The sequence below is a fragment of the Vulpes vulpes genome, chromosome 16 (assembly GCF_048418805.1).
Source record: "Vulpes vulpes isolate BD-2025 chromosome 16, VulVul3, whole genome shotgun sequence".
Taxonomy (NCBI): domain Eukaryota; kingdom Metazoa; phylum Chordata; class Mammalia; order Carnivora; family Canidae; genus Vulpes; species Vulpes vulpes.
The window spans coordinates 88417311-88489399 of record NC_132795.1 but is presented as its reverse complement, the minus strand read 5'-3'; positions in this window follow the sequence as shown (position 1 = coordinate 88489399).

Genomic DNA, 72089 nt, shown 5'->3' with positions numbered 1-72089 from the left:
AATATATTTACCTTTTTGCATATTCTAACTATGACATTATGGTTATGTAGCTTTGCATTCACATGAACATTAGTGCTTCCTGTTTGAAAGTTCTAAGTATCTGATTCTCTTTACCATCATGTAACTCCCTCCCCCACCCAGAGTAATAATACTTGTGATTTTTAAAAAGGTTTTTTTTTTATTTATTTGAGAGAAAGTACACATAAACAAGAGAAGGGCAGAGGGAGAGGGAGAAGCAGACTCCCCACTGAGCAGGGAGACTGGTGCAGGGCTTGATCCCAGGACCCTGGGAGCATGACCTGAGCTGAAGGCAGATGCTTAACTGGCTGAGCCACACAGTTGCTCCAGTACTTCTGATTTTTAAGGTAAGGAATAATATGTATATATGAAATTAGTAATAAATAATGGAAATGATATATTAAGGCAAAGAAATATTGAAAATCCTCCTCTGTGTGCTTCTCAGAGGTACCTGCATTATAGTGGAAAGATCTTGGTGGAAATTTGGAAAGCTTGCATTCAAGTCTGCACTCTGCCACTTACCATGTGTTTTGTCAAGTCACTTTTATCCCCCCCTCAAATCTGCACTATGGAGACAGGAATTTTGCTTTCTAATCCCTGGGTTATTTTGAAATAATATGTAGAAAACCATTTGAAAAAATGTGATATGCAAATGAAGTGGATGATGATGCTCCCAACCAGAAATTAATCTTTTCAAAAATTATGATTCTTATATGGCATTTTATATTTCTTAAAGACAAAATGTAACCAATAACCAACCATCTTTCCATGAAATAAGAAACATTTAATTATCATTTTTACCTGAATTGACAATGGAGAATAATGGAAAAAGAGCTAAGTAGAAGTAGGAATTAACTAACTTCTATCAACTAACAGAACTTGTGTGTGTTGCTTCACACCCCTAAGGCTTTCCTTTTTCATTGTTCAAATGCAAATACTCTATTTTCTGAGTTCCTTTAAAATGTTAGGATTCGTAAGTTTTATTCTCATTTATCCTATTGTACACACACACACACACACACACACACACATGCCTCTACCACTTTTTATTTCTCCTGGATAACTTTAACAAGGTCTTCATGACTCAGCTCAGATGTTACATCTTCCAAGAATTCTTTTCTAATTTCTACTCCCCACCTCATTCTGGCTTAACTTAAGTCTTCTCTGTGTTATCTTGCTATACCATTGGACTCTGCTATTTGGTTAAAAAGTGTGTATGTATGTTTTACTCCAACTACAATCTAATATCCCTAAAGAAATAGAGGCCAGGTACTATTCATTTGGGGGGTCTGGCATTTAGCAGATTTTTAGTAAATGTTTCTTTACTGAGTGAATAAATGAATGAATGGATAATATATGAGAAGCTCTTTGAAAAGAAAACACAGGGGGAAACCTTGGTGGCTCAGTGGTTGAGCACCTGCCTTTGGGTCAGGTCATGATCCTGGGGTCCTGGGATGGAGTCCCGCATCAGGTTCCCTGCAGAGAGCCTGCTTCTCCCTCTGCCTGTGTCTCTGGCTCTCTCTGTGCCTCTCATGAATAAATAAATAAATAAATAAAATCTTTAAAAAAGAGGAAAAGAAAATACAATGTGTAATGTGATATTTTTCAAATATAACTGCAGAAGGAAGAAGCATTTGTCTAGTGAAATAGTACTATATTTGGAAACAAGAAATCAGTTATTGGGCCATTTCTACTAATTTGATGAGTAACTCCAGGAAAATCACTTGAGCTCTCTACACTTAGCTTTCCATTCAAAAATGGGGCAATCTGTGTTTCCCATTGCCTGCCTCATTAAGGATGTCACAGAGGCCAAAATTGGAGCAATTATGTGATATCTGCTGATTTTTTAAAACACAGTCATGTTATGCTTTTGGGGAGATACATTAACACTAATTCCTAGTCAAACACATATTTCACTTTATACTGAGAAGTTCCTGCAAAGTTTTCTCTAAACAATTTAAAATTAAACAACATTTTAAATGAATTAAAAGAGATTTATACTTAAAGCATCGTTTTGCTCTATGCCAGGTTTGTGGCATACAGAATCCTTTTGAAAGAGAACAATTATTTATAATTTGTTTTATAATTTAGAATTTTCTTGTAATACCAATCTCTTGAAGTTGCTCCCTCCTAGATCCCTCTGTCTCCTCTTCTGCCCAGCAAGCCATTGAGTGACAGTGGGAAAGAACTATTCCCCACTGAACTCCCTGCATTGTCTTTGGGAGGTTCTGTTTTTGTTCAGGAACTCAACCTCAGTCCTGCAAATGGTAATTTTCAGATATTTGTATCTTTGAGAAATAAGTAAAGTGATTCCTTCCAAAACATTGGGAAATCTTGCCTTTAAACTAAGATAAAAGATACAACTCCTAATAATCCCCTAAAGGATTGGGGTTAGTTTTTTCTCTTTAAAGCAAAATGTGTTTGTTTCTTTGTTTTTTGTTTGTTTGTTTGTTTGCTTAGAAATTGACCTCCTCTAGATTAAGAAATCCAGAGTTAATTTCTAATGTAAGTGTAGTGTTACTTATGCCCACTTTATCAGGACACTTCTTGTTCTCACCTGGGCACAGATGTAATTTAGGCTTTGCTGACTCTCCAGTTAAGAATACAAAACACATAGTGTTTAGATTTTCCTTGTTAAGCTGAGCACCTTCTTAAGTGTCCCCATCTATGCTTCTGTATGAACTTCTGTCTCATGGGAGTAGGCCATCTCTGTCTTGATTGCTTTTTTCTTTTTGAATCAAGTTGATCGAAATTAACTCCATGTACAATAAACAGTACCGGTGTGAAATCCATGTAGCCACCACCATAGTCAGGGCGCAGGGCGTTTCCAACTACCTCCAAAAGAGCCCTCCTGTCTCTTTGCATTCACTTCCCATTGCATCCTTGCCCTAGGCAACCACAGATTTGCTTTCTGTCAGCACAGATTAGTTTGCATGATGCATTTTATTAAGCCCACCTTCTTGGAGTTGAGTTCCTTTGTGGGGAGACAAACTACATGGTTGGAATGAAGAAGGCAGAGCTGAAGCATTTATTTAATCTCCAGATATGATGAGCACTAAATTTTTGTGGAAGCAAAGTTTATCTGAAGTCATAGACTAGGTAGTTAGTTTTCTTTAGAACGTGTGTAACCAAGAACTACAAAATAGGAATGAAATCTGCATCGGTGTCATTAAAACATCCTAGGAGGAAGTTCAGGGTTTGCAGCAGCTTTCATGAAGTAACTTTTCCATTCTGCACAGGAACTTGATCCTACGCTTTTAGCCATCACTAAACTACTTGGGAGGTCTAATATTTATTTTTTACATGTTTACCATTCAGAGGTAAGTGGGTTGTTTTCCTTTGACCATGTAAACTTATGAGATATAAACTCTTTTTTTTTTTTTTTTAGGAGCGCAGAACTTTATTTCATTCAAGTTTTTAAAGTGGTCAAGGGACAGGATCAAGACTACTCATCTTCATTTGGCTTTAGCACAATAGTTCTGTCCACTGGATATTTGACGTTATATGGCCAAGAGTCAAGTGCTGTTAGTGAAATGTCTGCAAAAGGATTGGCATGAAATCGCCTGATTAGTATTTTATGCTTGTGCCACAGTCCAGAAATAAACACTACATTTCTTTCTTTAAATATATTTGTGTCTTGGATAGCCAACTGACAACTATTGTCTTTTTTTGTTTTTTTCCAGTTAAATAGCAATTGTTTTGGATGAAGGAATGGCACTGTTTAAAACCCTTTCACTCTGAAGAGTCTCCTGGGTGAGAAGAAAAATAGATTTCCAGTCTTAAGAATCAAATGGCCTATTCAATGTCAGCCTTATGACTTTGCCCCCACATGTTAAAATTTGGTTAAATTGGGCTCTAACCTGTTCTAAAGTAAAGTTGAAAAGCTCCTTTATCAGGACTGTTTGAGATACAGGTGCTTTTTTAGCTTTTAGAAGTAGCTTTTTCTTCATGATGTTTGTGGAAGAAGTGACTTTTCACCTTTCAATACCTAGGTTTCTTTATCCTTTTGGAGAAGGTTTAATTAACCTGTTTCATTTAAATTTAACCTATTGTTTAGACATTTCTGGGGGCATAATTTACTTAAAGCAGTAAGTCAGATTTTTTCCTCTCTCCTCCCTTTTATTCTTTTATAGGCAGGAACTGTAGTATATGCAGATTATTGAGAGAGGAAAAATAATATCTGAAAAGGTGGCTTTCTTAAAAGGCGCCGGTAGTATTAGTGTCATGTCTGAAGCACCCATTTGTGTCAACTGTACAGACCTTTCAATGGAAAATTGTGCTGTGCTACCTTTTAAAGTATGAAATGCTAATTTGGGATTTACAGTTTTTGAACTGGAGGGCTGCATTTTGCATGGGATTTTGTTTAATTTCCCAGTGAAAAAAGGCATTTGAAACACAACTGCCTACAGCCAACTGTCAACAAAAATCAACTGTAATAGCACAGAGCCTGTCACTGATGTATGTGGTGATGTGGTAATCTTCTCAATTTAGCTGGATATTTCTTCTCCGTACAAAATAGCTGAAAGTCTTGCTAGGCATTTATGAATATCGGGAGGTATTATTAGGCTGATAATGGGGCCAGATTAAGGAAGTGTACACTGGTTCAAAGTGTCAGTTAAAGAGACACAAAATGGGACGATGCATGGCCCTCGGTATAAGGGACTCTTCATATTTCAGGTTTGCTGAAGATTTGGGCGATAGCATGCTGAGTTCCATCTGCTGTGAAAGTGGCTTTCTGGGGAAAAAAATAAAGTTGTTATGCTATTTTTTCCCCCAGAAATCTGTTTTTGTTTATCAAGAGGGTGAAATAAAAAATCTCCGAAACTGGAAGTGAGGAGGACAGACTAGGGGAATCTCGGAGGTGAGCCTGGTCAGTTTTGCTCCCCCCACGATGTGGCGAGCTGGTGGTTGAGAGCTGGATCTTTTCCCCTTAAGTCACAACTGTCTAAGAGCTGGGAGAAGAGAATTCTTCTTCTGGAGTCTCTGTGTTTTGGTAGTGGGACCCCCTTTGGATTCTGAATCACAACTGGCAAATGCAAGGCAAAAATAAAGCCGCATATAACGTATTCTTTGGCAAGGCACAAAGTTGGCACTTATTATTAGCTGTCATCAAAACATAGCATTAGTGCAGCTTCTCATATCAAAAGGGTACTTAGAATCAAATGGCACTTTGTTACCAGTTGCTTTTTTTTTTTTTTTTAAAGTAAGCCATCTTCAAATCTGGCACCACTATTTATTAGCTCCGTGGTAGCCCAGCTCTCTGTGTTTTAAGTTCTCAAAAATTGGGTTAATAATCATGCCTACCTCATAGGGATTTTGCAAGAAATTATTTAATAGATATTAAGAGCTTAGAACACTGCTTGACATATAATAAGCATCATATGATTAGCTATTATTGTCATCATCATCATCGGTACAAGCAATGAATTTATTGTTAGCAAGTACTCAAGGCAAACAGATAGAAAGGGGAGTATACTAGCACCTGTGCTACGTAACCTGTTGTGAAAGGTGCATTCATTTTTTTCTTATTCATTGTGTTTTTATATGTAGATGGAAGATGGGAGTGAATTGCATTATCTTAACTACAGGGAATATGTTCTGAAATACTTTTAAATAGCACCATGGCTAACAGGAGTTTGAGAATGTCCTGGCCTGCTTGTGTACTACCTACCCTGTACCCCTTTCTCTGAGGCTCTGCTCTTTTGCAGTCCTTGCCTCCCATGTGACCTTGATCTTTTTCCTTCCATGTTACTTTGCCAAATAGTGATAGATCAAGAATGGACCTCTGGTGAAGGGATGGGGCCCCAACTAGGCACATTGGTGACATGTCTAGGCACACCCCTAAGAACAGCTGGTGTGAGGCAATCTAGTTCCTTTCTCCACAATTCTATGATTGAGTACTGGAGTATAATTGTCCTTTATCTAGGTATCCAGATTTAAAGACTATGAGATGGAGAAGAGGGTGGGGTTAGATGTGGCTTTAGCAGTTATGTACAAATTAAAGCTCTGGTAAAACAGTGAGGCAAAGAGAAAGGCAATGACACCATAAGAGAGAATCTCCGAGGCCACCTGTTTTTCTGTGTTTCCTGAGCTTTCACAACTTCAGTTTTTCTAGATCTCATGAGACTTCTTTATGTCCCTACAACCAACTTCCGATCTTCTTGACTTCCCACTCACTTGAGAACATTTCTGTTCCTTGCAGCCAGTTAGGGCACAGGGAGTCTAAGCTTCCGTGTGTACGAAAGTAAAGGTTTCTGCTGGTGAGTAAAAAACACTGCATGCAATGGAATTAAAATAACACTTGACAGGGTGGTCAGGGAAATTTCCATTATCCATATTCAGAATCTTGGGAATTGGCAGAGAGTTGGCAGAAATAAGGGAATGGGCAGTTCTCTCTTCTCTCTAGGTTTTAGTGGACTGACAAGGTCTCTGCCCACATAGGGTAGTCATATAGATGACCAACAAGTAAATGTAAATGAACCTGGTAATAGTAATTATAGACTCAGATGACTTTGATGAAGGAAATAAATAAGGAGGAAAATTAGGAGATCTGTTGGAAGTTTGCTGAAGTGTGTTTTCTAGCACCAAATGATTGGTGTTAAAGTAAGTGTTCTCTGAGTGAAAAAAAAAAAATGCCATATGACCTTGATCCATTCATTCCCTTCCTCAGCCTTGGCCAATGATGATGGACTGGGAATGGATCTCTGATAGAAAAGTGTGGCCCAAGACAGGCATGGTATAGTTATAGATATAGACTGGATCAACATCTAGTCCAGATAGATATATGAACCACTCCTAGCAAGACATAAAACTTTTTTGCCTTTTGTTTTTAAAGACAACACCAAAACCAGCATTATATTTTTTATTTTTTTCTCTCTTTGGAATGAATTTGGATAGTGGATGATGGAACAACAATTTAATAAACCTACCTTTTACTAGGCAATGTGCAAAATCCTCTCCACAATTCTCTGATTTAATGAACAAAGCCACCCACTGTCACCTCGTAATCATTGGCATTTATAGATACATAGTGACTACCTGGGATTCAGGCTTCTGTCTAGATATGGAAAGGAGTATTTCTCCCTGGACTAAAGAGTGTTTTAATCTGCTGCCTGTTTCCTCCAGTATCAAGTTCTAGCCTGAATACAGACTTTTAATGAGCAACCCATATGTAAATAATTAGTATAAGAGAGGAATTAACTATCATTACCCAATTGCTTTTTTTTTCTTTTTAGAAATGATTTGCTATTCAGTTTTAAGCTTTCCAACTATTTTGATGGGGATCCAACTTGGAGAAGAGAAGTGTTTTTTGTTCTCATTATCACTTCCTGTTAAAACTGCATAGTTAATTTCCAGAGGTAGACATCCCCTCGAATAGTCATGATAGGAAATAGAGAAAATGCTGTTTTGTGCTTTCAAGATCGGGAGAGATCTAGAACATTGGAGAGGGAAAATACCACGCATAACGTTGTGTACGAAGCAATGGAATTTAGTAAGCCTTGGGATGAGTAGTGAGGGCAGGAGCACCATGGGCTGCTTCTCTAGAAGGTGAGTGTTGACTGATTAGGGTATTTTTCCAGTGGTTCTAACCTTAACATCAAAATAGGTCCTTTGCTGATGATATTTCTACTTCATCTTTACTGTGCATTTTTCATTCAAAGGCACATAAGTATGATGATAAAAATACAACAGCCATTCCCACACTCACTGTCCATCAGAAATGATGTATCATAAAATAATTATTTCAGGCAAGGTGTAATGCTCCTTCTTCACCATGCCATTTTATCCCAATGAGAGGATCTGTATCTATGTTTCTTTATAGAGTTAGGCTTAGACCAAGTATGAGACTGTATGCACTTTCTTCTCAGGACCTCAGAATTATCTGATGTTCCTCATACATTTATTCAAAAATACTGATCCAGAGCTTACTTCATGCCAGAAGCCACTGAAGATGTAGCAGTAAATAAGAGAGGCAAGGTCTTTGCTCACATGAGATTATATTCCAGTAAGGAAGATGGATCATCAAGCAAATATAAACAGGATAATTATAGATTGTGATGATTGCCAGGCAAGAAAGTTTATCCAGTTGATGCTGAGGGCCATCTCCTCCTCAAACCAAACCTCCAACATGCCTTCTTCATCTTTCAAGTACACAGCTGAATTTTAGTTTTACATACACGGCCATCTAACACAATTTCAAGCCCTTGCCTCCTTTCCAAATTCTTGTCCATAAATCTCTTATATATAGACATTTTAAGACTGCCAATGAACCTGGTATTAAGAACTTTTCTTGGGAGAAAAGGCGGAAAAAAAGAAAAGAAAAGACAGAAGACACAAATTGTGTGTTATCAAAGTCTGGAGGCCCCAAAAGACAAGTAGCTGTGTGGTAGTTATTTGCACCCACATCTGTCTTTCCTATTAGACCTCCTTGAAAGTAGACACTAATCTCTTTTTTCTTTCCTGCATTATATGCACATAGTAGGAACTCAGGATATTGTTCATTGAATGTAGTTGGGTAGCAAAAACCACAGACTCTTGCCAAATACATGAGTGAATGCATGTTTGAAGAAAATTAACTAACAATTAAGATGAAAACGTCAGTATTCACATGGATTTTGGCTGAGCACATACATTTCCTTACTGGTGAACATAAGGCTTTTCAGACCAATGAATCTGGCATCCTACTGTCCCTTGCCAACAAGGCATGGCAGGGATGGAAAAAAAGGAGTGTGGGCTGAATGCAGACTTTGGCAAATGTTTGGCACTTGCATCTGTCCTGCCAGAGTCATAGGCTCTTGGTTGGTGTGACAGGAGGTAGGAGAGAGAGCAGCCGAGAGGTCTTAGGGTAAGACCTATCTCTGGAGGTGCTGAAGCTATTTTTGTTTTGGCTTGAAGCATGTGAGAAGGATGCCCTGCCTACCCCAGCTGGTTACTTTTGGGCTTCTTCTCTGAACACTCCCTTCAGGGAGTGTTCAAATGATTCCTTTGCTGACATCTCACGATGTGCCAGCCTTATACATAGAGCCAGGGTTACTGAGACTGACAGTCAAGATTCTTACCCTTAGGTGACCCGTGTTCCCATTTGAGAGGTAGGACTTAACATGTAGCCACTAAAGGAAAGCCAGCCATGATAGTCTCCTTGCCCCGAGAGTTCACCTTTGTGTATGCACATGTGCGTGTATGTGCACACACACAGACACATATTCATGAGTACTTTCCCACATAGGCTACATCAGAGCAATTGCTTCAGGACCCACATTTTGATAGTGGAACTTGAAGATGGTTCCAGGCTATGACGAGAAGCAGGTTACAGGGCAAGGACCAGGAGAGGCAATGGATATGGAAAAGGGGTGTGGTTTTACTAGCTGGCCTGGGTTGTTTGGGCCTAAATCCTCCATGATATAAATTCTGTGGAATGAAGAGCAGGAATACACAACTCATTCAATCATTCAAGAAATGATTGGTGAGTATCTAGCATGTGCTAGGGACTAGGGCTGCCACAGAAGGAGAAAAAAGAAAGCTAGAATCTACAGGGGAAAGCAGACATTAACCAGATAGTTCCACAAATATAAAATACACAACTGTGTCAAGAGTTAAGCTACTAGGTGCTGTGAGAGATTGTAATAGGGGCATTTGACCCATCAGGGAAGACTTTTTTAAACCTACCTGCTTTTGCTAATAAAATGCTTTTTTGGGGTGAGGAGAGTAGGTTGCCCTCCACTTTATGTTTCCCAAGGTCGATCTTTGTATCAGTACGTGAATGCCTTCACATGACTTAAATAGACTGGTTCTATCTTTCATCTCCTTACTTTTCATTTCATTTATGTGTATATTTGCACATAATTACAACTATTTTTAATGTAGCTGTGTTTACTCGTCATCTTCAGGAGACTATAGGAATTGCATCGAAAATGCAAATTCTTCAGTCACTTCACCAGACATGGGAGGATGTTTCCAATGAGCTGGAAAACAGAGCTGAGTGATGTATCATAAAACTTAGCTTTTATGTTGAATGGTCCTATTTGGAATTGTGTTCCATTAAGGTAGAATGCACTGATGGCAGCCTGATGTGTGGAAAGAGCAGGGATCTGGGGCCCCAGAGCCTCCACCACTTGTCCATGGGGGTCTTGGGTGATTTACATATCTTCCCTGAGTCTCAGTGACTGTCTGCAAGATGGGAGATTATAACCTCACTGCCTCAGAGTTTTTTTGTGAAGAAATAAGTGAAGGTTCTAAGGCAATAATGCTCTAGTATTTGTAGGAACTTGGTAAATATTAGTTTCCTTCCCTGCATTCAGATTCTTGGGCCCCTTTATCATATGTCTTCATGGAGGTACCCTGGTGATTTCAAAGAAATCTCTTACCACAGAAAGTGGAATAGAGGGGAATGTTCTAAAGGGATTCTTACCTTGACCTAAGGAAGATGAGATGCCCATACCCCAGTTTATAACAAGATTGCATAGAAATGGGGGGAAGGAAGATGAATGTACATTAAAGTGATTCAAAACATGAGCAGACTCTGCGAGTGTTATGCACAGATGAGTTAATTGTTTTGCCTTAAATATATTTCCTGAAGAACAGAAGCCCGATCGCAGCACACATCGTTATGTATTTTAGACAAACAGCACTTTGAATCAAATTATAGTACATGCATAAAATATTAAAATAAGACATTTATAACAAATCTTTCTAACTTAGTGCTCAGCTCTAAAATAGATTTATATGCGGATAAGCAATAGGTGCGATAAATGTGGTACAGATCCCACAATTTAAATTGCAAATCAATGGGGCATCATGGGAAGCAGGAATGCAGACTTGAAGTACTGAGGGAAAAGATCCAGCTATGCAATATTTTTAGGTCTTCTTCCTGATTTCGTTTTGCAATGTCTGTATCTGGACTCCACATTTGATAAATTATAATATCTGCTCTCTCATATAGTTTCTTTATACTCCCAATTTAAATGATCTAATTAAAACCTTCATTTATTGTTCCTTTTGTTTATCGTTGAACTGTTGCCAATATACAGTTCCCCAGAGTCTTGAAGATATTTTAGCTAGTTGGGAGATTTTAGAAGAACGTTATTGTTTCTCAGTTAACAAAATAGGCAGTGAAATGGGGAGTGATATCCTTGCACATGCTGGTGTGCTGCCTGCTTCAGCAGATCACCTTGCCCTCTGTTCCTCCTCTGTGGTTTGTTGGACAATGTGTGGTGAATGTGTCGACTACTTGTCTCCAGGAATGATCCCTACCTAAGAATATTAAACTTGTTTCATTTATTTTGAAGAACTTTAGGGCCATCAAGTTGAATGTATATACAGCTGAATGCTTCTAGGTTAGCTGACCTGCTAGAAATCAAGAGTCCCCAGCCCTTGGAAGAACCCTAAGAGATGAAGTTGTGCTTAGATGGGATTTTCATGGCATCCAATCCATGTTGGAGAAGTAGGTTATCTGCTCCCAGCATCACTGGGATGGATAGCTTTGACTTGCCCAACAATTATTCTCAGGGCTGGAGGTCTGTGAATTGAGGGGAGGAAGGACAGTCACAAAGGGTTAATGGCAGTATTTCTGGGTGCTGATGTCTAAAGAGATCTCTTTTAGCCAAAATTTTATATGCAGCCTACAGAATCAGTACATCTCTTGGCAAAGGGGTAGAGTTGTTTTACTTAGAAACCTTTCTTCTCTGCCTGATCTGTGTGGTAGAAACTTCTCTTCCCATTGAATGTCTGGAACATTAGTCTTCCACACAGAGAAAGTCTGTGTGGACATATTTCTTTTCTTTTCTTTTTTTCTTTTCTTTTCTTTTCTTTTCTTTCCTTATTTTCTCTTCTTTTCTTTTCTTTTCTTTTCTTTTCTTTTCTTTCTTTCTTTTCTTTTCTTTCTTTTTTCTTTTCTTTTCTTTTCTTTCTTTTCTTTTCTATTCTTTTCTTTCTTTTTTCTTTTCTTCTTTTCTTTTCTTTCTTTTCTTTTCTATTCTTTTCTCTTTCTTCTTTCTTCTTCTTCTTCTTCTTCTTCTTCTTCTTCTTCTTCTTCTTTTTCTTCTTCTTCTTCTTCTTCTTTTTTTCTTTTTGTAATGTAGCACATTGAGTTGTTAATGCTTAGGTTCCAGGTGCAATTAAGTTACCCACCTTTTCCTACTCTGCTTACCATAATTGTTTCCAGTACATTTTTGGAAGTTGTTGCATTAAAAGTAATAAAGGAAGAAATAAATATCTTCCTATTCAAGATTTCAGGTGGCAAGACTCAATCATACTTCACATCAGCTAACCATGCCAGAAGAGAAGGTAAGGCCTGACTATATTGCTGCTGTACAGTTGTATCCATAAAATCATATTTGTCAGTGCTTACCTCCATGTAGTTCAGTACAATTAGGACATTTCTTAGAGAGGAAGAAATTAAATATATGTAATTAAATACATGTATACAGATTCTTCCTGTAACTGAGATACCGGTATGCATTCCCGATAGTCTGTTCCAATAAGAGCCAAGTGCAACCTTAAAATAGAGATGAAAAGAGTTAGATCTGTGCCACCTATTACAGTAGCCACTGGCTGCATGTGGCTACTGAGCACTTAAAATGTAGTTAATCTTAGTTGGCAAGACCTATGAATATGAAATACATACCAGATGTTGAAAACTTAATACAAAAAAGTAAAATATCTCAAATTTATATTGATTAATTATCAAAATGATAGTATTTTGGATTTATTGGACTAAATAAAATACATTATTAAAACCATTTTCATATGTTTCTTTTTCTTTAAAATGTGGCTACTAGAATGTGGCTTTAAGAAAACTTAAAGTTATATATGTGGCTTACATTATATTTCTGTTGGACAGTGCAGAGCAAGATTGATGTAAGGTAATATTGTAACTAATTGGCTTAAAAGACTTTGGTATTAGGCAGCTCACTTTGTTCTTTATAGCATGGCTGAAATTCATTGTAAATGGAGTCCTATTTTAAGTGTGCCAGGAGATCTTGCTGGTTAAAGTAACCCCATGGTGAGACCTGCCATCTTATGAGTAATCGCTCCCTAATATACTTGTTTAATAGGTTTGGATTTTAATAGGGTTTTCCTAAAGCAAAGTTCACCAATTTTATCATTTGCTTTCCAGTATGACCATTATTTACCCCTGTGTGAAGAGTCTCTGCCTTTCATGAGATGCATGGTTTTGTTTATTTGTCTTTTATAGTCACCCCTTCTTAGAAGGGAAGTGTGGCTTGGGTGCATGTGCTTGGACTCTGAAGGTGGACTGTCTGGGCTCAGCACTATCTTTTATAATGACCTTTGGCATATCCACCTCTCTCAGCTGAAGTTTCCTTATCTGTGAAATGAAACAATAATGCAGCACTTGCAGGGGAGTAATGCACATTCTGTGACATGATTGCTATCCTGGGCATAAGGACTCAATGGAGTGAGTCCCCATCACCAACTTTTGTTTGATAAGTGCCCCAAGGCCCAAGTTTCCAGGACACTGAATCTAGGTTGCTGACCACTGATTATGTTTCCCAAGGGAAGTCCGTCATTATGAGCACTGCGTACCTGTTTGAAGCGCAAATGGGCTCATGACACTTGTGAAGAGGATCACGCATAAGTTCCTGGCCTGTGTCTGCATTTCCCCTTCTCCTTATGCAAATCACCCTCCTTCCTCCGTAACTTTCCCCATTGTCTTGTCCATCCTTTAGTGTCCAAATGAAGTGTCACCTCTTTCACCAAGCCTTCTTTGACTACTTCAGAAAGAACTAATCTATCAACCTTATACATTTTATCACCAATACAAGCTAGCGTAAGCGAAGTAGCAAATATTTACCTCATGTCAAATTCCAGTGCGTATTCTCAAGTGATTTCTAGCCTAATTTTTATTTCATGCACTTAACTGTAAGCATTTTGAAGGCAGTGGCCATGCTTCATACCCATTTCACAATTCCCACATATCTCGATCAAAAAATACTTACTGATTGATTAATTGACTGACGAGGGCTTGACTAACAGAAAATCCTCTAATGCAAGAATAAGTATTCATGATAGGAAGTGGCCTAGTAGGAAAAAGAACATATACCATCTTTACAGATTATCTGTGGTAAATAATTAATACACATGTCAAAATTGAAGATTACCATCATGTAAAATCTCTATCTTAATTAACTGCCGAGTTCTAGGAGATAGCCAAGTTAGTAAGAAGGTGACTTAAATAAGTTTCTGATTCTAGATCCTTTTGAGATACATCAGTATGTGTACTATATGTGTGTAGATAAATGTATTAAGATCACCAAGATCACCAAGTTTCCATTTGTAGTCTTTTCTCAATAAGGCAGTGGGACATTGGTGCTTTCAATTGAGCTTGAGACGTTGAATATGAGATTCATGTCATTAAAAATAGCTGTTCTTGGCTACATTCACAAAGAAGTCCCCTAATGCTTCCTTTAATTGGCAGGATCCACACGTGGTATCTATTTTGCAAATGTACTCTGCACAGGGCGGCTGGAGCTGTGTATGTGTCTGTGTATGTTCTCTGTAGGTGACACTACACCCTAATCAGACAATTGGTGCATTGTACTAGGACATACTGTATGCAGACAATGCCTCGCCTACCACTCCCCCCTCTTTTTTTTAAACCCTGAAATATGGTTGATATGGTCCATTGCAAAATGAACCTATATTGGAAATGGCAAAATTGTAATGTAAAATATACCGGGGTCAGTGGGGTGTGCTGTTTTTTGCATATATTTTTTCTCCCCTGACCCATGCCATTCCCCTGCATACAGGGAAAAAAGCTTCATCTCACACAGAAATGTGATGTCCTTTACTGCCAGAGGCTGTTGCTGTTTTAAATGAGGAAAAAGCACAATGCATGAAGAAGGAAAATTAAAGCATATTCATTTTGGAAATTAGATATGGTGTCAGGAGACTCTCAGAAAATAGCCCCGTTTGAATGGAGCCCCACACTACAAGACAGTTCACTGAACTTTTGACCACTATTTATGCTATGGAAGCTTTTGAAATAGGGAAGAGAGCAAACATTTTATAGCTGCTTAATAGCTGAGTTCATTTTTCTTTCTTTCTTTTTCTCCCACCAGGCATTTGTCTGTCCCTTCGGTGTATATAAGATATGCAAACACCATGTAGTTTATTGGCAGGCCTTTGTGTTAATGTTTCCAGGTTGGTTCCAAAACACACAGCTACTGGATGAGAGACTCTCCTGGCCAACCCGGTGACCTTCTTTACCCTCCACAGCACAGTCAGCCTCCTGCCCTGTGGCTAGTCTGGAATGGCCGGGGTCACACAGGCCTTGGGAGTGACAGTGACCTCTTCGGAGGTCATCCTGCAAGTGCAGAGAGAATATACCTTTCACAGTTCCCAGGGATTCCTTATGCAAAATTGGACAGGGATGAGAGAAATGATGGAAAAGGCATTTGGTCTAATTTCTCCCTTTCTATTATTTGGAAGAACAGTTCTCAATTTGTGATCATCCTGTTCTGCTTCATTGCTTCCCTCCTGCAGAGCACATCACACCAGCCAGGTTAAGTGGGATTCAAGGGCCCTCCAGGAAGGACAGCCAAGATTTTTGATTCAACACTGAATAAGGAGGCACCTGGAAAAATAAGGTAGGGGAAGAGTTAATCAGGAGTGGAAGGTTGGGTCCATTTAGAGGAGGAAAAAGAAATCCAATATCTATTGGTATTAATGAAAAATATGCTTTAACTTTTATACAAATATGAAGCATGGAGCTAAATATTACAAATTACAGGTTGTGAGTCTATGTCAGCTTTATTATTGTTATTACTATTAATGCAATGATATCAAACCTAAGGGGTCACTGTATTTGTTTAATTTGTTTTCTGGGAAAGCTTAGCATTTCATTTCTAAGTGAGGACCTTTTATCTGGCCTCTTGGTGACTTGCCCACACTGGCACAAATTGGACTCCACCTCTCCCGGGACCTGTGAGCTCCTTAGCATTCTCTCCTTCTGATCCTTACCAGGCTTGACTCTCCTGGCTTTACCCCTCACTCCACTCCTCAATCAACCACGGGTCTCACTTCCATTAGGAAGTAACAATATAATACTGGACTTTTCATGGTGGCTTGAGGTGGCTTGAGGACGAGGGATGCCAAGAAAAGGCTTAACTGTAGAATCACTTTGTGCCACAAGGTGTTAAAATATGTCTGAATGCTGACCTTCTGGGAGGTCACGTCTTTGGCTCGGGAAATAAGGACAATCTGTTCCCATACACAACTGTGCAGACTCAGGTGAGGAAAAAAACTTCGTCGTGGGGACATGTTGCTGTTTTCCTCTGCTCATGCTCTGTGGTTTTAACTTTGGAGGGGGAGGGCAAGGGAGAGAGGGAGAAAGAGACCATCTCTCTCCTCCCCCACTCCCAGCATTATTCATTAGGAGAGGATTTTTTTTTTTCTCCTTTGGACAGGAAACTTCTCTCCTCTCACTAGCCAGTAACAACCCTTCTGTTCATCCTTATGTCAGACCCTCACAACTGCACTAATATGATCTCTGACAATTGGGAGGGAGCAGGGAGAGGGTTGCAAGGCCCGCTCTGAAGTCAGGAGATAGCTCAGGGTCTTCTCCGAGCAAGAGCTTCTCCTGACTACCTGCCTCATGCCAGGACTGGGAAGTTGAGATCTGTGTGCTGACCTCAGGCCACAGGCTGAGAGAAACCTGAGAAGTGCTTTAATCAGAATCGTCTTGGCCTCAGTAACTGCCCTCCTTTGTTTCCTGTTCTCCCTGAGGCTTCTTGGCACTGCCAGTAGCCATGTTGCTTTTGCTCCAGCTTTGTGAGAGGAAAGTCCCAGGGAGCCCTGAGAGACCCCTTTGTGCTCCAAGCCAGTACTACCCACCCACCACCAGTCTGTAGCCTGATGAATGGAACTGAGATGATAGAATGAGGGGGATGCAAAAGGGCGAGGTCATGCTGGCCATGTTGACTGTTGGCAAAAAACAGGCACCAGAAATGATGACATCAGGTAAGTACTCTATAGTTTAGAGGTGGGAGTGGGGGAAAGTAAGGGATCAGCCTTAGAAAACCCTCAAGCCCTCCCAAGATGCTTCCCCCATCCTTCCTACTTCTCAGGACTTTGCTGAAATGGACCCATGGTGGACTCGAATGCCCTGCATTTGTCTGTCACCCCTGCCTTGGCAGAGGATTATCCCTGCAGTTGTCACACCATTTGTGATGGCCTGTGATTCCCCTGCCATTGTGGTGGTTGATAGGGATGAGCATTTTAAATAATGAAGAAAAGCAGAGACCGTGACCAAATCCAGCAACAAATCCAACAACAGCCATATTGATTTTTTTTTTCTTTCTTAAGAGAATGAGGAGAATGAGTCTGAAGCAGGATTTGTTCTTTGCTTAATTATAAAGGGACATATTATAACAAATATTAATGACTGTATTAGTTTAGGAATTTTAAATCTGACTCCAGTCTGATTATCACTTTCTGGTGACCAGAAAAGTGATAATCCATCTCAAAAGAAAATTCCCATGGGGTGCAGCATTGGTAAGTAAGATGACCTCAGAGCATGTTGACCGCATGACAGTGAGGTATTTTCTGGGGCACAGGAGACCTGGCTGGTAATTCAGAATATTTCTGTTATTCTTATGGTAGTCCATGAAAGAGGATTTTTAGAAAATAGTTTAGCCATTTCTTTCTTTCTTCAATTGGGTTTTGGATGAAGTTTGCACAACATAGCAGAGTGGTGAGAGACAACTTGATGTAATAAAGGAACAGACTTGCATCCAAATCCTAGGTCTGCCACTGGGCTGACTTCAGGCCTTGAGTAGGTCTCACTCAGTTATCTCATAAGTAAAACAGGGTAATAATCTCTACCATGCAGCATTGTTTTGAGGATTGAGAGTACTACTCACATATTTACTCAATAAATGATTTGTTATCATTATCATTACAGTAAGACGTCTTAGAGCTGGAGGAGACTTGTAAGATCTATTAGTTCAACCTTTCCCCATCTTACAGAAAAAGAAACTAAGTTTCAGAGAAAGTTGGCACATTGTTGAGCAGCCAGCAGAATGGCTGCAGGGCTTGCAGTGGTTCACATGCTCTTGATGCACGTGACTAATAGGTTGTCTTGGTCAGCTCAGGCTGCTGTAACAAAAATACTATAGACTGCATGGCTGAAACACGAGCATTGCTTTCTCACAGTTCTGGAGGCTGCAAGTCTGAGGTCAAGGTACCTGCAGATTCGGTAGCTGATGAATGCCCTCTTTCTGGTTCATACAATCCTACTTCTCACTGTGTCCTCACGTGGCAGATGGGGCCAGAGAGCTATCTGGAGTCTCTCTTATAAGGGCACAAATCCTGTCATGAACGTCTCAGTGTCATGACCTAATCACCTCCCAAAGACTCCAACTTCAATACCATCACACTGGGCATGAGACTTCAATCTAGGAGTTTGGGGGGCACAAACATTCAGTCCATAGCATGGATCCCCTCCTCTTACCATTTCTCAGGTCAAGCCTTTCATGTTGTTGAAGATGAGTGCTAAATAAGAGTTTTTCTGATGTGTTTTAATTTTTTTTTCCTAATTGAGTATTTCTAATAAATTCTTTCAGGCCTTGAACCTTGCATAGCTCTTGCTTCTTTGATATTACTGTTCTTATTAGCTAGCCCTCTGATTCCCTTCAGCCCGAGTACTTTATTACTGCATTGTCCACTGATCCCTTCCTGTCTCAGCCTTGTTTTTTCTTCCATAGAGGGTAGAGTACATAATAAAAGAGACCATGCAACACAATTTATTTAACTTTGTGGTGCCCAGATTTTTGTTTTCACTGGTAAATAAAAATTTCTTTCTTCCTTTTTTTAAAAAATTTTTTCTTCTTTCGAATAACTTTGTCAACATTTTAGTTTTCCAAGACCATTAAAAAGGCTCTTTTAATTTATTAATCACCTCATGAATAAAAAGATCTTTGAAAACCACAAAGAAATAGAAATAAGTTCTCTCTGAGAAAGAAATACCAGCAGAAAGGCAATGAGCATTATCTATCTGGTGAACTTAAAATTTTGTCACAGATCAGTATAGGCCCATAAACAAGTAAGTGGGAGCTGTTGGTCTAAGGGACAAGAATTGGGTTGCCAAGTGACTCTGTAAATTGAACAACCTTAGCTCATCAGGAGCCTAAAATGGGGACAGAAATGTTAAACTGATTTCACTGAGTGGTTCTAAGGTTCAAGTAAAATGCCATGGAAAATGGTTTAAACATTCTGTGGTCCTATGCAAATATAATGGGTTATGATTATCATGCCAGAAAGCACTCACAGAATACCTCATTCTATTTATATACACACACATAATATAAATTATATATAAATAATATATGTTATTGGTATATATATATATATCAGTTATATAAATTATATAATTATATACATTATCTAAATTATATGTGTGTATATGTGCATGTGTGTGTGTGTGTGTGCGTATGTACATATATATATGAGGTTCAAGTAAAATGCCATGGAAAATGGTTTAAACATTCTGTGGTTATATATATATATATATATATATATATATACACCAGTATAGAAATGCCCTATAGAATAGTCACATAGTCACACCCCAGTACTGGGAAGAACAACAGGAGTGACAATAACCATGGCTTCTAGTCCTACTCTAGTGAGCACAAAGGATTTTGAGGAGTACAGAGGACAAAGTTACCATGGCCCTTTCCCCGACAGAGTTCACATGAACACTGCCACCCTCCCATCATCTGGATTGACCTCACCTCCCCAAGCACTTATCCCTAATGCTGGACATATGCTCACAAAGAACTTTTGATCAGCGGATTGTCTAAGATCCGTGGGGTAGCTCCCCAGATGGGATCTTGCTGTCAATGCAGCGATGCTAGAAACTGAGTAATGCGAAGCTGTGTAGCATGATAAAAAAATCAATCAATCAGTCTAGCTCTCAGTCATTGTTACCGTATGCCTGATTGCTAACAAACACTGAGCCATGTTTCCCCTTCGCCCACATATTGAGTGTGCAGTGATCATGGGAGCACACACGTATTTCAGGTCATCGTAGCCAGGAAAGCACTGTGCTGAGCCATTATTGCAGATGGGAAAACTAAGGTTTGCAGAAGTTAAGAAACTTGCCCAATAATGCATGGCAAATAACTGGCAAGGCAGAAGTTGTTTCTGACTCCCTAACTTATGGTCTTTTCCTCAAACTTACGGTCATATATACGTATATATGTATGAGACTTATATGTCATAATGAGTGGAACAACTAGGGATAACATGGAAATGATGAACTTCTGCCTTTTTTCTCCTCCCCTAAATGACTTGCCTTTCATCTTTCCCTTGACTGACTCTCTAACTCTAGTCACAGTTGAATTGCTTTTCCCAAGGTCCAAAGACAGATACTAATTTGGGGGCAATTAATTCAGGCGTTGTGTGGGGCCCAACTAACCTATGCTTCCTCAGATATCAGACAAGTCAGGTTACCCAATTATTTCTGAGAGTAATTACTATGTTTTCACTCTAGTCCATTTCTACTCGTTGGCTCATTGTTTACCTCAGAGAGGAGCAAAGAATGAATTCAAGTTACAGTCTGACATTACAATGAGATTGCCAATAGAAATCAATGACTTGTCCCATGACAAGCTAGGGTTTATGAGGCAGCCTAACGGTGTCCTTATATCTTTGCCTACCTCATTGTACTGCCATCCAAGCGGATTATACAATTTTTCTGTTATAAAGGGGGTGTAGTCAGGGCAAAAGGGAGTCTAATTGAGTTTAATAAAGCTGGAAGCAGTAGTACAGAAGACTTACAGAGAAAAGAATATTATAAATAGAACATTTCGAGAAGAATGGTCTGGGTTGTCTGTTAAGGTTGATATTTATGTCCATTTATTGACCTTAGAAAGGGGATATAGACAGAGCAGATATAGGTCAAAGAACTCACCTTTTCATCAGCAAGAGCCTAGATCTTGGTGGAATTGAAAAGAGTTATGCTCAATGGGGTGAAATATCACTTCATCCATTTTGTGTTTATGAGGACTTCTGCTTATTTGGATAAAGTGGCTGAAAAATACACTCTTCTCCAAACAAAGCTGCAAAACCGTAATGGAGACTGTGGAGTTGCAGAAGATATGCATCGTTCTAGCGCTGTGCTCTCTGATACGGTAGCTACTAGTCACATGTGGCCACTGAGCTCTTGAATCAATGCATAGTTTGCAATATGTGATTTACTAGTAAAATACATACTGACTTTGAAAGACTTACTGTGAATAGTGCAAAATCTCATTGATAATTTTTAGATTGTTTATATTTTGAAATGATCATATTTTGGTTGTATCAGGTTAAATAAAATGTCAGTCATTTCATTGGTTTCTTTATACTTCTTAAAAGGTGGCTACCATGTAGAATTACATATATGGCTTGCATGATATTTTTAGTGGACAGCGATGGTCTAATGCAATGCCTAAATGATATCATCTGAGAGTCAAATTTCAATAATTTGGACTGTCGGTATGTATTTTGCTGGTATGGGACATGGATTTGCATCCACGAGTGTGATGTGCATCTACACATACATCCATATTCATGCATGGGTGAGGAATTCCATCACCTTTGGAATGAGAGAACTCATCCCAATACAACCAAAGTTGTTTTCACACATAGAAATGATGTTTTTCTGCATCTCTTTGTTTAAATAAAACCCTGAGCCCCAAAGAGCACAATTTGGAATAAGCTTCTGGAACAATTTATTGTTTCCTCTCCATGGATTAGAGAGGTGGTACTTGGAGCGGCTTGTTAAAGAGAAGAGCTTGGCCCTTGCCCTTGCTCTGTGTTTAATGATCCTCTCTTCACGTGCCACCTCTCTAATCTGCAGAGAGATAGGTACAAATTGTATCTATAATGTTATATTACTTAACAGTATAATGTATGATAAATCATAGAATTGCATCCCTACCTTGTAATTGGTGAGATGTGTTGCATGAGAGATCCCCTAATTCAATAGAGAGTGGTTGCTCTTATGCATAACTGCCTCTCTGGATCAAACCAATTCAGCCCACAAGTGATGAGGGGAGAGTTAAAGCTTTTTTAATTAAAAAAAAAGGAAAAATATGACTTAGAAAGGCTTTATCAGCCCCTAGATTTAAACGACTGCTTAATAATCCTCTCTGTGAATGGAGCCTTTTTTTCCCTTTTTTCTGTAGGCATCCGGGATGGGCCATCCATAGGAAATAGATACCTGAGAGGATAGACATTGGGTGAATTCGTGTTCTTGTATGTGGCAGTCATCACTTATAATATTGCCCTTAGCTGAGCATGTTTTTTGCTTTTGAAAATTATTGTCCTCATATTGTTATCCCCACACGTTTTATCATCAACACTTTTTGCTTTTGTTTTAAATCCCTTCCTTTTTCCTATATAGGCCACTCCCTGATTCTTCAGAGCTCTTTCATTATATTTTGTTTTCTCTTCTTATTTCCTTAAATTTTGGCTTATTTTATTTTTAGCATGGCCTATTTTGGTGGCCTCTTTTCCTAACCCCTAACTTTTTCAACTTCCCAAGTATTACTGGCAAAACAAACAGTATCAGGGTATTTAGCCATGCAGGAAGATGGAGTATAGGTGACTTCATCTCGATTCCTCAGAATGCCTGGAGGTTTCAGTAGCTATCCACTCTCTTGTAGAAGTGAGCAGGGACAATGACATGTAAATCATGATTGTTCTTCGCCACCTGAAAATCCCTGACCAGCACTACAGATAATTTGACCTTTGGCTATTAAGAAATTAGTTTTGAAGACAAGTGAAATAAAATAAAATTTCACAAATAAGTTTAATTAAGTCACAAGTAAGTTTGACCATTGGCTATTAAGAAATTAGTTTTGAAGACAAGTGAAATAAAATTTCACAAGTAAGTTTAATTAAGTCTGTTACAGTTGTTAGGGGGTCATAGATATCACCAAGTTTCCAAAATGGCTGAGGAAGCTTGGAGGCAATAACCAATGCCTTGAAGGAGCTCAGGGTCTAGCACTTGAGTCCCTTGGCCCTCATAAGCTCTCTTTCCTTTCCCTCAAAAGGTCTATTTTTAGGAAGCTTCTTTTTAGTAGCTGAATTCTAGTGTGTGTTGTTTGGGGCTGAAAAATATCCAATAAAAGTCACATACTTGCCTCCTACAATTTCCCCTTCATTATTTAAAAAAAAATGAGCAGGATGCAATGACCTGAAATGAAAAGTTTTTCATTGTCAAACTTTCCTCTCTCTCTCTCTCGCTCTCTCTCTCTAAATACACACACACACACACACACACACACACACACACACACACACGTATTTTAAAGAAAGATAAAACAGATTGTGTGGTCTTAACTCAGTCACTTCTCAAGTCTGCCTTTCTGAAAAGAGTAGAAGGGCAGATTTTGACATGAGTCATTGATTCTGTCCAAACAGATGTAGGGATATGACCAAAATTGCAGCCTAGCACACGGCCTAACTTGAGAAAGTGGTGGATTGGGAGGTGGGGTTGCCTTATGGTGTTAGATCACATCTACACCGCTTTTCCTGTGCTCCACTGTTTCACATCTTAATAAAGAGAAACAATTCATTTGGTAAAGAATCTATAATATAATTTCCAGAGATTACCCTGCCATTTCTCAACTGCCAGATATATTTTATTTTTACTCTGCATGTAACCAAGGAAAACAAGGTTGCAAAATGATGCCAGCTTATGCTTTTCAGCTATGAGATGTCAATAGTCCTTGATTTTGTTGTTGTTGTCACTAATTTCTGCAAGTTCACAAAAAAGTGTCATAAAAACAAATTGCTTTTAAACATCCTATCATTATTCACCCAGTATTCTTATGAGATATGAGAATATATTTGCCATAGTTTTTGAAATCACTTTTAATCACATATATTCAGGCCCTTAGAAAAGGCTACTTAGGCTCTATTTTTTATTTTCCACTCAGTGGTTTTTTCCCTTCCTTGTGTTTTCATGCTGACATTTTTACTATAAAGTCACATTTTCATCTAGGACAATGGCATCTTGTTTTTAAGGCAAACAAACACGAGACAATTTGTTTTGAAAATATGTGGGTTGATGACAAAGTCATAAGAATTTCAGAGAAATGTCAGTGCTAGTGTCAGGAGAGCCAGTTCTCATGTGTTTCTTGTATGAAAATGGAATTTGGTGCCTTATGCTGACAACCTGCCCACAACGCAGAAGTTTCTTTGTTTTTGCTGGGCATTGGCTTCCTCTTTCACCGTTAAGCCCACTTGATGGTTTCGAAAGATCAATTCTACTTTGCAGTGAATGTATCTCTTAACCTTTTCCCTAGAAACTGAAACAGTATACAAGTGAGTCCCACAAAAGGGGGAGAGCTAAGATGAACGGCACGGAAGCAAAGGGTTATATTATAATTCATCGAGAAAAGAGCATTTTCACTAATCAGTACCCATATCATACATTTGTAAAAATGACTGCCTGACAGGTGAAAAATCTATTTTTTTTGACAGCGTACATTTAGTCTTAAATCAATCCAACACAATAGTTCCTTTTTTTGCTTTACACAAACTCTCTTTCACCTTTTGATAAACTGTACCCCTGTGAGCCGTAGAATGTTTCAGATTCCTACCCTTTTCTGTGTTGCAGCAATATTTTGAGAGCAATGTAAAGCAGATTCATTTGGCAGAATGTTTTTATATGCATATCAGTGCAAAGGTAGGATTTAATGATTTTGAGGATTAAAGGCTCTGTCCGAAACTTTGTAATGCGCTGTGAAATACTTGCGGTACGAATTAGACTCCTGACCCGCTGAGACCTCTCTGAGGTATTCTATTTTAACCTGGTGCATAGAGCACAATAGCGATAAATCTTGAAGCAGATTAAGTAATTTCCCCATAGTGGCGTGTCTGTTGGAGTTTCAAATAACCCAGCATAGGGATTCAAAGTCTTGCTACATTTGGATATTCCAGACTGTATCCCCTCTGTGTAAAAAAAAAACTTTCTGGCAGGGCAGCATCATGCACTTTGACCTCTGTGTGAGAGTATAAATGGATGCCCTCCTGAGCTGACTGAAGGCTAATTATTTTGCTCCTCCTGAATCCTCAAAAATAAAATAAAAGAAAGACAGAGAAGAAAAGATGGCCCATTTGCATGCTTAAAATATGCCGAAGATTGTGTGAGATGGAAGCTTAAGACATTCCGACATCAGGTTTCAGGCATCTGGTTTCAGGATACCATTGGGGATTGGACTTAACTTTTCTATTGTGCTGGGAGATATTCTTGTCTGGCCTAGGCGATTTTGGTTAGAAAAATCTCTGAGGCTCACCTGAGACAGCATTCGTGAGCATCAGTGTCCCAGGACAGCCAGAAGGGAACATGTGAGGCCCAGGGCTGGGACTGGTAATGGTGGTGCCTTCATGGGAAGGTGGTGCCTTCATCTTGACTTCAACACTTTGGTAGGGGAGAAAGTTTTCAAAGCGTCTTCTCCGTGCCAGCACCTTTGTGAGGTAAAGGTCAGATCTACATAATGAAACAAAAGCTGGGCCAGGTCAGGGAGAGGGGGAGTTGTTTAATCCAGGAGACCAAAACTTTGGAGATTTGATTAACAACCCAAATGCTTCCCCGGCAACAAGCATCTAATTACTATGGAAAATCTAAATGTGCCCTGACTTCTTTGTTCCTTTTTGCAAATGACAAATCTCCTCCCCAAACACATTTTAAAAAGCGGAAACTACGGGCTCGAGCAGAACGCTATATGGCCCACTAATTTTTCTGTTCGTCTAAAGTAAAGGGCTGTGGGCAATATTGTCATTACAGGGAGAGAGCACTTGGCAGTACGGTGCCAACAGCACATTAAGAAAAATAAACAAGAGAAGTATAGCTCCAACCACTCTGTTTCCCAGATCAATCTTCAGGGCCTTTCTAGTGGCCTGTCCACTAGAAGGAAGCAGGTGCACAGTCCAAGCAAAGATGAAATGCGCTGGTATGTGTGCATGTGGACAATCGTATGCACATGTGTGGTCAGGGGGCGTGCCTCTGCATAGACATGTGTGAAGGAGTGTGTGCACGTGCATTTGTGTGGAGAACGTGCGTACATCTAGGTAAGGATGTGTATTGGGCAGGCAGGTAGTGTGCGTACGTGTCCATTTGAAAAAATTATATATCACCACCCATGCTTTGACTGTTGTAATAGTTATTGTAATCTGTCATGATGAAAAACAAAAAGAAAAGCTGCTGCTTCTCAGTGGTGGTAGGATGAAGATACAGTTATTCCTGTCTTAGTTTTGATTTTGGCATCCTGAGGCACAGCATACTCTCGCCTAGGAACATAGAGGTACATTGAGTTGGAGAGAGAGGGTGGGCATTTGCAGAGTCGATCTGAGTGGACACGATGTTTAAATAATGTGCCCAAGTCCCCTTATTTCCCGTGACTTCCTCATTCTCCTGCCAGCTTCAAGGTCTCACCATCCAGGTGATTCTTTCCCTATTGAAGCTCTTTCCTCTTGCTGCCATTTTCCTCTTAGAGCTTTGTAACATGGTCCATATATCTTTTTCCTCCTTACGTGTGTGTCTACTTTACAAAAAAAAAAGTGTCTGAAAAATTCAATATTGCAGAACCCCAGACCTCGGGCTTGGCATCATAGAAACTTCAAGCTGAATGGAGTCTTGAGGGCATTCTAATTCAGTTCCTTTATTTATAGGTGAGCATGTCTAGAGCAGATTCCAGGGGGCAGCTGAGGATCTGAGTACCCTAAAATGTCATAGGGTTGACATGGACATTTCACTAGAAGTAGTGGCAATCTGTGTCGCGGCAGTGACTAGGAGCAGTGTAGCGAGCATTTCCTTTAGGAGATTACTGTGGAAACTGACATTTATGAAAGTGCTTTGTGAGCTACAGCATGGTAACTGCATGAAATGTAGGATGATTCTTTTTTTTTCTTTTATAAGTACTAATATACTAGGTGCAAGTTGTAACATAACTTTCGAAACTATAAAACCTAGTGAAAACTGAAAAGTCTTTAAGTGCATATTCCAAAGAAGCCCTCTACTGTGGCTCAGAATTCTTTGGTACTGAGTTTGGAAAGCTACTTTGAACATTCAGTCCTTAGAGAAGAAGGGATCATCTGTAGAGATATAGAGAAAGGGGACTGGGTCGGAAGGGGGCGCGGTTCACAGGCCCAGATTGCATTCCTGTTGGAAATTTTGCCATATTCATACACTTGGAGACTTAAATGACCGCTAATTATTTAAGCTAAGTGAGACTCACAATTTTCTTTCATTCAAAAATGAGCCCCACCTATTGCAGTGCGTGGCACCAAGTGTCCAGTTGCCCCAACTAGAAATGTGGGAGGCTCACACCCCCGTCATCACCAGGGTCTGTCAGATTCACTCCTAAATATCTCTTCAACTGTTGTCACTGCGACTGTCTACATCTTTGTCTCTCATCTTGCTGTGAGTCTAACTGGCCTCCCTTTCTCCAGCCTTGCCCCCTTTCTCCTTCAAGTAAGAGCTAGAGTCATGCTATAAATTACACATTTGGTCCGCTCTCTCCCCCGTTTAACACCCTTCATGATGTCACAATGCTCTTTGGAGGAAGTTTACAGTTGTTAACCTCCATCCACAGACCTCTCGTGACCTGGCCTCTGCCAGCTTTCCAGTCTTCTCTTATCATACAGCCCACATCCCAGGCTTTGTGATCTTATTTTGTTTCTTTGGTGCACCATCTTACCTCTCACCTCTGAGCTTTCACACATGCTGTGTCCTTGGCCAAGTATCTAATAGTTAGTTCTTTCTTCCAACTCTGTTATCTTCATATGGTTAAATCCATTTTATCTTTCAAGTGTCTGCGTAGACATCCCTTTGTCTGGAAGTCTTCTCTGATTGCTCCCCTCTCAGCTTGCTAATACCTCTGTCCTGTCAGAGCACTTATCACAAATCATGAAACAGACTACAGTCCCACCACCATAAACTCCATGAGATTAGGGACCAAGTATATATATATTTTATATGTCTAGGTTTTATTCCAGTGCCCCATATATATAAGGTGCTCAAAGAAATGTATATTGAATAAGTGAGTGCATAAAGGTCAGTGATTTATCGGTGATTTTTTTTACAAGATTTTATTTATTTACCTGAGAGAGAGAGAGATAGCAAGAGAGAGCATGAGCAGGGGAAGGGGAGAGAGGGAACAGCAGACCCCTGCTGAGCAGGGAAGCCTGATGTGGGGCTCCATCCAGGACCCTCAGATCGTGACCTGATCCGGAGGCAGACACTTAAGCCACTGAGCCACCTACACGCCCCTTATTTGTGATCTTGTACAAGTCACTTACCTTATTTGGGACAGTTTTCTTTGTGACTAGCATGAGAACATTGAACTCAAGTTGCATGAAGATGGCTTCTGGTATTAAAGGTATATGAATTTATAATGATATGTTTATTGCCATACAAGAAATGTACTAGAAATTTCAAAATAGCTATGACTGATACATTTCCTGTTTTTGATTTGAAACTAAATGTTTAAGAAGTCTGTAATCCTTGTTCACACCTAGATTAGTGTGATCTACCTCATGAGAAATATCTTTCTAATGCAGGCAATAGTGGTCATCATTAATGCCAGAGATTGAGGAGAATGTGTAACCTTACAGTTTTGTGGTTTTTTGGGGGGGGGCTTTCTGGACATGTAAAAGAAGCTGCAAGAAATCATGTTTTTCTTTAAGAATTTAGGTCCAATCTACAAGAGAGCAAATGGCTTAGAAGGGAATGCATTATTGTTCTTTGTCTAGGTTAATGAAACAGATGCTTGAATGTAACGGACTAGAGATGGGAGCTAGTCAATATTTCTCTCAACGAAGTTGGACTTTTGGAAGTTGAACCGTCACTATTTATATGGTGGCCAAGTCTTAGGTCTTTAATTTCATCCCTAAATGAGAAAATAGAGTGTATGTCAGTGAGTCTACAGACGGTCCACGTGAGAAAGCAGCTGAGTTGAGATGGTGCAAAGAGAAGCAACAAGGTTTTGTAGTGTAAAATTGGCAGAGAAGAAATTTTTGAGCTTCTTGTACTTAGTTTTTGGATGACCTCAAAGATAAGAAATGCACATAATCTACTGTCAAAGAGAGCCAGTTTGGGGGAGCCATAATGCAAATCAACAGACATAGACACCACGTTTCCTCCCCAGAGAAGCTGAGAAAAGGTCAGAGCTTTATACCAGGAGAATGATCCAATTAAATACCAATATGAAGCCAGCATGCTCTGTGCCCAAAAAACAAAGCGAGGTGTGCATTCTCATCAGTGTCTCTTTGTAGACCCCCTCAAGCTTGACCCTATAATTATTATATTTGCTCCTCCTGACTCAGAAATATAACCACCCTTCCAAGTGTTTTGTCCTTGACTTTTCAAATTTTACCCTTTTCTGTCTGGTAGTGCTTAATGTTTTAACATATCTGCTCTGTGGTATTGTGGTACTGGAATTAAACACACTACATCTAGGATTATTTTTCCAACTTACCGCCTTCTAAGACAGGGATTTATTCTTTAGACCTCTTGCCAACCTGCAGTTGCTAGTGAATGATATACTGGTTTGAAGATCTGGATACTTTTAGGTTGGGGGGGTGCAGGGAAACATGAAAGGAAATGATTTTGATCTGAAGCTGAAATTCAGACAAAGGATTGGTGGTGGTGTTTGGTAGACAGTGCATCAACATGGCTCTCTATTAAATAGAAGTGCCAGCTTCCAGCAAGCAGGAGAGGACTCAAGAACAAAATAAAACTAGGCCTACCTCTGCTTATTCAAATACCACCCACAACTTTCTGGGAAAAGAACATATGCAGAGCATATTTGAAAACATTATAAGGCATGCATAAAGTACAATATTAGTCAATTTTATATGCTCAGTTGCATGAAATCTGTGTGTTTAAAAAATATAATAATTTGCATTTCATGGCTTTTGATAACCTCAGGAGTGCACTTGAAATTCAGCACATGCCCACAGCACCTCCCAGCTCACCCCATTTTTAACTGAAGACCAATGGTTTCTATTAAGGGATCAGGCAAGGCCTCTGACAAGCCAGTCAATAACTATGTGAGGTTACTTCATTAATGCTATAATGGCTGATAGAGTGAGAGGCAAAAAACAGGTTCCTGACAGCAGCAAATGAAAATGATAGAGATTCCTGAAGCAATGCGCCTTTCCTTTGTCATTGTCTTTTGCTTCGCTTATTCAAAATGTGGCATTTATGTATTCAGTCTTGATGAATGTTGCAGGCTTTAAGTACTTTTTCCATCTCTAATGCAGTGCCAATTGCACATTGTTCTCTCTTTCTCTCTCTCTCTCTCTCTTCCCTTCTCCCCCTCTCTCTCTTTTTTCCTATAACCTCTGCTGTCAAGGCACTGCAGGCTGAAGGGTTGCAGGCACTGGCTAAATAGCTTTTGTGCTATAAATGGTGAAGGTGATGGGACAATGCATCATAAGTGCTGGCTGGGTCATAGAGCAGGGAGGGTGGTAGGAGCCGGACCTTGCCGCTAAAATGGTGCAAGTCCCTCTGGTCCTGCCACTCTCTTCCCTTTATTTGGAAGCCAGGCAAAAATCTCCAAGGCAAGTAAAGACATCTCTGTGAAGCGTGGACAGGGAAGCACTGGGGAAGGAAAGCTCCCTGCAGGTGAATCATGAAGGCAAGTTGCATCAACGGGATAATTTGGTTAGCCGTGTTCAGGACCACGTGCAGATCTGGCCACGCTGGCTGCCATGCTTGTCTGACTTCTAGAGGGTGAAGTTTTGTGTCAGTTTCTGGGTACCTGGATGGGCACAGGCTACCATCTGATCCTTGTGAGGATCATGTACTCGATTTGAATGGATAAGAAGGGATACAAGTTGGCAGGTGTTTGGCATCAATGAGAGGGGACATTGGCACAGCCAGAGTGGGAGATGCACACATTTCCCTGATGTTGCTGGGTGCCTCCTTTGAAGTAGGTCATAGTCAGGCAAAGGGTAGACATTCAGTGAAACCAGAGTTGAGAGCTTATTGGTGCCTGTTCCCATGTGGTTTGGGGTAGCATAGTGAGCCAGTTTATAGCAGCTCTTGCACTTTTGGTGACATGAAAACTGTGAGCCATTTTGGTGGAGGAAGCGTGATAAATCAGTTGGTAAATACATATACTTGAATTTCAGCAGCCTCCATCAGGGAATTGATCTGCCTTTTGGGGTGCTTGGCATCAGCCAACAGAACATTAGAACAACATCGACATGGTCAGAGACGAGACAGGCAGGAATGGAAAATGTGACAGCCTCCATTCTCTATGGCTTCCCCCATACAACTTGGGTGGTGGGGACATAGCCTCAAATTGCCACCATGTGTTTTAAGAACTGACTCAAATCCTTTGTGAAGGAATCTGTACTCGAATATAAACAAACAAAACCAATCACCCCACAATCAAATGCATAATTGTAGTCTGAGTTCTACAGGTGAATATTTGGCTAGAAGCAGCTTAGCAGAGAACACCAACCTTTATTCTGCTGTGATTCCATCACAGAACGTGGTAATGCTCTTCCATCTTAATTACTGCAGAGGGCCAGAGCAGAAGTTCTTGTCTAATTGAAGATTGAGCTGGCCTGCACTATGGTATTTTGTTCTGGGCAGCCTCCATTACTTTGTTAATTACACAATTCTATTTTAATTGTTTTTGTTTTGTTTTTCTCACTGGTCTTTACCAGTTATTTACACGTAGGCACTATTCTTTCTTTTTGGTGAAAGTTATAAGGACTGAATTACACCTCTACCCAAATTCATATGTTAAAGTCCTGACCCCTGGTACCTCAGAATGTGACTGTATATGAAGACAGGGTCTTTAAAGAGGTAACTAAGATAAAAATGAGGTCATTTTGGTGGGCCCTAATCCAATATGACAGGTGTTCTTGTAAGAAAAAAAAATTAAGATCCAGACAGGAACAGAATGAAAGTCATATGAAGACACAGGGAAAAGATGGCCATCTATAAGTCAAGGGGAGAGGCCTCGGAAGAAACCAACCCTGGTGATCCCTTAATCTCAGACTTCCAGCCTCCAGAATTGTGAGAAAATAAATTTGTGTTGTTTAAGCCACCTACCCTCCAGCGTATGTCCCCAGTGATCAGCATTTTAATGAAATGAGTGCATTCTCTGCATCCCTGTTTTTGATTTTTACTTGTAAATTAGAGATCCATAAATAACATGCAGAAATAAATTGTACATTTTGAAAAGTTCACATGCAAAAAAAGTTTCATTTTGCTGTGATGTTCTCTGATCTTTATCTTGCTTTGCATTATAGTTTTAACATGTTTTAATCAATGTAGAAATAATTTATTTTAGCCACTATATAGTACTCCTATATATGAATGTACTATCATTCATTTATCCTTTCCCCTACTGAAGGAATCTGGATTATCTCTGTTTTCTTTTTTCTATGATATTGAACAGTGCTTCCATGAACATTTTACATGTGCTTTCTGGAGCATAACATGAGAGTTCTCTCCGCCATATTCCCAGGGTAGGAATTAACTGTATATATATATTTCTAACTTAACTATCTATTATCAAATTGTTTGCCTAAATAGTTATATCTACTTCTTCCCCAGCAGCAGAATATGAACATTCCTATTTTTCCATAGTTTTACCAATACTTAATATTGTTCAGATTTGTAATGTTCTTCTAGTCCGATGGGAGTGAATAGCGTCTTACGGTTGTTGGGAGTGTCTTCTTAACAACAGCAGTCGCAATGGCCAGCATTTATTGAGGCCCTTATCAAGTGCATGGTTCTGGATGTTTATTTTACATCTTATTTAATCTTTACAATAGTCATACAAAGTTGGCATAGTTACTATCACCTGTATTCTACAGATAAGGAAATTGAAGTTTAGAAAGATTAAATAACTGGCTTAAGGCTAGACAACTAGCAAGTGATTAAACAAGGATTAGAATGTATTAGAATGATTCCAAAGCCTGTTGCATTAGTTTGGGTTTCCTCAAAAGCAGACCATGCGATAAGAGACTTGGGTACAGGTAGTTTATTTGGGACTTGATCCCAGGAAGCACATACGAGGTTATGGGGAGAGTTGGACAAGATTAGGGAGTCAATACGGGGTATATTGATGAGCAGATATCCACTATCTCCATCTTTCCACCCCCAATTAGGGCTCCATCTTTCTGGGGCTTCTCTAAGGGTTGATTCCTTAAAATGATCTTACCTAGTTATAGATTGTAACTATAGAGCTATAGTTATTCATCCTCTGACTCCCATTTCTCATTGGTTGGCTTTTGGGCTTCTCTGCATGAGCACTGACTAAGCTCCCCTAGGCCAGAGAAGAAGAGATATGTTGGTCCTTGAGAATATCCGCCACAGCTGCAGGGAGCATAGAGGTGGGCAAACATATGGGGAGTGGCATCAGCACCCACCCATCTCCAGCTGTACTGCCTTCTGCCAAAGCAGAAGTATCCACACTGGCTTCTCCCTCTCATGAGCTGGGAAGCAACTACATTTTAATTTCTCCACTGTGAGGCTGATTTATAACTGATAAGACTTTTCCTACTAATGATACACAGCATTGCACTTCACCAATATTGTCCAACTTGGTATGTGATGGATTTTGAGGGGTCACATTAATTCTTTCTTGCTTATTTGTTTTTTTTTTTAATTAGTTTGTATGTGATAACAAGGCTCATCACATACTTTTGGGAAAGTAGCAAAAACATCAATTTTCTCACTTTCTTGTGAACTCATCTCTAATTTTGAAGTGGTTCCTATGTTTATAAAGATGCATTTTTCACTCTAAAAAAGCTCTAATAGTTCATGGATATGAAACTGGTCCATAAATAAAAATTTTACCAGAAATCAGCCTGGAAACAATAAAAAGAAGGCCATGTGTGTAAAAGAATTAAAAACAATCACTTAGATTTGTCTAGTACTTTGGGTTTTGTTTTTTTTTTTTAATTTTATTTACTTATGATAGTCATACAGAGAGAGAGGCAGAGACATAGGCAGAGGGAGAAGCAGGCTCCATGCACCGGGAGCCCGATGTGGGATTTGATCCCGGGTCTTGAGGATCGCGCCCTGGACCAAAGGCAGGCGCCAAACTGCTGCGCCACCCAGGGATCCCTACTTTGGGTTTTCAAAGCATTTTCACATCATTTCACCAGAACTGCCTAAAGAGAAAATAATGTGTGCTAGAACCTCATTATTCCCTTTCAAAGAAAGGGAAACCTTTGTAAAAGGTACCTTTTACCTTTGTAAAAACAAAGGCTCAGAATGCTAAAAAAGTTTACCCAGTGAATTGGTTGAACTTGGGCCCTGGACTGCTAAAACCCAATCCTGTGCTTGGTCAGCTATATTAGAGTTTTTAAATACATGGTCTACTGACAACCTGCAGTAAAATTGCTGGCTTTACTTTTTATTTTTATTTTTTATTTTTTTAGAGAGAGAGTGAGAGAGAGTGTGCAAGTCGGGAGAGGGGTAGAGGAAGAGGGAGAGAAAAAGTCTTAAGCAGGTTCCATGCCCAGTGCAGAGCCCAACTTGGGGCTCAATCTCACAACCCTGAGATCATAAGCTGAGCCGAAATCAAGATTCGGACACTTAACCAACTAAGCCACCCAGGCACCCCAAAAGGATTTACTTTTTAAATCACTAGGTCCTGGGCCTTACCTCAGGGAATAGGCATCTGATAAACATTGCCTGTATATCCATATCTAAAGGTGCAAGGCATTTTGATGGAAATGTGTTGACACTTGTATGTCATGATGGTCATAATATTCTCACCACCCCTAGAGATGGTTGAGGGGCATGCAAGCCACCATGCTCAGGCAGTGTTTCACACAACTAGACAGCTCTGCTTTTCACAGCAGAATGTTTTTGTGCCCACCCATAGTGGTCATCATTGTGTCAATGTGAAGAAGCCAAAATTGTTCCAGAAGAAAGAACATATTTGCGGTCATCCTTTCCTTGCCAATGATATCTTTAAACAAAACAGATTTACCCTCAGACATACAGACAGGCTGATTCATGCAATCTGGATAATCTTCTACTACTTCTCTCTCTCTCTCTTTAAAAAATTAACAAATGAGTCCCAACAGCATGTCTACAATATAAAGAATGACTTATTGTGGCATTGATGAAGTGTCACTTAAGCGAGTTTTAAACACTTCCTGTAAATCTTCTAGTGTTTTAAGAGGCCAAACTATTCCATTTTATTTTCCCTGCCTATCAGAACTGTACTGTGGTTAACATGCTCTCTAAAACCTTTTGGGGCAGCCTGAACCGATTGCTGCACCATCAAAATGAACCAGAGATGAGATACTCCTAGTACTCCCTTGATTTCCAGGATTATTGCCAGAGGCCATGGCAGTTGTCCAATTGAAAGATGATAGGAGTTTAGACATTGATGTGGCAATGGGGGTGGTCAAAAGGAATTCGATTCTGTATATATATTTTGGAAGTAGAGCCAACAGGATTTCCTGATGGATCGAGTGTGAGGTATAAGAGAAAGGGAAGGGTCAAGGATATTTCACAAGTTTTCTCCCTGAGACTCTAGAATAATGAAGTTGCCATAAACCGAGATGGAGGAGGCTGTGGATGGTACAGGTTTTGCAAGTTAGATCAGTCTGGGACATGTACATTTGAGACAGCTATTCCGCATCCAGGTGGAGATTTCAGGTAAACTTTTAAGTACATGAGTCCAGACTTTGGGAAACAAGTCTGGACTGAAGATTTAAATTGGGGGGTCTTCAGCATATAATTCAAATTTAAAGCTACAGGACTATAACTCACTGAGACAGTGAGTTTTAGATTTGAGAAGAGTAAGGACTAAACCCTGGGATACTTAACAGAGGCCAGGAAGAAGAAGAAGGATCAGCCACGTTGACTGGGACTGATTAGTGAGATATGTGATAGCTTGAATGTCGAAGAAATGACGGATATTGAGGCAAGAGGAATGGCCATGTCAAATTCCTGTCAAGGTCTACTGATAACTGACCACTGCTTTTAGTAACATGGAAGTCAATGGTGATCTTTTTAAGGGGAGTCTGCTGAAGAGAGGAGGGAGGAGAGGAAACGCTGCCTGTGTTAGCTTGGTTCCTGTTGAACAGCTCACCTGCACTGTCACCTGCAGAGGATTGCCCTTCTGGTTGATGCACCCTGGCACCGTTGGCACATGGTCCTGCACCACGGATTTAACCCGCTGGGTAGAATGCCAACAACTTGCAGAGGATTCACATGGCCAGTTTTCACCAGCCTGGTAACTTGTAGCCATCATGGAGAAGTGCTTTCCTCTGTTTGTGGGGACGATGATTATAATTGGTCCCAAAATAGCCTATTCGGCACCCAGCACAGTGCCTCATACATAGTAAGTACTTAATAGCTTTTTTGTGGCCTGAATGGATTTGTAAGAGAATGAATGTGCTTGGGTATATTTGGAGCAAATTATCTATGTTTGGTCAATTTTCTTTTTCAAATAAAAGATCTACAAACGATTGCTAGCAAAAATAAATAAATAAAGCCGGGGGGTGGAAGGGGGGGCGGAAACCTGTTTGAGACAAACATATTGTGTCCTGAAAGATCTATTCTGTTATGCCAGCAGTCTCATTGGCTGTGATTTGTATATTAAGAAGATTTTAATTGCTCAGGTAAGTGCCTGCACCTGCTAAGACATTGTGTATTAGAGCACTTTATTCTAATCTTTTACAATACAGGGCACACTTCACCCATAAAATTATTCTCCGCACAATTATCACTCCGTTTTGCTGAGGTAGAAAGTGCAACTTAACACTTTGGGTTTCACTCATTATTATTAAAATCATGGAAATTAGGATCACTGGGCAAAGCTTGTGCAGTTAACTGCTGAATTGCCCCTGTCCTTTCTGTTCCTCTTCTGCTTGCACCAGTGAGCAGGACTTGAGTGAGCTTTTACGTCCTCTGCAAGCAGGGTGGGGGCTGGATTGTTTTCAACACAAAAGATCGGTGAAGTCCAAGCAGAGCTTTTCTGCCGAAGCTCAAGGAACAGAGGAGCTAGGTGGTTTTCTTCTTTCTTCTTAAAATAATATATATATATTTTTTCTGGCTATTAAAGAATTACAAAAGGAGAATTAAAAATAATTACATATAGAAAGTAGTGGAAAGTTTCAAAAACACGGGGAAAACCAGAAAATACTCAGAATCGATTGTTAGTCGTGTGTTTTTGATGTGCTTTCTTCCAGTTTATACGTAAATAAAGAGTGTGTAAAGCACCAACACGCACTCCAACACATGACACAAACACGCAGCTTCAGATTGGAATATAAGTGAAAGACTGGTTATAGTTTTCTTTTCCTAAGATAAACTACAGCAGGGGTTAGCAAACTATAGCTTGCAGGCCATATTCTGCCCATTAGTATAAATAAAGTTTTATTGAAACACAGCCAGGCCCTTTTGTTTATGTATCATCTATGGCTGCGTTCATGGTATGACGGTGAGTGGAGTTGAATAGTTGCCGTAGAGACCATATGGCCCGCAAAGCCTAAAATGTGTACTGTTGGCCTTTTACAGAAAAAGCCCTGTTGACCCTGATTTACTTTACCACACATCTTGCTCTGACAACCAGGTGCCCTGTTGCTAATGTGGTTAGCAAGGTCATTTCAATGATTGCATTACTAATTTATCTGGCGGTTTGCGCTTCGGTGCTGTGTCTTAGTTGTGGTCTGGTTTGACGCAGCTCATCTACATTACATACCTCCTTTAGAGTGATACCTCATTTCTTCACCCATTTTTACCCCCACTTTCCTGAGGTTTGCGGCTCTCTATGTTCCCAACAGCAGTAATCTATGGAAGGTACCAGAACCTGCCTTGCCTTTTACCTAGAACACCAGTTATCAGACTTCTGTGTGCCACCATATGCACCCCCAACAGATGCTGGGAGGGGGCCTACGTTCTGTATTTTGACCAAGCATCCTTGGGGATTCTGATGTTTATGCAACCTCATTTCGTAAGGATTGCCTCTCTTCTTCCCATCTGCTTTACCAAACTTATTACTGGCTCTCCCTTCCCACTCTACTTCGGGCTTTGATCCTGGCTAGGAATCGAAAAGTCCATTGGGAGTTAAAAGGTTAACATGTAGTCTCTGAGGAGAGTGCCTTCATTCTATTAGGACTTCCAGGAGATGAAAACTTAGCCCTCAGAAGTGGTTCTTCGGAAATTCCAAGAGTAGCATGTCAGTGTAGCAGGAGTTTTGATAAGTGAGTCTTTAGGTCTTCATGGTCTGTAAAAGATGACCATGAAATCTGCACTTGGCCCAGCTCTGTTGAACACTGTTTAATAGGCACTATATAAATTTGGGAGCTATCCTAGTTACTAAGCGAACAAAACCAAGCAGTGGGTGGACACATGAGGCAAATCTTCATGGGTCAGGAATAGTTTAATATTCATCTTAGTTTCCGTGGTTCATATTTTCTTTCATTTCATCCATTAGCTTCTATTTATCAACACCAACAGCTTCCAAAACCTCTCTGGACACAATCCAGGCTCTCTCTCAGTGTGACTTGTAGTTAAAACAGTGTTTGTTAGGTTCCTAGTGGGGTAACTTTTCATCAAAAGTCTAGTAAGTTAGTTTCTTGTTTGAGCGTTCTATCTCTGTGCATTGACTGCAAGTATTAAGTGAAATGGTTTCTTCTCTAACTCATGAACATGTCTTTAACAGCTTTTATAGATTTCTAAGGATGACAGGCCCTCAGGTTAACATGTCATTTTTTTCTCCCCTGCCCTGCCTTTAGTCCGCACTGTGCTAGAAAACAGTCATTTGAACAATTACTATTTTGGGGAAGCCTGAGTATACCCAATATGGGGTTAGGTATAATGGAGGAATACAGAAGTGCCATAAAGCATAGTTTCTGTCCTAGAATTGCTTATAATATGATTAAAGAGAAATATAATTAGGTGACTTACAATTGGGGCACAATTCAGGTCAGTAGAGTTAGACCCTTGGTGTTCAGTGTTTTAACATTGATTCATTCAGTCAATAACTATTTATTGGTTGCCTCCTCCACATCAGTACTATACTGGTGGTGAACGAGAGAGACAAAAACCTTTGCCCTGAGGAGCTTATTCTAGTGGAGAAGACAGACAATAAACAATAGTATGTGAGTCATAAATATTAAGGAGAGCACCAAGAAAACAGAAAAGGCACGTTGGGTAGTGTGTGTTTAGGGATTGGAGAAGGGACGGTAGTTTAGATTCCTTTTTGTAAATTTCCCAGAGTCCCAAAAATTTGGATCTCATGAGTTTTGAGACCCTTGCCTAAATCCTAGCCTCTGAGGCCCCACACCTAGAATCTCAGGGCTGCTGTGTTACTCTGGAATGCTCCTCAGGTAAGCAGAAATTCTAATCAAGTGATGAAATCCTTATTTCTTTCCAAAACATAGTATTAAAGGAGAAGGTATAATTCAATGACATGAAGATGTTAGGGAGTTTCTCAAAGTCTAATAAGTAGATATCCCAGCCTGTGGGAGAAGTGTCTGGAGGCTTTTCTGGCCAGATTTTTGCATGTTATGCCCCTTATCCTTCTGATCTCAGTTCCTAAGGGAAGTCTATCCTGACCACCCATCTTAATCACCGCCCTCCACCACCACCACCACATTACCTTGTTTCACTTAGCTTTTGTCATAGCACTTACCACTAATTGATATTTATTTATCTACGTGATAATTGCTATCTTCCCTACTACAAAGAAAGCCCCAAGAAAGTTAGGGAGCTTGTTTGTTCTGGCCCTGGCATATAGTAAATTCTCAAAACATATTTGTTGAATGAAAGAAGACTGCCAAGGCTTAGTTAGCTATGTCCAACCATACTCAAAGCAGAGAGAAAAGTCTTTCCAACTACTTTACCCTTAAAAAAGTTGTCTCAGTCTAATTTAAGATTCTAGTCCATTAAAAAAAACACAATAAACAACTTATTTTAATTGCAATAATTTGCCAATTTGGAACAATCCAAAATAAAGCACTTCTTATTAGTGAAATTTTCAAATTATCCAGTTGGTTTCCAGATAGATAGATATACTTTTATTTTGTGAGCACATTGTAGAAAAAGCTACAATTAAGGCAAAATTTGTCATTTTCCTAAAAGGTAATGTGTTTGCATCTTTTCTCACTTAATAAAATGCATAAAATGCATTTACCTTGCCTATGATGTTTCCCTTCAAATAACCTAATTTTATGTATATCATTTGAAACAGTTTTTCCATATTATGAATTAATTCAAGCAAATGGAAGAGTATACAGAATAATATAACGAGCATCCATGTGCTCACCGGCCAGCTTTGTCAACTTTTGCTGCCTGTCTTTTAGATTAAAAAAAATTCCAAATACAGTTGAAACCCCCTATATAATTGTTCCTTTTCCTGTTCCATTTTCCCCTTCCCAGAGATCATAATTACCTTGATTTGATTTTAAACCTCCTCATACTTGTTTTTTAAATTTTATACATATATATGATTCCATAAACTGGATGGAGATGTGTGTATTATCATATAAATATCATACTACGTGTATCATTCTGCAACTTGCAGAGTTTTTTTTTTTTAAGTTTTATTTATTTAAGAGAGCAAGAGAGAGATAGAGAGAGCAGGTATGGGGAGGTGTAGAGGGAGACAAAGAAGCAGACTCCCTGGCTGAGCAGGGAGCCTGACCTTGGGCTCCATCCCAGCACCCTGAGATCGTGACCTGAACTGAAGGCAGACACATAACCAACTGAGCTACCTGGGCACCCCCACAACTTGTGTTTTTAACTCAACATGACTACTTAGTATTTATTCATTTTGAAATATACAACTAAGGCTTATCACAGGCTACTACACACACTTTCCAGTTGACTCCAATCCTTAGTATATGGAAGTTGCTTCCTGATACTTGGTATTACTGGATTTTATTTTCATCTTTGCTCTAATATTGATTAAATTTTATTAATTGTTATTTTGCCATGCATCTCCCTACTTACTAATACAGTGAAAACATCATTTCTTAGGTCTACTGGACTTTTAGATTTGTTCTTCATCCAATGACTCGTTCTTATTATTTTGCCCATTTTTCTCAGGTTATCTAACTTTTTAAAATGGATTCATAAAAGCTCTTTGACTACCAATAATTATTGGTTACTTGAGTTACAAATACCATTATGCATTCTGTGGTTTGTAGTTTTTCTTAGTGCTACACAGAAATATTTCATTTTAATTTAGTATTTAAATTTCAGTCCTTTATAATTTATGTATATTATATCTTAAGAAATTATTCCTTATCCTGAGGCCATAAAGGCTTTATCTTATGTGTTCCTCTACAAGTGTTAACAGTTTGATTTACACATTAAAACTTTCAATACATGTGGCTGTATATTCACATACAATATTAAGCTGGGTCTAATTGTATTTGTTCCCACACAGATACATAATTTTTCCTACCATCTTTTGAAGAACTCATTCTCTCCCCATTGATTTGTAATGACACCTCTGTCCTATATCAATTTGCTGTAACTGTTTTGTTCTGTTTCTGATCTCTCAGCTTGGTTCTCTGTGTTTTTGTGTGCCTGGGTACCAAAACCACACTGTCAGTTATTATTGATTTGTGGAGTATGGCATGGTATGTGCACAGGTCTGGCATCTGTGTTTGAACCCCATCTCTACCATATTCTGGTGTTTGATATTGTGCATGCTAGTTAGCCTCTCTGTGCCTCAGTTTCTTCTTCAGTAAAATGAAGTAAGTAACAGTTAACTACCCACCAGTTGTCATCGAAATTAAGTTGGCAAATGCTTATAAAATCCTTGGGACAGTGTCTAATACATAAAAGCACTTAAAATTGTATAATTGTGTTGCCACTAATCCTTCATTAAAATAAGACTTGATGTTTTGATACTTGTTCTTTTTCCTCAAAAATGATTTATTGTTTATTATTTGCTCTTGCGTATAAATTTTAGGGTCAACTTACCATGTTTCAAAGGTAACCTGTTAGAATTTTTGTTGCAACTATATTGACTTTTTGGATTAATTTGTGAAAAAAATGGCATTTTATGTTATTGAGTCTATCCTTTTATGAACATAGTGTATATTTTCTTTTAGTTAATACCCTGTTTTCCAGTACAGTTAAGTAATATTCTCCTTGAGGGTCTTGCACATCTCTTGTTAGATTTAGTGATATCTTTTGAATCATTTACTGCTATTTCTGCTATATAAAAACTATATTTCTGGTATATAGATTTTCTGTTGTTAAAAATACTTGCTTATCCATGTTTATAGTTACGTGATTTTTTTTATTTTGCTGGCTTCAGTTTGCTAATATTGTATCATGTTTATGTCAATTTATAAATACTATGTTCATATTTTACATTATCCTTTATTTTCTTTACTCATATTGCCTTAGTTGTATTGTTACTGTTTTTAAATCAAGATTATGTAAAAAATTAAAATAAGGTTAGCTCATAAAATGAATTGCAGAGCAAGGTAACCTTATCTGTTTTCTGGAGACATGTATACACTTGGTGGTATCTACTTCTCAAAGAAAAGGTATAATGAATCTATAAAATATCTGGGCCAAGTGAGGTATTTTTTGTTATTTATTTATTTATATATAGATATTTTAAATTACTGAGTCAATTTTTCTTAAATGAGCATATTAAAGTTTTTATTTCCTGAGCCAGTTTTGATTAGTTTTACTTTTCTAAGAAATTTATCTAAATTTTCAAATATATTAATGTAAAGCTGTTTATATTGTTCTTTGAGTATTTATATTTTCTATAGTTATTAATCTAATCTATGATTATGAACATAATATATTATTGTTTACTTTTTAAATAGCATTTTATTTTTAAGTAGGCTCCATGTGCATCATGAGTCTTGAACTCATAACCCTGAGATCAAGAGTCACCCATTCTACCAGTTGAGCCAGCCAGGTGCTCCATGTTTACCTTTTATTTTTTAATTTTTTTTTTTTAGTTTTTACAGATTTTATTTATTTATTCATGAGAGACGCACAGAGAGAGAGAGGCAGAGACACAGGCAGAGGGAGAAGCAGGCTCCATGAGGGAGCCTGATGTGGGACCCGATCCCCGGTCTCCAGGATCAGGCCCTGGGCCAAAGGCGGCGCTAAACTGCTGAGCCACCCGGGCTGCCCCCATGTTTACCTTAATGTGTAGTTGATTTTATTGATCTTCTCCATAGTTATTTTACTTTTTCATTACATTCATTTATCATTATTTTGTTTCTACTTTCTTTAAAATTGTTTTGTTGTTCTTCTCGTCTCTTTTTTTGAAGTTGAAGTCTTCGTTTGTTTTTTCCTATCATAAACACATAAGGCTTTAAAATTCCTTTAATGCACCTTTAGCTACATTTCACTACTTTTATTATGTAATATTTTGATTTTTATTACCTCAAATATTTTTTTAGCTTCAAGCATGATTTTCTCTTTGAACTATTAATTATCTGAAAACATTTGCTTATGTTATTTTAAATATTTTTTATCTTCTTGATTTTGGTATCTTTCTTAATTAAATGTTGCTATATGCCATTCTTTTATAATCATTTGATTCTTTAGGTATGGTGTGTGTTATTGTTTTGTAATTAGTATGCTTGTTATAGTGGCATAACATAGGGCACACTACACGTGCTCAAATCAGTTACACACGAAGATTCTTTGGTATTTCTTGGGACTTGCTTTGTGCTTTTATAAACAGTAAAATTTGGCATATCTTTAACTATTATACACATTGTCCTATTAATGTCCACTAAATCAAATTTCCCCTTGAGTGTGTGCAGAACTTGTGACTGTCAGATTTTACTCCCTTGATTAGGTTACAAATGAATGGACCCTGAGTAAGGAAAAGGGAGGTGGCTAGTACCTGAGAATGACTTCTAAGGGCTGGGAGCAACCCTGTCCTAACGGATGGCAAGAAAACAGAGACTTCAGTCCTGTAGCCATCAGGATCTGAATTCTGCCAACCAATTAAATAAGCTTGAGAGGCCTCTAAGCTCCGCATGAGAATGCGGCTCAGTTGACACCTTCATTTCAGTTTTGAGAGGCCCTGAGCAAAGAATATAGATTTCTGACCTACAGAAGTGGTGAGAAAATAAATGGTTGCTATTTTAAGTAACTAAATTTATGGCAATCTGTTTGTTACATTGCAAGAAAACAATATCCTATATTTTTGTATCTAATTTATCAATTATTAAGGAAGGTGTGTCAAGATATCACAACTGTGATTATGTTTGTTAATTTCTAGTAGTAATTCTGCCCAATTTTTACTTTTTCTAATTTAAGGCCATAATACTTAGTCTATATAAATTCAAAACAGATGCTTATTCTTAATAAATTTTTCTTTTATTATTATGTAGTGATTTTTTAAAATTGCAAGCTATGTTTCTTGAAAATTTATTTTGTCTGATGTTACAACATACCATATATCTTTTGCATTCTATTTTCCTGCATGTATTTTTTTAAATCCCTTTCTTTTCTTTTCTTTTTTTCTTTTAAAGATTTTATTTATTTATTCATGAAAGACACAGAGAGAGAGAGAGACAGAGACACAGGCAGAGGAGAAGCAGGCTCCATGCAGGAAGCCTGATGTGGGACTCAATCCCGGGACTCCAGGATCATGCTGTGGGCCCAAGGCAGGCACTAAACCACTGAACCACCCAGGGATCCCCTAAATCCCTTTATTTTCATTCTTTTCTTGTTTTATGATTTTAGAATTGTCTTTAATAAACAGCATATAGCTGGATTTTTTAGATCTATTTTAAGACTGTTTAAATGTAAATGGTGAATCTTATCTGTTTTTTTAAATTTTTTTTAAATTTTTATTTATTTATGATAGTCACAGAGAGAGAGAGAGAAGAGAGAGAGAGAGAGAGAGAGAGAGAGAGAGAGAGAGCGCAGAGACACAGGCAGAGGGAGAAGCAGGCTCCATGCACTGGGAGCCTGATGTGGGATTCGATCCTGGGTCTCCAGGATCACGCCCTGGGCCAAAGGCAGGCGCCAAACCGCTGCGCCACCCAGGGATCCCTTATCTGTTACTTTTGCTGTGATTATTGATTTAATTTACTTTTTTTCCTATCATCTTATTTATCATACTTTCTTATTTCTTAAAAAAACTTTCCTGACTCATATGGGTTTGACTTCAAGTAGCCCCCTCTTTTCCATTTTTCATCTTTATTGGTCAGAGTTATACATTAAATTTTCATCTACCAGCAACTACTTTTAAACTTTAACAAAGGTGTCCTTTATTTAACTAAGTTTAAAGTTAATCAGTATTTTTATTCTCTTAAACAATACAAAGATCTAAGCCTTTTGGAGATTGGATCATGCCCTTTTATCTTTTATATCATGTCTTAACTTTAGTTCCACCTTGTTTTTCTAGCATTCCAGTTAATCATTTTTATAAATACTGATTTATATGGTAAGTGCTTATTAATTACTCTTATTTTTTCTTTTAATTTTTCTGTATCTTATATCTTAAATCTGTGTTCAACTCCTTCTTCCTGATGCATATTCTTTAGTAATTCTATCTTTCTGCTCTCAGTATCTTCCTGAAATGGATTTATTTTGGCTCTATTCTAGAATGATACTTTAATTGGGTATAGAATTATAACTTGATAACTTTGCTCTTTGAGTACTTTGAAATTACTATTCCATTATTTCAAGCTTTTTAGACCTGGAGAAATCTTTAACACTTTACCCAGTAAGAGATGGTCTGTGTCTCTTCCCCTTGAATCTTTGTAGTTACTGTTACTGTTTGATCAATAGAATATGGTGGAAGTGATACCATGCCAATATGTGGGCCCTGGCCTTAAAAGATTGGCAGTACCCATGTCTTTCCTCTTAGAATTCTCATTCTCGGGAAATCACACTTCCATTTTAAAAGTTTGTTTACCCTGATACTATCATAGTATGAGGAAGCCCTTGTGAAACACTTACAAAGGCTACAGAGAACCAGTCATCTCAAACCAGGGGACAAACATGAAAGTGAAAAAGACATCTTGAACATTTATAATTCTTTGCCAGTGTGATATAGAGTAGACCCATGGCCACAGACATATGGCCCTATTCTCATTTTCGCAATTTTCTCCAGCTGCTCCAGATATCTTGGCTGAGGCCTATGTCACTGTAGAACAGGGTTGAGCTCTCCATGCTGTGCTCTCTTCACCTTTCTGACCCATAAAATTATGGGCATAACAGAATAGTTGTTGTTTACATAACTAAGTTTGAGGTAGACTGTTACAACTTAATAGATATGTGGAATAATAACATTTTCCCTTTTGTAATACTTAAATCATACTGGGAAATTATATATTTATTAGTATGAATAAGAGTAGATTTTATGAAAGGAAAAACAAAGTATAATTTGTTTTATGCTTTATTCTCAGTGTCTAGCCTTTACAGGTGCTCAAGAAATACTTGGTGAATGAATAAATATGTTGAAACATTTGTACTGTTCAATTTTTATACTAATAATGCTTTATTATAAGTGTTTAAAAATTATTTTTACAGTTGTTTATCTGGGTTTTCATGATTCACTAAGATAATCAATTAAAATAATAGGTGAAAGAGCTCTAAAATTTTAATTTAATCTGCAAATGCATGATCTGGTTCTTTTTATGTTTTTAAGACTTCTGTACTGATGATTTTTCTGGCCATAGAGGCTGGAAATAGTCAATGAACAAAAAAAGCTGGATTGAGTAGATAGAGTGCACATTGAAAAGTTTAGCGTTTAAATTTAAAGATTACTTAATCACTTCTATTTTAAAATCTGGGAAACATCAGAATGTTTTCCCCAAATGGGCCCCGGCTCCATTGTGTATGAGTGACGATGTGGCTACTTCATGGTTTCCTGACATCTGTTGCTCCATGTCTTCACGGACAGCTGCTGAAAGTCTGATCTGTTTATTCTCTTTGTCAGTTGGTTATTTTTGCTTTTACCCTCCAAAGATAAATAATTCCTTTGTAATGAGAGCCTCTGGAAAGAGAGTTTGGGGAAAACAACTATTTGTTTGTTTTCTCACACCCCACTATATCCTAGAAATTAAAACCAGGCTGCATAGATACATGAAATATAATAAAAAGATAATTTTAAATGGTAGAGAAAGAAGGAAAAGAAGGAAGCAAAAGAAGGAAGATAAAGAACAATAAAATGGTTCTGGTATAAGATTCAGAAAACTCAAACTGTAATGACTCTTTCTGCTTTTGGTGAGCCACTGTTTGTCCATAAGCATCACAGGAAAGGAGAAACTGGTCAGTTACGTGGTTCAAAGTGTCCACAATATGAATGTAAACCAATTGTTTAGAAGTACGGCCGTTCTTAGTTCTTATACCATACGGTAATTTCTCCCAGATTCCTCGTAAAGAGGAACAGCTGAACTGCTGTAGATTAAGACAGCATTTAGGTGAGGAATTCAGAAGAGATATAGGTTGCTTTCATGTTTGTCTTCCTAGTTGTCAGCAGTGCCGGCAAATAGTACATACTCATTAAATCCTCCTTACCTGTATGTAAAAAAGAAAAGGAAAACAATATGTGACTTCCTGATCATTTTTAATAAAGTTCTCTGGAAGAGAAACATTCTTCCAAGGACCTGGTGCGCTCTCCGGCACCACTTCCATCACCTGTCTTGAGGGGAGCGGTGGGCAGCACAGAGCGCTGTGCAAATATTAATCACTCAGCCTTGTTAATTTTCCCCATTCTCACTGGTGTGAGGTGGTATCTCATTGTGGTTTTGATTTGTATTTCCCTGATGGCAAGTGATGCAGAGCATTTTCTCATGTGCATGTTGGCCATGTCTATGTCTTCCTCTGTGAGATTTCTCTTCATGTCTTTTGCCCATTTCATGATTGGATTGTTTGCTTCTTTGGTGTTGAGTTTAATAAGTTCTTTATAGATTTTGGAAACTAGCCCTTTATCTGATATGTCATTTGCACTCAGAACTGAGAGGCTGTTGAGGGTTTAGATGCCTTGGAGGAGATGTCTGTGTCACTTCTGTGGTCATCATTGCTGTCCTGAGATCTTCCAGGAGGCAAACAGTAATAGCCATTGCTGTGCAAAGTTATTCTCTCCCTGCCACGCATAGTAGCTGATCAGTCCTCTTTACCTTATGCCCTTGGGTCCTCCGATTTCCTCATCCTGAGTTCTTTTTAATTAATAACATCTGACCAAGTTTCTCCCACTTCTTTATTTTCTGGGATAAATCTTAAAATATCTGTCGATATTCAGCCAATATTAAGCCTTATTTTCCTAGCCATAGTTTTTTTCTCTTTACCAACCTTTATGTCCACCAAACAATAATCATACTGTGGCCTGAAAGACACAGTGTCATTGTGTGGGTTAAAGCCAGAGTGTACAAGGAGGGGGGGTGCATAACAATGAAGCTATAGTATTCTTTGCTGTGTTGCAACTGTCCACCTAGGTTATGTGAGAAGGCCCAGAGGTAAAGCCAAGTCACAAAAAATAGGTTACTTTATTTCCACACTGCTCCACCCTCGGAAGCATGGAAGCATATTGCTTCAATTAGAACAATGCTACACATTTTGTGTTGGTAAAGAATGAGGCAGTCTTTCCCTTTATTTTCTTTGGTCACCATTTCTAAAGCAGTCTCTGTGTGAAAAGGCAGGAAACAAAGCACCATCCTCTGGACTTTACTTTTACCCTTGCCAGTGAAACACCAAAATATTGCAGTGGGCAAGGCTCCCATGATGGCATTTTCCACCTTTTCCAATCCAGCCATTTGGCCACTGAAATGGGGACTCTTGTTGATTTTCTTCTTGTTTTTTTTTTTTTTTAAACCTCAGAGTTTGCTTTTGTTAAGAGCTGGTTAACATTTCTCTGCCAAAACAGAACACCTGTACAATAAAGGAGAGAGAAAGAGAATGAGGGAGTGCAGACATTTGCCATTGCTTCACTGCCTGGGCTGTGTAGCAGACACCAATAAAGCCCAACAAATCCACTGGGGTTTATCAGAAGGGAAGCCTTGCTTGGTAATCCTCCAGTGAGAAGTGTGTTTTTGGGGGCACCATACCAGCCTGTGTTCTTCAAGGGAATTCACAGTCTCCATGGCATCATGGTGACAGACCCGCAACACACATGCAGCCCTTGCCCAGCAGAATCTGTTGGCATCTGAAACACTTACACCTGGCAAGCCCTGAAAGTGGAATTTGATGTCCTTTCCCATATACACATAATGTATATAAAATCCCAATGAGTTTCTACCAGGCTGTAGGGCAGGAAATGGCTTGGAAGAGGCAGGCTGCGACATGCATTCTATTTTGCTTTATGAGCATGCTGCCTCCACCTTGGCTGTCTCGTGCACACAGAGGGAGGGTCAAGGAGCTAGGGCAGCTGGCTCTTCTGTAGACTAACCACACAAGTCTGGCCAGGTGGCCCCCATGTACCTTCTCCATTGAATGGATATGCAGTGAATTATACTGGTTTATGGAACTCCAGAACTTGGAGAGAATCAAAAGAGTGAGAGAAAGATGTAACAGGGAGCTAATCATAGTCTTGCCTGGACTACATTGAATGAAAAAAAATGTACCTCCAGGAGCAATGGCTAAGAAAAGGCAGGCTTAAGATAATCGGGTCTGCATGGGCCTTCCACAAGCAGTGTAGTGTAAAGGAAGCAGGTACTTGGATATCAGATCAAAGTAGGAGTTTACACCATTGGCTCTGTCATATTCTACTGTATCACCTTGGACGTGTTGCTGAACCTTTTAAACCTGTGGGTTCTCATCTGTAAAATACAGATACTTGAGATTGTGGTTGTGAGAATCAAAAAAGATAATGTATATATTTAAGTGCCTGAGTTAGTCCTTGGCATTGTCACCATCCTTCTTATTACATTATCTTCATCATTATAATTACTCATTTTGTTCTGTAGACACATGGTCTTAGATCATTATTATTATAATTAAATATCACTGAGAACACCCTGCATGTTACTGGTTGACATAGTTGCAAGGCAAGAGTAATAATGCACTTCCACTTCCAAACTAAAACTTTTTTTTCCCCAAATAGGCAAGAGAAATCATGTTATGCTTTATTTAATACTCAATTAAATTGAGTTATTCAAAATACCTTGATTTGTAGATGTTTTCTTTAGGAGTATTTTTATGAAATCCAGCCTCTCAAAAACTAGCAGTGTGGCATTTAGTAAGCCATGTCTCTTTGTTGGGCCTCATTTTCTTCATAAATGAGATAGCACATGAGGTCCTCTCAGTTCCCATCTCTATGTGACTCAAGCGTGTCTCATTTGAGTGTCATAAAATCCCAGTGAGTTTCTTAAGTTAGGGATTGCTTCTGTCATTTTACCCATTGGCTAAAATATTTGAAGAAGTTACAGGGTTTGCCCAAGGTTGCTTCAAGTACGTAGAGAGGTTAGGATTTGAACCAAGAACTTCTGAGCTTATGGAGAGTGTTCTGCTCCTGTGTCTTCAATCACATGAAAATGATGATAATGTCTCAAATAATTAGGACACATTAAAGCTTATTAACTGTACTGTTATACTGGCGTTTTCAAAGGCACTTCAGAATTTTATAGTTCTTCACGATTATCATTAGAATAGCACTTGTTACTATTAAAAACCAGTGATCACTATTCAGTCATGTAGAGGTTGCTTTCAAAAGTTTAAAGAGTTTGGGCAGAATCTGTACTGACCCCTCAATATTCTCAGCATATTGTCACTTGCCACTCAATAAATAATTATTTGTCATGCTAAATGAGACTTATTCCCTGAGATGTTATTATCTCTTTCTCATAAATATAAAGTGTTTAAAAGGCTGGCAATTTGACTTTTATTGTCAGTTTTATTCAAAGATGATGATGGTAGTGATAATAATATTAATAGATAACATTTGGTAAGCTCTTACTATGTGTCAGGCTCTTTGCCTGGTATTTTATGTAGATTTCCCATTTAATTCTTTCAGTTAACCCTATAGAGTTGTTATGTCTCTTATTCTCATTCTATAGTTAAGGAAGCTGGGTCATAGAGAAGTTAAGTGATGAGGTCATAGGCCTAGCAAGCAGTAGCACCAGGGATTGAACTCAGATAATTTATTATGAATTGTCAGAGATGGTTGACTTATATCTTTAAAATACTGTTGAGCGGAAGGCTCATCATTCATTCATTCATTATTTGTCCAGCACCTACTATGCGCCACGCACAGTATTGGTATTGGAGAGACAATGATGAACAAGGCAGATGGTATTGTGTGTAGATAGAAAATAAGAATAGTCTCATGTGAGAAGGATGACAGGCAGAGCTACTCAATTGTTTCTACAGCCAGTCTGTCTCCATCTCAGGAAAACGGAAGTTCTTTTTTTTTTTTTTTAATTTTTTATGATAGTCACACAGCGAGAGAGAGAGAGAGAGAGAGAGAGAGACGCAGAGACATAGGCAGAGGGAGAAGCAGGCTCCATGCACCGGGAGCCCGACGTGGGACTCGGTCTCCAGGATCGCGCCCTGGGCCAAAGGCAGGCGCTAAACCGCTGCGCCACCCAGGGATCCCCAGGAAAACAGAAGTTCTACGAAGTAACCAAGATTTAACCTTCTCCGATGTAATAATTCATTCTGTTAGAATCTTTGGATCCCTTTAGGATATTAAGGTTAAAAGTCTTGCTACTATGAACTAAACTGGTTAATGTAGCTCCAAGTCAATTATTGGGATTAATACAGGGCATTTAACAGTGTCATGTTAACTCTAAAACTTTGATCCTAAGGACACTAAGATACTACCATTTTAGTAAGTAAACATATTCAGACCAGAATTTTGTCAGCATTGATTAAATTTTGTTGAGAAAGTTGTAGGGAACCCATTCCATTCCAGCAGATTTAATTTGTTTATCAATTTTCTGTAAGCCCCAGCTAAACCGTTTTCCATTCTTTCCATTCTAATGTTCATGTTATTGAAATGATTTTCCTCAAAATCAATTCTTTTTTCCAGTTAAATTTTACAATGAGGATTTGATTTATTGATTAGATTTGTGTATCCATAACAATCTTACCAGACTTTAGTGGATCTTCTTTTCTGAGTGTTATTTCTGTTAAGTTCATTTTTCTAAAGTCTGACTTTTCATATTTCATGAAGTATTGATTTTTCTATCAAAATTTGTTTTGTTTTTTTTTTAAAGATTTATGTGTGCATTTCTGACTGCTATGCTTTATTTTATGCTGATTATTTTTTCTCATGATGTTCATTATAAGTGATGACATTTTGTATTTATTTCCTAGCTCACCCACAAAAAAGATATGAGCATATGTTTTGAAATGTTGAGATGGGAAGGACAGAGGAATAACTCAGGCCATGAAGATACTGGGGTGGTAACAAAAAAAAAAAAAAACAGACAAAGTGAAAGGTAGTGGGGAGGAGAAGGGTAAATGGAAAGGATATTAGAAGAGGAGGAAAATAGGAGGTGTGGAAGAGGAAATCAAAACAATCTCATTTTCAAAATGGAGGAGTCAAAACAATTGGCTCTAAGTAGTGAGGTTAAAATAACCTGTACCACATAGTGCTAACGGAACATCCATGTGTTACCTCTGAAAATACATTGAGTGGGACTCTCATTTCAAACAATGGTGACCCTTTTAAGATTCTTCCTTTGCAGGTCTGCAAGACTTTGTGGTAGCTTGGCAGAGTTGCCTATTTTCTTACTTTATTATTTTCATAGTAACCAGAAATGTTCTAATTATCTATTTCTTAGCCCACTTATATTGCTAATATTATCTGCAGGCCTTATATTGCTAATATTATCTGCAGGCTTGTGGATGGGAAATTGGCCAGTGGGAATGTGTTTGGATGAGCCTAGTAAATCATTTTGAAAAAAATGTGCAGTGGTATCTGGAATAGAAATACTTCTCCAGAGAGGACCTCTTCTGTCAAGGCTGGGGACCTACTCTCTCCATAGAGCTCTACATGAATTCTCAGTAAAACTCAACTGAAGGGAACCTGAGTGACAGAGTGGCATGAGTGAAACCACCTCAAGGCTCCAGAATTACCTGGGGCTGTTAAGGTCACATAGCAGAGCTGGTGACTAGAAACTGAAGCCTGGTCTTGCTTGGGAAGGCTGAGTGAAGCACTGTTCCTCTCCAACCCGTGCCACTGAGATACTCTCCATATAGTCTATTTTTGCTTCATTAATTTATTCCTCTTTATTATTAAATATTTATTTTGTTCTCACTGGTTTAATATTTTCCCCTGACTAGAGACCATAATTTCTATGAAGGAAGGAGCCAGCTCTGTTTTGTCCCCCATTCTATACCTGTATTTATTACAGTACCTAGCACATAGCAGGAGCTCAATTCACATTTGATTTTTTAAAAGAAATAAGTGAATTAACCTAAAACAAAGGATAGAGCAGAGCTTTTGTATTTGGTATGGACCAGAGTTATTTTAGAGACTATTCCCTCTTTGTTCTTTAAATGGATATGGAGAGAAAAGAGGAAGAATGGAGGGATTAGGGTCCTTTTATTCACACCCCTGCTTCCTGTACCTTGATACAGGTTATCCCACTCTGTGCTTCCCTGGCAATATCCCATGGCTGGATCCAGAATTGACTCTTCTTGCTTTACAACCGAGCTGGCTTGAGGAGATCTGAGGCCCAAACTTCTTCATGGAAGTTGGTAGAAGTGAAAAATTCTATGATCCAGACTTGTTTCATGAGAATAAGCTGAGAGAAGAAAAAGACCTCCAGAAAACTAAGCCTAGCAGCTTTTGACACAAGGAAAGGCAGGCAACATGAAATCAAGAATGGATCATCATCATTTGAATCCTGGAATTTCTCAGATGTTCAGAGGGTATTGTTCCCCAAAGCCCAGAGGATGAAATTGCTTCAGAATGATGGCTCTAATTATAATAAAACCGTGACTTGATCCATTTAGTTTAGGGAGCAAATAAGTGAAAGGAGTGTCCTTACTTCTTTCTCTGATCTGATGTCCTACCTCTCTTCATTCTCTATACTCCAGCAACACAACTGTCTTTCTGTTCTTTGGACAGATCAGCCTTGCTCTTGCCTCTGGGCCTTTGTGTGTTCTGTTCGTCTGCCTAGAATACTCTTCCTTATGCTCTTCACATGACTAGTTCCTGCCCATTATTTAGTTTCTGCTCTAGTGAAACTTTCTCCTATCTTACCACCCTCTCTAAAGTACTCTCTGACATGAGTCTTATTTTTATCATTTCCCCAAAAGTTAATCTCTGTCTATGATTATCTTATTGCTTCATTAAGTCTTTCATTTATTCACTTTCTTTCTTCCAGCAGTGTAAAGTTTGTGAGAGTATACATGTATATTTTGATCACTTGGTATTATCTGCCTCTTAATCATTACCTGGCACACAGTAGGCATTTAATTCATTTTTATGAAATGAATGAAGGAACAATTGGATGAATGGATGAGAAAAAAGGAATCAAGGAAAACATGTAGTAGATTCTGTGGTCTTAGAGGGCTACATTAGGGAGTTTGGATTTTATTCCAGTGTAGTGTATCTATCTAGATTCTATGTTGCCAATAGCATGGTCCATTCATGCTGGTTTAGACAGAAAAGGAATGTATTAAAAAGATGGTAGGCTACCCCTAGGGTGTATGGGTCCTAGGCAAATATTTTGTTTCAAGTGATGCATGACAGTTAACAATGAGTAGTAAACTTAACCCATGAACATTTACTCAATTAGATGACAATGCAGGACAAGTGGGATATGTTGGATGTATGAAGATTTTTTTCTGTGATTTTTTAACTGTATATAAGGATCTGGGGATATTGAGATAGGTAACTGTCCTGTCTAAACTAGAACAACTGGATGGCTTACTTAGGTGTATTCAGACATTTCCATATCTTGTCCAAATAAGGTAACATATGCGTGATTGTGATGTCATTCATTTATTTTCTATGTGTGTTTCATATTTTATTTAATCCTAATTTTTTTGGTGGAAGCTGTCTTCTAAAACATGGGTGTCCCTGAAATTCTGGGCTTGAGACAGAGGGCTCATTGGCCCAGGTTTAAAGGCGACACTGCTTATAGAACTTTGGGAAGGCTAGGGAGCCAGGCTCTGAAGCCATGCCATGAGGATACACACCCTAACAGAGGAGCAGTTTTTACTGCTCCAGTAAAAACTTTGTTTCCCCTTGGCACCAACAATGCTTGATTTAAATGCCAGAAGTCCTGCCGCATTCCCTGTCACAGAGCCAGGGACTCCCACCGCTTGCTTGTCAGGGGATCGATCTCTGCGTGGAGCTCTTTTTCATAAAACTCAGCCCTCAATCCATGTCTCCAACAGGTGTGTTTTGATGGGTAGAATCCAAGTTATTCCCGCAGCTGCAAGAGAGTCTGGGAATACAAGTTTTGTTTTGTTTTGGTTTTTTGTTTTTCAGTTCTGTCTTGGAAAGGTAGGTCTTCTCCTGTGTAAAGTGACCCAAATGTAATGAAGATTTTCAGTGATGTAGCCACCACTGGCAGATCCAATGCAGCAGCTTTTTCACATTTTAAATAAGGAAGTGACATGACTTATGTTTCTAAATCCTTAAAACACTCTGACTTCTGATTGGATTCTGTATTGGAAAGTGGCAAGAGTGAACAATGGGGAGACTAGCAAGGGGACTACTACAGTTGTGCGGGAGAGATAAGAGACATGAAGGGGATTTGGACAAGGGTGTTGCCACAAGAGTAGGGAGAGGCAGGCAGGTTATGTTCCAGTGCGGCAGTGCAAACCACTGCAAATGGGGTGCATTGGAGGAGGGGAGCTGCAGACAAGGTGAAGGTCACCTCATTTCATTGTGGTATGTTCTATATTATCATACAGAGAGAGTGCCACTTTTATTAACTAATTTTTCCACTCCTGGTGAGATGTTTAGGAAACAAAAGAAGACCATAAGTTATCAAATTGGTTATCTAATGTCATTAAGTACTAAAATGAGGGTGTAGTACTCCATTTTTTTTAAATTTCAGTATGGTTTTCATAGTTCTGGTTATGGATGGTAGCTACATGTTAATTAGAGGGAGTGTCTACACAGAGCAGGTTGACAATATATTAACATTTTTCTTTATCTTTTTCTTTGCCTATATTACTTTCTTATTTGCTAAGATTGCAGCAGGCATCCAGGTCAGATTGCAGGGCTATTTCAGGTGGCTCTTACCTCTTTAAGAAGCTAAGATCATGGGGGTGCCTGATTAGTTCAGTCGGTGGAGCATGTGACTCTTGATCTCAGGGTTCTGAGATTAAGCCCCATGATGGGTATAGAGATTACTTAAAAATAAAATTTTTAAAAAACTGCCAAGAGCCTAGATTCCACAAACAAATCTGATGTGAACATTACTTAACAAATCTGAGCCACCAGGAAGTGCTTTTAAAAAGAATTTCCTGATGATTGTAAAATAAATATTATCAACTCTTTTATTATTAACCTGAAGACAAACCTATACAACGTGATCTGGCCATATCTAAGAGGAATATATAATTTTCAAGAAGGTTTGAAAGATGAAAACCCGCCATAAGGAAGAGGAAGTATTTGAAGAGATCTGATTAGGAATGGTAGAGGAAACTGAGTGAGGAGAACTTTTGAGCTGACTGAAGAAAATTTCCTTCAGGGAGAGTCACCTAATGGTGAAAGCCCAAATCTTGGAGTCTCTCCAAATAGGTCTGGTCATCATACTCTATGAGACAACCAGATCCTGACCTTGCCAGTCTCTGGTTCACACAGGGAGGAGGTCCTTTGCCTCCAAGGCTATCTTTGTTCGAGCAATGATTAGATGTGACATGGATTTCAGAAGAGATCTAGAGGAATTGCACAGAGTACCCAGAAATGTGAAGACACCTTGTATATCTCTGTTGCTGCTTGACAGTAGAGGTGAAACAAAAGGTGGCCAGCGATCATCGCCAGGAAACAAGTCCTTTATCATTTACCTATTTTGAAGGAAACTATTTACATAATTATCACAATTTATTGATATGAGTCATACAACTTCATTCTAAACAGTGGCTGGCTGACTGGTGGAATGTCTTCATTAACTGTGATATGCATGGCCCCTATGACTTATATTGAGTGAGGCTCATAATTTGTGATACCAAAAAAAAAATAGACACATTAGGAAAGGAAGACTACCCTTTATTTTTTTAAATTTTATTTATTTCTTAGAAATAGAGAAAGAATGAGTAGCAGGGAGGAGCAGAGGGAAAGAGAGAGAGAAACAGACTCCACGCTGAGTGGGAAGCCCGACCCGGGGCTCGATTCCAGGACCTGGAGATCATGACCAAAGCCAAAGTCAGACTTTTAACCAGCGAGCCATCCAGGCGCCCCAGGAAAACTACATTTTAAATGGTATGTTTATATTTCATGCCTTGACATTTTATATCTAAATCTAAGAGCTTTATCGTTCTTTTGTGTTTTGGCTTTTATGGTTAGACTCAAAGAAAAGAAAAAAAAAACCTGAAACATTGCAAACAAACTGTGTGAAAGAATCTATTTTTCTTCCTGACTTTTTTTTTTTTAAACTTTCAGAGAAGGGGGAGATACATGTAGGAGCATAGGTCAGGGAAAATCTGCTGCTTGTTTTCATGAGATCCAGAATACTCGGAAAAATAGGGGTAGTCCTGCTGATAATCACCTGTGCACTAAAATCTACATACCTTGTTAAGAAAAAGAACAGAAGACCTAGTGAAGGTGAAAATATTCTGTGTCCATAGGTCACAGTGATTGAGAGAACTCAGTGTTGTTCAGATGCGAGTTCTCCCCAAATGATCCATAGGTCTAAGTCAACCACAATTAAAATCACAGTAGTTTTAAAATTTTTTTTATGGAAATTGAAGTTTGGATTCTAAATATGATATGGAAATTCGAAGGTTCCAGAATATCTAAAACAACTTTGAAAAAAAAAAAACCAGATATCTGGATGGCTTAGTCAGTTAAGCATCTGACTCTTGGTTTCAGCTCAGGTCATGATCTCAGGATTCTGAGATCAAGCCCCACATAGGGCCCTACTTGGCATGGAGTCTGCTTGAAATTCTCTGCCTCTCTCTTTACCCCTCCTCCCTGCTCACGCTCTCTTTAAAATAAAATCTTTTTTTAAAAAAGGAAAAAGAACCAAGGTATAGAACTAACACTATTTGATTTCAAAATATATACAGTAATTCAAGCAATATGATACTGGTGTAAAGGAGGATTAAGAAAACTTTTTATAAAAAAAAAAGAAAAGAAAACTTTTTCTATAAAAGGTCAAATAGTAAATATTTCAGGCTCTGTGGGCTGTACTGTTTCTGTCACAGCTACTCAGCTCTGTTGTAGTATGAATATAACCATACATAATACATAAAGAATCAGTGTGGCTGTTTTAACAAGCCTTTATTTAAAGCCCCTGAAATTTAAATTTATGTAATTTTTGCATGTATGAAAAACTATTTGATTTTTTTTAACCATTTTAACTTACAAGAACCATTGTTAATTTATGAATATACACAAATAGGCAGTGGACCAGACCTAACCTGTGAGCCATTGTTTACTGACCCCCAGTGTAAAGATAGACAAAAAGATCAATGGAACATAATAGATAGCCAGGAAAGACCTATGTGTATATATTGAGCAACTAACTTTTGACAAAGCTAGGCAAGGATTCTGTGGGAAAGCACAGTCAAATGGTGAGGTAATATCCATATGCATATACCTCCACACATATACAAATATTAACCCCAAATAAGTAATGTAGAATCTAAAGCTATAAAACTTTTGGAAGAAAATATAGATGAAAATCTTTATGACCTTAGTTTAGAAAAGGATTTCTTGACAAAGTACCAAAAGTATGATATGTAAAAATATTGATAAGTTGGACTTTACCAAAATGACAACAAAAATACTCCTGTTCTCTGGAAGACACTTATTCAAATTGAATATATATCAGTAGATGAAAATAAATAATTGCAATATGTCCATACAATGGATCAATAAAAAGGAATGAACTATTAATGCATGCTATAACATGGATGAATCTCAAAATAATTACACGATGTTAAGGAAGCCAGACAAAAAGAGTATATACTATAAGATTTTTAAAAATGTAAACAAATCTGTATTGATAGAAAACAGATGAGTGGTTTCTGGGGCTTGGGGTGAGCGTGGGTAGGGGCAGCAGGAAAGGATTACAAAAGGGCAACAGGAAAGTTTTCAGAGTAATGGATGAGTTCATTATTTTGGTGATGGCTATGGTTTTTCAGAAGTATATAGATGTCAAAACTTATCAAATTATATACTTTAAAAGCATGTAGCTTACTTTCTATCAATTATGTCTCACAATAAAAAGATTATAAAAATAGAAACATACCTACCTAGGTATTATAGTAATTAGACAAAGACATTTTAGAGTCTAATTAATATATTCAAGAAAATAGATGACAAGATGGAGATTTTTCATAAAATAAATGGAGCATATTAAAAAGTACCAAATAGAAATCTAAAAACAGATAAATACTATTTCTAAAATTAGTAAGGTTTAATAGAAGATGAGATAAATCAAAGAGAGGATTAATTAACTGGAACATAGATTATACAGTGCTTATTTACTGCAAAACAAGCAAGCACTAAGTCATATAAAATTTTCACTTTGTCCATTGGCCTACAGTTTATCTAAGGCAACTCTAATTTGGGTTACAGTTTCTGGGGGTGATCTTCAGGCTGCAGAATGGCAGTTGGCTAGGTCCTCTGAACTCCATGTGCCCAGGTTGAGTGGAGGGCAGCCTCTATGCCATGGAATTTTAAAATTTAGATGAAATGGGTAGTTTCCTTGAAGAACATAATTACAAAGTTACCAGAACTGACACAAGAAGAAATAAAAAATCTGAGCAATACTAGATCTACTGTAGAAATCGAACATGTTGTTGAAAACAGTCTTGCCCAGAGATCCAGGTTTGCAAGGCTTCTAAGTAAAATCTACCAGTTGTTTAAAGAAGAAATAAAATCAATCTTGCATCAGTTCTTTAGTATAATAGGGAGGAAAAAGGGAACATTTTTTCAGTGTATTCTAAGACCAATGTAAAATTTGGCAACAAAATTACAGACCAGTTTGTATCTTGGATGTTGATGCAAAACTCCTGAAAAAACTATTAGCAAGTTGAATTGATTAAAGTGTAAAAAGGAAAATACATCACAACTAACTTGGGTTTATCTCAAGAAAGCAATGTTGGTTTAACAATTGAAAATCAATCAATATAAGTCACTGCCTTAAGAGAATAAATGAGAAAAATCATACGGTCATTTTAATAGATGTAGACATAGTATTAGAAAAAAATCCAACAGCCTTTCATTTACATTTACAAAAATACATTTCCTTACTCTAGTAAAGAGTATTCACAAAACATCTACATAGATCTTCAAATGTAATGGTGAAATATTGCAAGATTGCCACCAAGATTGGGAATGAAACATAAAGGTCTGCTCTTACTAATTCCATTCAACATGGTACTAGAGGACCTCGTCAGTGCAACAAGGCAAGAAAGAAATAAAAGTCATAATAATTAGAAAGTAAGAAGTAAAACTGCCATTATTCACAAATAGCATGATTTTTGTCTGTAGAAAATCTAAAAGAACTAAAGACAACTTATTAGAATTAATAAGTGAAGATCACAAAAATCAATTGAGTTTTACATGCAATATAATAAACCTTCACAGCTCATAAAGTTCTGAATGATAAATGTATGTGTGGTTACAGCACAAAATGTTGGAATCAGATGCCAATGATGTCTGAGGTGAAGGTTGTCTCGTATGTATTTGTGAAGGACCTTAAATTGTCAAATCCCAAGCAGATGGCAACAGACCATTAGATATTAAAATGTAAAGAGTGATGCCACTTAACATAGCATCATCAAATGATCAATTACTTAGCTGTAAGTCGGATTAAATATTTGCAAGACCTCTATGAGGAATACTCTAAAATATCATTGAGAAATTAAATAAAACCTATCATGTCCTTAAATTAGTAGACTCAACATTGAAAAGACATGAATTCTTCCCAAATTAACCTATAGATGGAATGCCATTTCAGTAAAAATCTCAGCAGATTTTATAGTGGAAATCAATAAGTTGATTCTCAAGTTTACATGGAAATGCACATGGAGAGAACAGCCAAGAAAATTGTGATGTTGGAAGATCTATAGTATCAGATATCAAAAGTTAGTGTGCCTAGTATTCCACTTCTTGTACAACAAAGATGCCACAACAATGCAGTGGGGAACATAACTGTCTTTTCAATAAGTGGTACTGAGTCACTTGGCTATCTCTAAGTAAAACAAACAAACAAAAAACCAAAACAAAACAAAAACCACCTTGACTCCTACAACATACCATATATAAAAATCAATTCCAGGTGTCTTATGGCCTTAAATGTGAAAGGTAAAACTAACATAGAGGAATTTCTCCTGACCTTGTGGTGGGTAGGCAGAAATTAATTAAAAGTATTGGGGCTCAGCTTTACACAGCCAGAAACAAACTCAGAAGTGTGAAACCAGCTGTAAAGTGTGATACCTGATTATCGAACATTAGGCCCTTGCATTTTTTTTTTTATTTTAAATAGTCAGTGGGAGTCCACTTTTATGGTGGACTCTGTAATAGTAGAGACTCTGCAGTGTCTCTCTATAACAATATCTCAGATATTTGGGGGACTTTATAAAGACAGTAAAAGGAAAAAACTGGGAATGACTGTGGAAACCCTGAACTATATTTGCTTTACTAGGTAGTAAACATAAGAATAAATCCATACAACAAACTGTAAACAATATACAGGGTTATGATATTTATCTCCAAAGATTTCATGAAAACTGTAGCCAGCCGAGGCTAAGGACCACTCAGTCTTTTCCACTGTGGTTCGGATTGCTCCTCTTTTATTAGATCCTGCTCATGCTTTGGATGCCATAGCAGGCTGGAGGGCTTGGTAATGCTCACCCATACAACCACTCTGCCAGAGTGATAGAAAGCATGATGGGGCCATGGGCTGTGAGGTCAGACAACTTCCTCTGGAATCCCACCGTGGGCCTACTAACCGTGTCAGCTTGGGCCATACATTGCATCTCTCTGCTCCTGTTTCCCCAGCTGAGAAAAAAAGGGAGATCCTCATAAGGCTGTTAGGATGAAATGCAGAGATGGTGATCCTTCACTTGTTGTGAGCAAGACACTTTATTGCTAGCTGTAAGGGCTTCTTAAGTCTTTGAAACAGCAAGGGCTCAAAATTTGGCTTCCAAATAAATGGCTTTATCCATGGATTTCTAAAGAAACCTTTGACCATATTAAGTATACGTTCTGTGGATTCTGTGCTGTCAATTATGCCTTTCCCTTGCTATGCATAGGCTTTGGTTTCTCCCACCCCCTCCTGTGTCAGCTCCATGGTACAAAGAAGAGGGTTCATATGTGATCCAAGGTGTTCGTGTTCGTTTGTTTTGTTTGTTTGTTTTCGTTTTTACAAAAAGCCCTAGGTTGGATCTGAAGTAATAGTGGGTTCTCCGTTGTTTAGAAGTGATACTTTTGCAGGACTCCCTCCTGGCTCTGGAAGTCCCAAATTTTCCTGTTTAAAACCATCTGGCACAAATGATGCCATGGGCCAAAGTTACTCCTCAGCAGAACCTGGATTTCTTTATAGGACTTTGTTGCAGGTCCTCCTTGTTTTACCAGTGGCCACTGGTATATACCGCGGCTGTTGAAATCTCTCCTTCTTAACTATTCCATGGATACCAACTCAGGCCTCTTCATTGGATGTCGTACTATTGAGGAATAGGGTATTTTTTTATTTACAAATGTGAAAACCTGCAGCCAGGCATATCTCTTTTACAACGCAGTGAACCTTCCAAACCCTTGTCTTAGTCTCTTGGAACCAAACAAATTACATGCCATCGTGTGCTGTATATCACAGCTGGAATGTTTATAACGTCTGGCTGAGTGGAGTTTGGGAATGGGCTTCTCTGGTGAGCTGGAGCAGATTGTGTCTTTGACTGACAAGCTGCCATTTTCTTGAGATCTGACAATTTGGGGCCCTTCACCTATCCATGCAAAAAAACCTTAACCTCAGAGATCTTTGGCATTTGACCCCAATATTTTTATACAGTAACCATACATACATTTATCACTCAGAGCTTTATGAACAGTGAAGGTTTATTACACTGCACTCAAACCTCATTTAACCTTTTCTCTTGAAGCAATACTTTAAAACAGAGTTAAAAGAGTTTGTATAACCAAGACTGGTTGGTTGACCTTTTACGTGCTTCCATTCCTGAGAACTCTTTGGCATGGATGTTTGTGGTCAGTGGAAGTTTTCTGTAACCTTGAAGAGACTTACCCTTCTTTCTGAATGCATTCTTGAGGGCCCTACTGGTCCTTGGAAGCTTTTGAGTTGTCAGAAATTTTACGGTAGGAAACTCCAAACTGGTCATTGGTAGAAGTGACCAGATCTGTCCCTCGTGCATACCCTTGTCACTTCCATCTCTGAGTACTTCACGTATGCTTTTCCCCTTTTCCAGTCCACATGTCAGCCATAGCATAGGGGCCACTTCTTGCCTGGTAACTTTTATTTCTTCCCTTTCTGTTCTGGCCCTCATGAAACTCCATTCCCTAAAAATCTGTTCCTGCCTGAACCACAAAATTTAACATTTTATTACCATATACTGTTTCAGAGGTTTTTTTTTTTTTAATTTTGACTCATATAAATGTTACTTTCCCAACTTGCATGTGAGTTTTCTGAGAACTACAGTTGCATGCTGTGCTTCTGAAATGCCATATGAACCTATCACTCTGCCTAGCACATTAGTAGGAATATACCATAGGTTAAATGAGCACATTTTGACATTTATCTCAAGAATATATTTACATCTGAGGAAAAATATTCCCTAATAAGCAGGCAATAATTAGAATTTCCTGCCTTGGGTGTTCGGAAGTTTTACATGGTCCTTATTCCTTGGAAATGGACATCTTTGGTGTCTGAGAAGGGCTACTGTGTACTTCATGGGTCTGGAAACAAAGCTTTGAACCCTTGGCCTTCTTTCCTCTCTGTTCCCATTCCAGTTGAAGTGCAGGGGCCACCTGCAGCTTTGAGTTGCACAAGGAGAGGTTTTAAACTCAATGAGAAAGAGGACCATGTCTGCACAGAGAGAGTGGATGGAAGTTCGTGTGCCTTTTATTTGCCGGTGCTGCAATGTGTATCCCCAAACCGGGTCTGAGAGCCGATGCTCAGGTTGATGTTGGTGTTACTTTTGGATCTGCCTCTTAGGTCTACCATTGGAATCAATGCTAATCGGCAGGAATAGCATTTCCTTCTCACTGGGGAAATGAAAGACACTGATTCTAATTTCAAGTAGGTCTGTAGACATTCCATAATGACAAAGTTGGTCATTTTGGTTCATCTTTTCAGGTTTACTCAACCAAATCATTGTTTCACTTCCTGCCCAGTAAGAACTTTCAAAGCATTTCCACCATTTATAGCCTGGTGTGGGACTTACCATTACCACATGCATTGTCTTTCTAGTGGTTTGGGGGAAAGGACTGATAGATGACATCAAGCAGAGCTGCCAAATGCTTTAACCAGCTGGTAGATCTGAGCTATAAAACCAAGAAGTGTATCCCTGAGCCTCGACATCCTTTTATTTATGTGACATTTCTTTGGTGCTTAATACTTGTCAGATACTATTCAAAATGCCTTATAGATCTCAACATAGTTCATCTTCATAACAACTCCTTGTGGTAGGTGCTATAATAATCCCCATTTTAATAGATGAGGAAACTGAGTCACAATGAAGTTATAAGGATTTTGCCTCTGGTCACACAGTCAATAAATGACAGAGGTGGAATGTGAGTCTCAGCAAACCTGATTCCAGAGACCATGCCTTCAACCACTATGGCCCATCCCTTGTGTTCTGTGTGTTTTATTTCCTTTTTGTTTAACAGGTGTTTATGAAATGCCTTATGCCCGATGCATTATGTAAAACAATTTGGGGAATAGAGAGAAGAAGGGGCCCCTGTTATTTACCATGAAGGACCTCAGCATTCAAGGGGAGTGAAGAACACATCCAGCTCTGCACAACATCTCGGGGTGTTCTTTCTGCTTTCAACCACATCTGATTCTTCATTGCTGAGAGGAGAACAGCTCAGACATTGGGAGGAGTGACAAGGCGAACAAAGTTGTTGAAGTACTTGACCATTAGGAGACCTTTCATATGGGTTGTGTGGGAGTGAACAGTAAACCCCCTAGTCGTTCCTTCAACACCGGTAAGTGCAAGGTATGATATGAAGAAAAACTAGAACATACTAGTAGTTTCTCACTTTTAAATATAAAAACATATAAAACTTCAGTTTGGACTACATGGTGAAAAGACAGACTAAAATTAATGTGAATTTGCAAGTTTCATGTTCAATTAAAGCAGGGCTACCCCTAATCTTACAAGGAAGGGCAACAAGAGAAAAAGAGAGGGGGACGAAGACAAAGGATGGACGTATGCCAGTAGCACACTTCAGTGGCCAGGGCCTGTGGCTCCTCACTCTCCGTACCCAAGGATTCTCCACGCGGGTATCCCTGCTTGGCACTGGCATTTTTTAAATCCATAGGCAGCATGAACTTGGCCAATGTACCAGCCCCATAGGAATACTAAATGTACCCCATTTCATTTATAGGAAAGAAGCAAATTAAGACAGAGCACTTTTGTGTAAACCATAAACTGCATTTAACAAGGCGGGAGGCTTGGGAATCCATGCTCGGGCTGCTTGTTTTTCCTGGCACCTTGTTAAACATGGTTGAAAGTTTACATGCTGGGGAGCAGCCCACTTTCTCTTTGTTCCTAGGCATGGCTCTGAGTGATCTGGGAGTCCCGGGTGGATGGGGTACAATCTTAGATGCTGGGGCTGGAGAACAGGGGAGCTCAGTGGGCCTCAACTACCACCTCCCAGCAGTGCCCGCCTCAGTTGGGCTCGAGGCCCTGTGTGTGAGTCCCCCCAGTTGCAAGCCCTCCGAAGCACAGGGCTGTCTCGGCACTGATTGCCATGCCTAATAACACTTATTATCAAGGCACTCTTTCTATGTCTAAATTAAATCCTCCATCCTGCAGTTTAGTGCATCTCCTTTTGTTCTGCCCTGAATAAAGATGGAGAACAGCTGGTCAGCAGTCCCTGCAGAGTAACTCTTCAGACACTTGAAAGCTATTATTAAGTTCCCTCAGAGTCCCCTCTTCTCCAGACAGATACTGGAGCTTTCTCCCACTTATTTTCTCCACTCACCTTTTGCTTTCTGCCTTCAGGTCCTTCTCTCCAGCTGCTTGCTTCTTGAAGCCACCTGGAATTCTCACTGAATGTTTTCCTAATGGTGGTGTTACCAGGAAATGATGGCGGGGGTTTTTTGTTTCTCTTTCGGTCATCATTTTCTGGTGGGCTTGATCTTTAATTATGCTAGAATTTCATTCATCGGCTTGAGTTAACTGAAGCAGTCCCCCAATCTTGAAGTATTTTGTGTCTACTGTGGACTTGCTAGTAAAATTGCATGTGTGTGTGTGTGTGTGTGTGTGTGTGCATGGACAAAAAAAACAAAATATGTTTTACTCTGTTTTTCATTCTTTTCCAAAATATTATATCATGATAAAATGTGTGCTTCCATTTTAAATGTGGTTTCAAGCCACATTTCCTTCTTAATTAGGCATGGAATATTTGTGTGTATGTGCGCATGCATGTGCACGTGTGTGTGCGTGTGTGTATATGTGTATACTAATTCTGATTTGTTTGCAGTAGCTGCCCAGAATTCAATGGTGTGAAGGATTCTAATATTCCGTGTAGTTGGGCAGTTCATGCTGAAATGAGTGTTTACAGGTATGGCGGCATGATTGCCAAGTTGTGTGGTGCCCAAAAAAATGGTTGAAAGAATCAAAATAATAAATAATTGTATTTTTTTCCTTCCCTATCCCTATATTTGCTTTAGGAAACAGCCCCTTTATTGAGCAACCTGTGGGGAGTATCATCAATTAATTTCTCGCTTACTCTGATTCACTATATGCCAGTACGTTTTGGTGCCTCCCTCACCTCCATCTCCTATATTCTGTTGGCTCACAGTCTTGGAAAGCATCTCTGTTCTCACTTTCCTATCACATCCTAGGAATTTATTGACCCAATCTTAGATTACTCCCACAGCCCGATAACTGGCCTGCTTGCCTCTTTTCACACCTCTTGGCCAACCTGCCAACACCCAAGGTGGATACTTTACTCATGGCACCCCCTTGCTCGAGGAGAGTTAGTGGCTCAATATCGCTTAACGTAACCCATCTAAATGCTTCTTTTGTACTGATTTCTGGGTTGCTCCCAAAGTAGGTGTCATCCGATATATTTATTTTGGTTTCCTACCACTTTCCAGGAACCGTTTTTGTTTCAGAATTTTTAAAGTACACTTTTGCATATTCAAAGAATTTTTACCACCTCACCTAGAATCTCCTCCCCTCTTTCCAGCCATTTAAATCTTCCCATTGTATGAGACCCATCATCCATGAAGCTTTTCTAAATGTAGATTTCCAGTCCTTACTGATGTTTCCTCTCTCTGACCTCCCACTACTATTACATTCTCTCAGTTAGCCCAATTATGGATGGTTTGTATGCCTCGCTAATTGTTCTGTGTGAACCAAATGGTCTTCTGTCTTCAGTTAGACTCTTAATTTCCTTCAGAGGAAGAGACTATCCCATCCCTTTTATCTGTTTGTTTTACCCTCCTTCCTTTGTTTCAATCTGCCCCATAGCAAGGCTATGCTCAGAAATAGTACTCTAAAAGTACCTATTACATGACCCTCCCCATAACCAGTCTGACTGCTTTTCACAATGATTAGATAGATTTTTCTAAAAAAAATAATGATTTGACCAGTCTTTATGGCTTGGATAGATAGATTAATATTTCAGAAAGTATCGTTCCTAGTGACATTACTAAAGAAAAATGTATTTGGGGATCACACATAGTTAATAGATGATTCTCTTTGGGGGAAGAATAAAAGTGATTTCACTTTGACAGAGCTCAAAGTATTATTAATTACACAGATGCTAATATGGTATTGAGGGATAGCTTAGAAAAGCATTGAAATGCAATTTCTCACCTGGCTTGCATCGACAGTGATGAGATGTTCACCACAAGATTTCTCTACTCTGGCACAGTGAACATGTTAAAAATTGCAGGAAAAATCCAAAAGCATTAAAAAAAAATTCCTAATCAGTCATTAGCAAGGAATATTCAGTAGTGTAGTCGAGAAGAATCAGAAAGGAACCTGTTAGGTCTGGGGTACGTCTGATGTTTCTGTGGGGTGTGCTTCAGCCAAGGAAGATTTTAGAAACCCAGAAAAGACCCTGGAGGACCTCGGCATGGCTGTCGTTCTGTTCCCCATATGGTGGTGGGGCTGCCTGAAAGTCACCTGAGAGGCAAAGCAAAACCATGCCATAGAATGGCATTTCTGATCCACAGCATAGTGGCTTAATTGATTTATACTTTATTCTTTTCAAAAGACAGCTGAATGTCACAGGCCTTTCTTTTGTGTAGTACGGGGAAACTGGTTGTCAAACAATCTCTGCTCATTTAATAATTTATCCCCTTTTGTAAAAGAAAGGCAGCTGACATGCAGTAAATCTACTCCATATTTAAATTACTACATTGAACAATAATAAGGAGAATGAAAAATCTAGTCCATTATTTAAAATTAAACATATATGAAACTGTTTTTTTTTCAAATGATCACCAAAGGCTATAGTTTAAAGGCAGCACTGCAGCCCTGAGTGGAATAAAAATGCCTAACAGTAGTTTGCAAATGGCAGCAGAATTATTTATTCTATTTTTTCTATACATAAGGAATTGAGCTAAATGAACAATGTTTAAGCATGTCAGAATTTCATCAATTTTGCATGAGCATTCTCAAATATCCTGGTGGGGGTAATTGCTTGCAAATACATTTAAACTAATGATATGTTATATCCTTACTTGATATAAAACTATTAAAAGATACGTTATTGCATTTGACAATGCCATGCAGCTGGGTCAGATCTTAATGACAGATTTCTGCATTTGTGAATTAAGATACACTCTGCTGGAAGCAAATATTTTGTAAAAATAAAAGCTATATACTATGTAAGTTTGATCATTTATCTAAAATTTCCACTTCTGTGTGTTGGGAGCTACAAGAGTTAAGCGAGAGGAAGATTTGGCCCCTTCCAAAAATTGGGAAAAGGAATTCCGGGTGACAACTGAACCTTCCCCATACCCCAGTCCCCCCAGCAGGAGCGGAGCAGAACTTGTAAAATCCACCGTGTGGTTTGAAAGGTCCTTTTGCAGTGTGGTTTCGCACCCCTTGCAGGCTGAAGTGACTGACAGGCTTCAAACCAATTAGACAAAGTGGCCCTTCCCTCCCGTGAAAGAGACTTATTTACTTTTAAGGGGAACTCAGCTAGGCTGAGAGAGGGCATCGGATGGGAAAAATAACTCCAAGAAAAAAAAAATGACATAAAAATCTACCTGCAAAAAATAGTGTTACTACGAGGAAAAGGTAACAGTCTGCTGCCAGGATTCTTTGGTCCGTCAACTTTCAGAGGATATTGGCTTTTCTTTTTATTTCCCCTATTCTTGGTCTCGCCCCAGGTCAGTGTACAGAGGGTCCAGCTTGGGTTTTATTTGCCTGGATCTCACCCCAGGCTCTGTGATCAGAACCCCGGTGTGATTTCCCTTCTTGACAGTGGGCTAAAATGCATATTAATTTGTCTCCAGTGCCAGGCTTTGTGAGTCCAAGATAGATGGTGAGGCAGGCGTTAATGCTTCATACGTGATTACGGAACTTGGGGAGCTAGCTTGGCATCCCACTGGAAGTCAGATGATGTTATGATTACAAGGGAAGTATTGATATACTTCCCTAATTGTTTCTTAGGACTTTGGGTTCTATTTATGATGTCATTACAAAGCTATGCATTATCTGCATAATCGCCAAGGAAAAGACTCTCATGAAGGAAAATGCGTCCCACTGAGATAATGCCGCGAGCTACTGCTATACATCCAATGGCATATGTATGGTGTTGAAATAATAAGACAGCATGGAATAATGATGAATTCTTGTTCCCATCATGACAGAAAGCTTTCCTGAAATTATCACTATTACTGGCTTAATTGATCCATGCTCAGTGAAAGGATTTCAGCAAATGGATGGCTTTGGGACTCAGTCCCCACTCCACGGTACAATTTCTGACAGGATCAGCCTCGGAAGGGCCAGTTACCCTTTGCAGAAGCTGTGATTGCCCTGCATGGAATGCACACCCCGCTCCTCTGGAAGGTGTGTGTGTGTGTGTGTGTGTGTGTGTGTGTGTGCCTGTGTGTCTGTGTCTGTGTGTGCATCGTTACACACACATGCACACACACAATTTGGTTGATAGCTCGGGGTTGAAAAATAAAGGTAAGATAAACTTGCCCCTGCAATAAGAGGACGATAATTTTTCTCAGCGAACAGACTTCACGGAGTGAAAAAATTACACCTTATTGTCGCCGGGTGTTATATATGTGAAGCTCTCGCCTTGACTCGGCAGCCTAGGAGGACTAGATCTTTTATATGGCAAAGAACAGTACAATATACCTTTACTGCAAGCTTTTCAGTTACACGGTAATTCTGATACATATTCTCTCCCTCTCCTTAAAAGGCACGTATGCTCTGATTTTCAACATCATTGAAGATTATTACAACTTCCCTTCATAATATACTGTAAATTTTATTATAAAGCACCAATTCCTTGGCTCCTAAGAACAATCTTCAGGAAAGAGTGCACCATACTTCTTACTCTTTCGGTAATGTGAGAGGAGACCTAATGAAGCTCTTTATGCAAATTTTCCAGTTACCAGGTAAAACCTTCACATAGGAAATCTGTCACATGTTGTAAAATTTCTTTATGTTATCAAATGCTAATGATGACTCAGAACGCAGCCCACAGAGGATCTTTGAAATCCTTCATAAAAACTGTATTCCACCCCAATATCAGAGGCCTTGGAAATTCCCCCACTCTGAAGACGCGGGTTTGTAATTAGCATGGTGCAGGCTTCTCTGCCCTCTGAAACCATAATGTTAATTACAAAAATTACACTGTGTTTAAAAGTGCAATTAAGAGACTCCACCGCACAAAGGGAATCTTGGAACCTCTTTTCACACTTTGAAGCCAGGTCATAATGTAGCCCATAAAAAGGAGGCCAAGGCTCATTCCCTTTTAAAGGCTTCAGAAGATCAGAGAGACGATCTCGGCGAGAATGAGCTCTACTGAGCTCTGCAGCGCTCGTAATGAACAATGTTCTACCTGGAGCAAGGGAGGAGGCAAAAAGAGAAAATTAGCTGGAAAATGATGGCTGTTCTACACCCAGCTTGGCTATTGCCAACATCAACGCCCAGCTTGGGTCTACTTTGGGCCAATTCTAGAGCCGTTTGCTTGGCCCCCGTGTCTGCGTGGCTCCCAAAGTGAGACATGCGTATCTGTAAGTAAAACTGTGAGATGGAGTTTTGTTGGATTCGGGCCTGTTTCTGTCCTTTGCAGAATGGAACAGTGTAAGATTTATTTGAGCAAAAAAAATAATACGGGAAATAAGTCTCCCCCCTTCCCCAACCTCTCGGAGGAAATAAGGTCGGGAAACTGTAGAAGGAAGCCGAGCATGTTCTTGGGTGATTTGGTGGTGGGACTCAATCTACGTGGTTGGTGGTGAAGCGTGTTAATACAAAGCAGGCAGTGTAGACTAGGGGGCAAAATGCTGGGGTAGGAAACGGAAGCCTTGAATTGAAGCCTCAGCTCCACAACTGTGCGCGACAGTTTAACTTGATAACGGTTTAGCATAGTGACGACCTAACTTCTCAAAGTCTTAGTTTCCCTACCAGGGGAGGGGAGGTAACGCAGAACCTGAGCAAGTTCAAGATAGAATTAACTGGAGTAAGTTATTGGAGACAAAAATACTCCGGAGTCTGTAAAACGGGGGTGAATACAACTTGCTTTGGATGTGCCTTGAGAAACATTATGAGAATTTTGGTTAACTCTTGAGGAAGTTCTCTGTCTCACCCTCTGTTTCAGGTTACGTCGTGCCCCCATCATTCAGATTTGAAGTCCTAACCC